This window comes from Cornus florida, unplaced genomic scaffold, assembly GCF_030987335.1.
Source record: "Cornus florida cultivar Cherokee Brave unplaced genomic scaffold, ASM3098733v1 CherokeeBrave_3.0.0_Hap2_Chr01, whole genome shotgun sequence".
Classification (NCBI taxonomy): Eukaryota; Viridiplantae; Streptophyta; class Magnoliopsida; order Cornales; family Cornaceae; genus Cornus; species Cornus florida.
This window is the reverse complement of record NW_026775571.1, coordinates 121,274,269-121,330,787: the sequence shown is the minus strand read 5'-3', so window position 1 is coordinate 121,330,787 and position 56,519 is coordinate 121,274,269. Positions and strand designations below refer to the sequence as shown.

At 36.5% G+C, this 56,519-nt stretch overlaps 3 protein-coding genes and 1 long non-coding RNA gene across 4 annotated transcripts; 1 reads left to right on the top strand and 3 right to left on the bottom strand.

Annotated features, from left to right (window-relative positions):
• Positions 1 to 8,261: 8,261 nt before the first annotated feature.
• LOC132268377 (phosphatase IMPL1, chloroplastic) lies at positions 8,262 to 36,235 on the top strand. Its single transcript, XM_059769234.1, has 10 exons — positions 8,262 to 8,743; positions 15,657 to 15,724; positions 16,062 to 16,195; positions 18,334 to 18,422; positions 22,676 to 22,733; positions 22,830 to 22,882; positions 33,170 to 33,268; positions 33,361 to 33,474; positions 34,723 to 34,824; positions 35,835 to 36,235. The coding sequence occupies exons 1-10, from the start codon at positions 8,414 to 8,416 to the stop codon at positions 35,931 to 35,933; spliced, it is 1,146 nt and encodes a 381-aa protein (XP_059625217.1). The 5' UTR covers positions 8,262 to 8,413; the 3' UTR covers positions 35,934 to 36,235.
• A 323-nt stretch (positions 36,236 to 36,558) lies between these two features.
• On the bottom strand, positions 36,559 to 37,895 carry LOC132268388 (protein PHLOEM PROTEIN 2-LIKE A1-like). The gene is made up of 3 exons (XM_059769245.1): positions 37,596 to 37,895; positions 37,274 to 37,392; positions 36,559 to 37,055 (listed from the first exon to the last, which is right to left on the bottom strand). Exons 1-3 carry the CDS (start codon positions 37,833 to 37,835, stop codon positions 36,686 to 36,688), a joined length of 729 nt encoding a protein of 242 aa, XP_059625228.1. The 5' UTR covers positions 37,836 to 37,895; the 3' UTR covers positions 36,559 to 36,685.
• A 1,189-nt stretch (positions 37,896 to 39,084) lies between these two features.
• On the bottom strand, positions 39,085 to 40,090 carry LOC132268398 (putative F-box protein PP2-B12). Its single transcript, XM_059769253.1, has 3 exons — positions 39,986 to 40,090; positions 39,721 to 39,848; positions 39,085 to 39,617 (listed from the first exon to the last, which is right to left on the bottom strand). Exons 1-3 carry the CDS (start codon positions 40,034 to 40,036, stop codon positions 39,212 to 39,214), a joined length of 585 nt encoding a protein of 194 aa, XP_059625236.1. The 5' UTR covers positions 40,037 to 40,090; the 3' UTR covers positions 39,085 to 39,211.
• A 2,492-nt stretch (positions 40,091 to 42,582) lies between these two features.
• LOC132272570 (uncharacterized) lies at positions 42,583 to 44,029 on the bottom strand. The gene is made up of 2 exons (XR_009470046.1): positions 43,613 to 44,029; positions 42,583 to 42,776 (listed from the first exon to the last, which is right to left on the bottom strand). It is a non-coding gene; the product is annotated as an uncharacterized LOC132272570 (long non-coding RNA).
• Positions 44,030 to 56,519: the final 12,490 nt, after the last annotated feature.

Below are 56,519 nucleotides of genomic sequence, written 5' to 3'. Positions count from 1 at the left end.
CTTGTCTAGTTATATTATATTTTATTAAAAAATTCATAATAAATACATAAATAGTTAATTTTTATTAGACTTTTATATAAACTCTTTTAAAAAAATATTTTATTTTCTTTAAATATATCGTTGTCTAATTAAATTTCCTTCATAAAAAAACTCACAATAAATAGATAAAGACAACTTATATGTGATAGAATTTTAAAGAAAATATAATAGATAATTTGTGGTAGAGTTTTATAAAAATTATTATATTTTGTGGAAATCTATTTATAATAAATAAATAAATAGGTAATTTGTGTTATAGTTTAATAGAAATTCTTTAAAAAACACTTTTTATATCAATTAATAAATATTTTTTTATATTAATAATTCTTGTCTAATTAGATTTCCTTTTATTAAAAAACTCATAATAAATAGATAAATAGGTAATTTGTATTAGAGTTTTATAGAAACTCTTTTCAAACCTCTTTTTATATTAATTAATAAATATTTTTTTATCTTAATAATGCTTCTCTAATTAGATTTTCTTTTATTAAAAAAACTCATAATAAATAGATAAATAGGTAATTTGTGATATAGTTTTATAGAAACTCTTTTAAAAACTCTTTTTAGATCAATTAATAAATAATTATTTATATTAATAATATTTGTCAAATTAGATCTCCTTTTATTAAAAAACACTTAATAAATATATAAATAGAAAATTTGAGTTAAAATTTTATAGAAACTTTTTAAATATTATATCTTTATCTACTGTGATAGAGTTTTATTGAAAATAAAATTTGTGATTTGTGATAGAGATTTCTAAAAATTAATTTATTTTCCTTAAATATATCCTTGTTTAATTAGATTTAATTTTATTATGAAACTCATAATAAAAGTTAATTTGTGGTAGAGTTTTAGAAAAATTATTTTATTTTATATATCAATTAATAAATATTTTTTATATTAATAATTCTAGGCTAATTAGATTTTCTTTTATTAAAATCTTCATAATAATAAATACATAAATAGATTAACGTAAATTTTATTAGATAGATTTTAGAGTTTGATTGACATTATTTTTTTTTTAATAAAAACTCTTTGCATATCAATTAATAAATATTTTTTTTATATATAAATAGATAGTTAATAATAATACTATAGATAAAAACTTTTTTTTATATCAATTAATAAATATTTTGTTATATAAATAAATAAATACCTAAACACCTTGGCACAACTTCTGTATTTTTTACTCGGAAAATTAGGTTTTCTTTTATTAAAAAATTCATAATAATAAATAGGTTAATTTGAATTTTATTAGGTAGATTTGAGAGTTTTATAGAAGTTTTTTTTCTATAAAAACTCTTTTCATATCAAAAAACAAATATTTTTTTATATAAATAAATAAATACTGAAACTCTTTCCACATTTAATAAATATTTTTTAAATAAATACTGAAACTTTAGATTTACTTTTATTAAAAAATTCATAATAATAAATAGATAAATAGGTTAATTTGAATTTTATTAGATAGATTTTAGAGTTTTATAGAGTTTTTTTTTCTTGTATTTATTTTTTTTATATAAAAATCTCTTTTCATATCAATTAATAAATATTTTTTAAATAAATAAATAGTTACTGAAACTTTAGATTTACTTTTATTAAAAAATTTATAATAATAAATAGATAAATAGGTTAATTTGAATTTTATTAGGTAGATTTTAGAGTTTTATAGACTATTTTTTTTTTCTTTTATTTATTTATTTTTTTTATAAAAACTCTTTTCATATCAATTAATAAATATTTTTTATATAAATAAATAAATACCGAAATACTGAAACTCTTTGCACATTTAATATTTTATTTTCTTTCTATATATCCTTGTCTAATTTAATTTAATTTTATTAAGAAACTCATAATAAAAGTTAATTTATGGTAGAGTTTTAGAAAAATTATTTTATTTTATATATCAATTTATAAGTATTTTTTATATAAATAATTCTTGTGTAATTTAATTTTCTTTTATTAAAAATTCATAATAATAAATAGATAAATAAGTTAATTTAAATTTTATTTGATAGATTTTGGAGTTTGATAGATTTTTTTTTTTTTTTTTTTTTGTTTTTTTTAAAAAAATACTTTTCATATCAATTAATAAATATATTTTTTTATAAATAGATACTTAAATACTTAAACTCTTTGCACTTTTAATAGTAGTATAGATAAAATCTTTTTTTATATTAATTAATAAATATTTTTTTTATATAATTAAATAAATACTGAAACTTTTGATAGAACTTCTGTATTTTACTCTGAAAATTAGATTTTCTTTTATTAAAAAATTTTAATTTGTAATACGTGTTAGAGTATTATAGAAAATATTTTTAAACTCTCTTTACATGTATTAATAAATATTTTTATATTTTAATAATTCCTATCTAATTACATTAGCTTTTATTTAAAAAAAAACTCATAATAAAAGGGAATTTGTGGTAGAATTTTAGAAAAATTATTTTATTTTTTATATGAATTAAAAATATTTTTTATATTAATAATTCTTGTCGACTTAGATTTTCTTTTATTAAAAAACTTATAATAAATAAATAGGTAATTTGTGTTAAAGTTTAATATAAACTCTTTTAAAAACTCTTTTTATACCAATTAATAAATATTTTTTATTTTAATAATTATTATCTAATTACATTTAGTTTCATTAAAAAACTAATAATAAATAGATAAGTAGGTAATTTGTGTTAGAGTTTTTTAAATACTCTTTTAAAACCTCTTTTTGTATCTGTTAATAAATAATTTTTTATATTAATAATACTTGTTTAATTAGGTTTCTTTTTATTAAAAAACTCATAATAAATAGATAAACATGTAATTTGTGTTAAAGTTTTATAGAAACTTTGTTGATAGTGTTTTATGAAAAATAAAATAGGTAATTTGTCATAGAGTTTATTGAAATTAATTTATTTTCTTTAAATATATATACTTGTCTAATTACATTTAATTTTACTAAGAAACTCATAATAGAGTTATATAAAAGTTATTTTCTTTTATATATCAGTTAATAAATATTTTTTATGTTAATAATTCTTATCTAATCAGATTTATTGTATTAAAAAATTGATAATATTAAATAGATAAATATGTTAATTTAAATTTTATTATGTAGATTTTAGTGTTTTATCATATTATTTAATAAATTTTTTTTACATAAATAAATAAATACTGAAACACTTTACATATCTAATAATAGTATAGATAAAAACTATTTTTATATCAATTAATAAATATTTTTTTTATATAAATAAATAAATATTGAAATAATCAAACTCTTTGACAAAGCTTCTGTATTTTACTTTGAAATTTAACTCTTTTTATATCAATTAATAAATATTTTTTTATATAAATAAATAAATACTGAAACTTTTTGACAGAACTTCTGTATTTTACTCTCGAATTCTGTATTTTACTCTGGAATTCTGAAAATATTGACGTAAATAAGAGTTTTATATAGAATGTGATTGGTTTTATTAGGTAAATTAGATTTTCTTTTATTAAAAAACTTGTAATAAATAAATAAATAGGTAATTTGTGTTAGAGTTTAATATAAACTCTTTTAAAAACTCTTTTTATATCAATTAATAAATATTTTTTATTTTAATAATTTTTGTCTAATTAGATTTACTTTTAGTAAAAAAAAACTCAAAATAAATAAATAAATAGGTAATTTGTGTTTTAAAAACCTCCTTTTGTATCAGTTAATAAATAATTTTTTATATTAATAATACTTGTCTAATTATGTTTCATTTTATTAAAAAATTCATGATAAATTGATAAATTGGTAATTTGTGTTATTGTACAAACTCTTTAAATATATTTTTGTTGATAGAGTTTTATTGATAATAGAATAGGTAATTTGTAATAGAGTTTTATTGAAATTATTTTATTTTCTTTAGATATATACTTGTCTAATTAGTTTTAATTTTATTAAGATACTCATAATGAAAGCTAATTTGTGGTAGAGTTTTATAAAAATTATTTTATTTGATAGATCAATTAATAAATATTTTTTATACTAATAAATCTTGTCTAATTAGATTTTCTTTTATTAAAAATGGATAACAATAAATAGATAAATAGGTTAATTTAAATTTTAGTATGTAGATTTTATTGTTTTATAGATTTTTTTTTTTTTGTTTTAGTAAAAACTCTTTTCATATCATTTAATAAATATTTTTTTATATAAATAAATAATGAAACTCTTTACACATCTAATAATAATATAGATAAAAATTCTTTTTATATCAATTAATAAATACTTTTTTATATAAATAAATAAATACTGAAAACTCTTGACAGAACTTTTGTATTTTACTCTGAAATTAACTCAATTAATAAATATTTTTAATATAAATAAATAAATATTGAAACTCTTTGGGAGAGCTTTTGTATTTTACTTTGGAATTCTGGATTTCCAGAATTTTCAATTTCTGTACCCCTTCCTTCTTTCTTCATGACTCTATTTATAAGCTTCTTGGATGAATAGGATGGTGACATGTGTCCTTTTCTGAAAATGACATAATCAAAATTGGGTCGTTTATTTTGTAATAATTATTTATAAAAAATAACTAAAAATAAGAATTTTATATAGAATGTGATTGATTTTATTAGGTAATTTTTAGAGTTTTGTAGAAACTATAATTATCCATAAAAAAATAACTAAAAATAAGAGTTTTTATATAGAATGTGATTGATTTTATTAGGTAATTCTAAAGTTTTATAGAAACTATTTTTACAAAAAATATTTTTATATCAATTAATAAATATTTTTTTTATATAAATAAATAAATACTGAAATACTGAAACACTTTGCACATTTAATAATAATATAGATATATATTTATATAAATTTGCATATGCCTTTTGTTTGTCTCGTTCTTATCAGTTTTTCTTTAAAAAAATATTACATTCATCCATCCGATTCCATACGATCGATCATTATTTTTTTGCCAAGAAAAACATTAAAATTTTCATCAAAAAAGTTTTATATAGGATTCTAATTGCTTAAGGTCTATGCTAAAAACTGAAAAAGAAACAAAGCAAAAATATATAAAAATATCAATAGTTGTGGAGATCCAAAGCAGCTTTTAATTCTTAGCTTTTTCCATTTTATGATTTCACCTTTTCTTTTCTGGTTTTTTTTTTTTTTTTAGAAATTTCTACGTTGAAAATATGATATAGAAATTTATTTTTATCAGTTTTCTCTCCAACACGAACTGGTTCAATAAACAAATTGAATGCTTTTGAATAATTTGTTTGATTCATGTGGTGCTACTGCAACAGTACATAATTAATATATATATATATATATATATATATATATATATATATATAATATTTGCCCTCATTGAAAGATATGGACAAACATTTGTAATTTACATTAATTTGGTCATTACTACATCAAAAAAGGAAGAAAAAAATAATCGAATATATATATATGAAGGCCATTAAGGAATTAATTAGAGGGCCCGGGCTGTGTTATGGAAGTGAATTAACATCTTAATTAATTTGTAGGGTCCATCTAATGTGATTATGTCTATATGTCTCATCGATCTTGTTTATACAAACTAGTGATGCTTTGATATACATGGACCATCTATATAAGACAGATCAAGATGCGTAAATCATATTGACAGGTGATCATGGAAAACAATATTATATAAAGGACAATATTTAGGTCTTCACGATGCGTAAATTATATTGACAAGTGATTAAGGAAAACAATATTATATAAAGAACAATATTTAGGTCTTCACTAGTGAAGATTTACAACATATTCATCGTTAATGTGAACTAATAATACGTTCTATTTTAATTGACAAATCATAAATGGTAATCAAATCACTACTGATGACCTACAATATACTCATCGTTGATTTGGACTAATAATAGATGGACAAATTATATTTTAATTACCAAATCATAAATGATAATCAAATCACTATCTCTGATTTGATAAGTGAATTTTTACGCACCACCTTTGATTTGGTAATTAAAAATCACATGTAAATTTATTATTGGTCCATATCAGCGGTAAGTATGTTATAAATCCTCACTAGTAAGCATTGTCCTTGTATAAAATTTTCTCACTCCTCGCCTTTCCTCTACAACCTGATTTCATATGGATCCTCCAAAACTATATATGGATGCTCCATAACATACATATTATGTATATAACATTTATATATACATTATAGATCATATTAATTTTTTTATGAAAAATGATAGGTCTTCCGACGTTAATTGTCGACTCTTCCTACGAATATAAAAATTCCCGTAAACATCTCTTTCTCTTCCACTCATTCCTAACCATGTTATATTTAGAGGAGTAGTCGGCAATTGAAGTCGAAAGATCTGTCACTTCTCATTTTTTATACATCACTTTTTGTTTTTTGTTTTTTTGTTTTTCATTAATATACTGTGTGTACAGCTTTTTGATCAAATGAAAGGTTCAGTATTAATAGGGACAAATTTAAACTTAAATGAAAATAATTCAATGAGATGGAAGTTTCTTGATCTGAAAACTAATGTGGAAATTGCGTTATAGTCTATTGATGTATAATTACTTAGTATAATTAATTAATTTTTTTTTTTTTTTTGACAGAATATTACTTTCTGTATATTGTGTAAAAGAAAAAAATTGAAAGATTCTATTTATATTAAATAAAAGATTATTGTTAAGCATAATTAAAGTGGTAGTGTCAAAAAGGGTAGATATTTTTCAATAATGCTATGCTAGCAAGATTCTTTTGTTGTGATCGGTGTGATTTTCATATTCTATGAACCTTGAACTTTTTGGTTTAGAGTTCAAGGGTTAACTTCAAAGTGAATTTATAGATATTTTTATCATTTGAATTTAGAGAGTAGGTGACAATCTTTTTTTGAAAAGGGAAAAACATTCCTATTTTTTTGTACGATCTAAAATGATTTAAGTATAGACATATTATTTTTTTTATTTCTTCTGAAAGGTAAGCATTCAGAAGATTTTATTCAATGAAAAATGGCAGAACCAAGGGCCGGTTCATGAATTGTTAATGGGGTGTGCTAATATTTTTTTAAGTGGACTAATATTAGTAATAAATTTTTTTTTTTGGATTGGACTAAAATTACCTATAGTTAAAAAAATAAAAAAAAATAAAATATTGGGGGTGGCTAAACATGCACATAGATCTGCCCTTGGCAGAACCAAATATTCAGTGTTAGACCAAGAAGCACAAACCCTCGTGTAATTGTGTCACAAGATGGTAAATGACAATACTATGATTTAAGCCACTGTGCACTCCAATGCTAATGGAATAAGCCCTTGAAAGCTCTGATTCACTAATTTTTGACATTATACAGACAAACACCACTTGGTGAACGTTAAGACCAACACACAGTCTCATAGAAACCGAACTCCACGATGAAAACAAAATTTTAAAGATTTCGTAAACTATTTACAATGATGTGCATCTCATTATAGCTCCAATGAAAATTTTGAGAGGAGGACCTAACTCGTCCAAAGAAAGTAATATAATGATTATATCTTGATTACCATCTTCATATTTGATGTTTTTTTTTTTTTTTAATCTAAAAATACTTTGTAGGAGTATATACTAGTATATATATAACCAAAATTAGAGAGAGAAGATGATAAAAACTTCAGTCCCACAATTCATATAAAAGAAAATGAAACATCATAAAATTAAAGACACGGTGAGTCACAAAATTAAATATAATAGATTAAATGGAATAGTGTGTATTTTTGGCATATGTTGTTGGATCGACTTATACATTAAAAATTTAAAAATAATTTTAATAAAAATAACTATTAAACCAATCATAATTTATAAAACAGATGTTGCTGAACATAAATGTGAATGTTGAGGTAAGTTTTTCACAAATTCAAAAATGATAAAAGGAAAAATGGGTCGGTAAAATTAACACCATCTCAAGATGATGTGAGATGAAGTTGATTAAATGGTTAGTCATTGCTGCTATTAAAGATCATAAATAACTACATCATAATAAAAATTGATGTTCTGTTTAAAGAAAGTAATAATTGAAGAATGTGAAGACAATTTTTTATTTATTTATATGATTTGGAGTAATTCGGAAACATAACGTGGATTTAATTGACGATTGGCGAATGGCAATCAAAAGAAGATAACATTATTGTATTATGCACAAACATCGCGTGCGCCTTGTTGCAGTTTTAATATATGAAACCCGTAGTGTGTGGCGTGGTCGTGGTCGTGGTCGCAAAAACATGTTTGGAGGGACAAAATATCTGACAAACCACACCCCTTGTTACAAATTACAACACAAGAACGCCTACAAAACACACAGTGCCACTGTAGTCCAGTCCCGTTGAAATTCGATTCCAATGGGCAGTAGATGTCTAGTCTCATCATCCACACTCACACCCTTGAGATTTTCTCCCATACCCAGATCAATTCCGCCATTGAATCAACCAAAACTGTATTTGGGTAGTACAGATTCTCAACCCCTGACCTTGAGAGGTCTCAATCTCAAACATGGCTGCTTCTGTAGAATCGCCACACCCACAACAACATTCTGCTGCACCACAAAAGCTGTTTTATCAGAAATTCCCAATCAGAAACACTACTCCAAAATTGGTGCTCAATCAACTGGCCCCATTCCCTCCAACCACCTCCTCCAAGTGGTTGAAATTGCTGCTAAGACTGGCGCTCAGGTATCGCCTCATTTCTCTCTCTCCCTCCCTTTCTCTCTATACCTATTTTTTTGTCTACATAATCACTGCCTTTATTTCATGTCAGTGTGAATTGTGAATGTGAATGGGTCATTTATATAATCTAATTCTATTTTTACACTCTCACATTCTATGCAAATTTGTGTCACTTTCACTTATTTGATCATTAATAGATGTGAACCTGTTTGCATGTATTTCTCAATATAAAGAAGCAACAACCCAGTTCTTTGCCATTTATATTTACCTCCAATGATAATTCATGCCTTTTTATTTATTTTTTTAATTCTTTCATCCATAGTATGTGGGTGGTTTCTACCGTTTGACTTTTTTTTGTTTACATTTATATTTATTGAGTTTGTAATTAATTGGAGCAAATTGTTTTGCCCCCGAAAATTTTGATTGAAGAGAAACTGAATTTCTTATCAATTTGTTTGTGAGATCATAAAGTTAAGGAAGGGAAAACAAAAGATAAGCAAAAAACATGAGAAACAAAAGATGTCGAAAGACAACCAGTTTTGTTTTCACCTGTCCTCAGGAGTGAACAGATGAGGAAAAAAATGCATATCTCTTGTTTACTTAGGATGAAGAGGAGGTAGGGAAAAGGAAAAAAGAGAAGAAAAAAAACCTCTAGGCAATTTTTTTTACTACTATAAACTTTCTTTTTTAAAGAAAAATTCCTGAAGCTTGTAATACTGGGGTCATTAAGGACATAAATTAATTCTTTTACCTATCAACTCATTTGAATACCATAAGATCTATAAATAAATATGTGAAAGCTATATAATGAGACATGGTTCCTTGGATTAAATTCTATTAAAGTCTACATGAGTCCAAGATGCTCGAGAACCATCTAATAGGAGAAGATCACAACCTAAAATTAGTAGCTTATAATAAATATATTCTTTTTTTTTTTTTTTTTGATAAGTTTCTAATAAATATATTCCAAAAACAGATCGCCCAAAGTAGTAAGTTTTTCATCTTTTAAGAGGGGAGCTGCAATTATCTTCAAGTACTTACAAAAGTCATTTCCATCGAAACTCAAGCCATCATAGCATAAAGATTTCAATTCGTGCCAAGCATGAATATGTTCCAAAAGTGTTCATAAAACAAAATGAACAAAACAAATGACATTTCAAAAGAGTTGTACAAACCAAAAAAGAGAATAAAAATACCCTGAAATTAACTTACAAAATGTGAAAATGGCCTCTAGAATTTGACCCCCTGAAGTCATTTATTTAGTAGGGTCAGGGTGCTCATGTGACCTTACAGGTAACATTTTTTTTTTTTTTTATTCTGTAGGCTCAAGGAGTGCAAGGCTAGAAATAACTAAAGGAAGATGAAATCGGGAAGAGCTTTAGGACCTGATGGCATACCTGTTGAGGTTTGGAAGTGTCTAGGAGAAGATGGTTTATCTTGGTTAACAAAATTGTTTAATAATATAATAGCAACTAAGAGGATGCCTGATGGCGCCAGAGTATTCTAGTCCCTAACTCCCTATAAATAAAAATAAAGGGTACGTACAAAGTTGTAATAATTACCGTGGTATTAAATTAATGAATCACACTTTGAAACTTTGGGAGAGAGACAATGCCTAAGACGAGAGACTGAGGATCAATTTGGATTCATGATGGGAAGGTCAACAATGGAGGCTATTCACGTATTGAGGAGACTAATGGAAAAATATAGGGAGAAAAAGAGAGATCTCTATATGGTTTTTATTGATTTGGAGAAAACCTATGAAATGGTACCTAGAGATCTAATATGGAGGGATTTTAGAAAAAGCAGGAGTCATAAAGGGGGTGCCATATAGGACATGTGTTACGGGATTTGGACCTTGACAAGCCCCTTGACAGCCATGGGATGCTGTCAGCGTGCACTGGGGGTGCCCAGTGGCATTTTCGTAAATATGGCGAAAAAGTGAAGCTTGGAGTTTTGGCTCGGGATCTTTATGGGAGGTACCTTGAGTCCATAGAAGATGGTTGGCGCAGACAACACTCGATTTGGATGTCGTGCACTCTGAGACATTTATATGTGGGTGCAGATTAGTGGGCTTGGTACGGGCTAAGTTCATAAGGTTGGCTCAGATGTTGCTTAAAGCATAGACCACACAAGTCATGGAAGTTTGGCATAGTCAAGTCAGGGACATGGGTACAAGGCAGTGGGCGTAGACAAGGCTCAGCGTGCAAGGTTGGCTCAGGGGACTCAGACATGGCTTATGGTTACAGAAGATGGCTAAGTGGGCTCAGGTGGTTGGGGGAAGTTACACTTCCCACTAAATGGGCTCAGGTGTTTGGGGGAACTTACTAACACTTCCCATTAAGTGGGCTCAGTTGGTTGGGGGAAGTTACTAGCACTTCTCACTCATGTGGGGAGTGGGGGTGTGCTGAATAACTTTCCATCCATGTGGCACAAATTTGAGAGGACAACACACAGGCGGTTGGAGGTGGTTTCTTCCACTATGCTGAGTGCAACTTCCTGTGGACACGTGGCATGAGCAGAGCATGCCAACAAGCTAGTAGTTGGGCTTGTCAACTACATATGTAGTGTTGGCACACTTAGTGGGTGCCAACATGACCCTAGGTGGATGGGGGTGTCATCCACCACTTTAGTGGGCAGTTGTGGGCGGTTTTGAGAGTTTGCCTATATATTGCTAATGTGGGTTCTGTAGAGAGAGCAGATTGAGAGTGAGATACAGAGTTGTGTTCTGAGAGACTCTTGTATGCTTCTGCAGGTTGAGGCCTTTCCTTGTACTGTTTTGTGAATAATAGTAAAAGGTTGGAAGCCTTGTGCTTCTGTAAAATCGTGGGTGTTATTGTCTTTACATTCTTGCAACTATACTTGTGTGTGAGAGTGTTTTACTTGCTGTGTGTTTTAGGCAGCAAGTGTGAGTTAGCTGAGTTAAGTTAGAAATTCAGATAAAAGTTGTTCATATTTCTGGCTTAGTGCCATCACAGGGCACTAGATTCGTGTTCAGAATTTACCCCTGTGGCAATTGGTATCAGAGCCCAGAGTTGGGTTCATCATGGCCGGTGGTAATGCTGCAGAAGCTCTCAAAGATCGTGTGACTTGTTTGGAGGCCTTGGTGGGTGCTCCACAATCTGACGATGCTGCTGCCTTGACGGAGCAGATGAAATTGTTTGCAGTTGAGTTGCAGACAATACGATCAATGCTCGAAGAGTTTGTGGGGGAGACAAACTCAAAGATGCAGATTATGACGGATGATGTGATGTCCATGACAGACCTCTTCAAAGATCATGTGAAGGATTTGGAGGGCGAGGTGGCTCTGTTGAAGAGGGCTATGCACAATCGGACTGTTGTGGGAGAGAAGCCATCATCTTCCAAAATTAAAATTCCAGAACCAAAGTCATTCGGGGGCAAGAGGAGTGCCAAAGATCTGGAGAATTTCTTGTGGGATATGGAGCAATATTTTCGAGCAGCCCACATTCCAGATAATGACAAGGTAATTATTACCAGTATGTATTTGTCTGGTGATGCTAAATTGTGGTGGCGAACTCGGGTGGAGGATGAGTTACGCCCAAAAATTACTGTATTTGTAGAGCTGAGGAAAGAACTGAATGAGCAGTTTCTTCCAGCAAATTCTGGCTGGGTGGCCCGGGAGTCATTGAGGAGACTCAAGCGTACGGGTACAGTGCGTGAATATGTAAAAGAGTTCACATCTTTGATGCTGGATATCAAAGATATGTTCGAGGGGGACAAATTGTTTAATTTCATGGCAGGCTTGTAATCATGGGCACAAATCGAGTTAAGGAGGAGAGGAGTGATTGACCTCTCTTCTGCTATAGTTGCAGCAGATAGCCTGGTGGACTTGTAGATTGAAAAGTCTGACTCTACTATCGCCAGCAAATTGAAGAAGAAGGGCAAGTTCGGTGACAAGCCCAAGAGGTATGGTGTTGCTGAGGAAGAGAAAGACAAAGGGAAGCCAGAGGCGACGTTCATCCAGCAGAGGCCAAAGCTGGACAGTGGTTGCTTCATTTGCAAGGGTCCACACAGGGCGAGAGACTGTCCTAAGAAGGAGAAGGTGAATGCTATGGTTGTTGAAGAAGCCAATGGAAGAGATTCAGACTCGGATGAGGGTAATGTTCGGGTCAATCCTCTTGTCATGCAGTCATGATAGGTGCAGGTGGACGCGTGGCTTTGGGGGAAGGCTATGCAGAGATGCTCACGGAGTTATTGCCAAGGTTAGTAATGGTGAATTTCCTCTTTATTTGTTTTTCTGATTTGGGTTACTGGTTATGAGGACAGAATCCAAAGGTGTTCAGAATTCATGTCATGAATTGATGCGAAGGTTGGGGTTTATGGCATTATTCAAGTGCAGCAGTGGAGTTGTTGCAGTGTTAATTTTCATTATTTAGGTTGGTCGGGGCCAACATGCTAAGTTGCAGGCAGAGACTTGTGACACTTTGTGATTGCTTCAACGAGGACGTTGAAATTCTTAAGTGGGGGAGGTTTGTTACGGGATTTGGACCTTGACAAGCCCCTTGACAGCCATGGGATGCTGTCAGCGTGCACTGGGGGTGCCCAGTGGCATTTTCGTAAATATGGCGAAAAAGTGAAGCTTGGAGTTTTGGCTCGGAATCTTTATGGGAGGTACCTTGAGTCCATAGAAGATGGTTGGCGCAGACAGCACTCGATTTGGATGTCGTGCACTCTGAGACATTTATATGTGGGTGCAGATTAGTGGGCTTGGCACGGGCTAAGTTCATAAGGTTGGCTCAAATGTTGCTTAAAGCATGGACCACACAAGTCATGGAAGTGTGGCATAGTCAAGTCAGGGACATGGGTACAAGGCAGTGGGCGTAGACAAGGCTCAGCGTGCAAGGTTGGCTCAGGGGACTCAGACATGGCTTATGGTTACAGAAGATGGCTAAGTGGGCTCAGGTGGTTGGGGGAAGTTACACTTCCCACTAAGTGGGCTTAGTTGGTTGGGGGAAGTTACTAACACTTCCCACTAAGTGGGCTCAGTTGGTTGGAGGAAGTTACACTTCCCACTACGTGGGCTCAGTTGGTTGGGGGAAGTTACTAGCACTTCTCACTCATGCGGGGAGTGGGGGTGTACTGAATAACTTCCCATCCATGTGGCACAAATTTGAGAGGACAACGCACAGGCGGTTGGAGGTGGTTTCTTCCACTATGCTGAGTGCAACTTCCTGTGGACACGTGGCATGAGCAGAGCATGCCAACAAGCTAGTAGTTGGGCTTGTCAACTACATATGTAGTGTTGGCACACTTAGTGGGTGCCAACATGACCCTAGGTGGATGGGGGTGTCATCCACCACTTTAGTGGGCAGTTGTGGGCGGTTTTGAGAGTTTGCCTATATATTGCTAATGTGGGTTCTGTAGAGAGAGCAGATTGAGAGTGAGACACAGAGTTGTGTTCTGAGAGACTCTTGTATGCTTCTTCAAGTTGAGGCCTTTCCTTGTATTGTTTTGTGAATAATAGTAAAAGGTTGGAAGCCTTGTGCTTCTGTAAAATCGTGGGTGTTATTGTCTTTACATTCTTGCAACTATACTTGTGTGTGAGAGTGTTTTACTTGCTGTGTGTTTTAGGCAGCAAGTGTGAGTTGGCTGAGTTAAGTTAGAAATTCACAGAAAAGTTGTTCATATTTCTGGCTTAGTGCCATCACAGGGCACTAGATTTGTGTTTAGAATTTACTCCTGTGACAACATGTATGATGGTTTTGTGACTTCAATTAGAACACATGTAGGAAAAATAAGTGAATTCCCAACTACTATAGGTGTTATGACAAACATAGCGAACTCAAGAACAAATCACGAAACACGACAGAGAAATAAACACACCAGGCACAAATAACAAAAAGATTTAGTGTGGTTCGACACAAGGTGTGTCTATGTTCACGATGGAGATTTGGCGAAAGATTTCACTATGCGAAAAATATGAGATTACAAATTTCAACCCCCAAACCTTAGCTCGCTCTCACTCTCTTTTTTGCGATTTTCAGTGTCTCTCAATATTCCACTCCATACCCTAAACGCCTTTATATATCAGGCTTCAAGAGAATGCTAAACAAGGTCCACGACCCACAAACAAAACGGGTCGAAAGCGGGTAGCGTTAACCAAATTTGGGCCACAACATCACAATAGGCTTGCATCAAATGTTAGCAGGATGGGTTAAATAGAGGAGTGCATCTAGTATATTGTGTGATAAGCGTTTCCACTTACAATTGAGAGGAAAGTTCTATCAAACATCCATTAGACCTCTATCGAACATCTATTAGACCAACCATACTTTATGGCACAGAATGTTGGGCGAATAGGAAACAACATATGCATAAAGTGCGTGTGGCAAAAATGCCAATTTTGAAATGATAGGATTAGAAAGGATATAATAGTAAATGATCACACTCAGGAGATGGTTGGAGTAGCACAAATTTGAGATAAAATAAGAGAAAATCGGTTAAGATGGTTTGGACATGTGCAAAGAAGACCTTTAAGTGTGCCGGTTAGGAAAAGTGGCATAGTCCACATTGAGGTAATACTAAGGGTAGAGGGAGATCAAAGTTAACATGGGTAGAGTTAGTAAGGAAGGAATTGACTGAGACTATGGTTTTAAATAGAGTGGAATGGAGGCATAGGATTTATGTAGCTGACCCCAAGTAGTTGGGGAAAAGGCTTGATTGTTGTTGTTGTTCATGTGCATAAATAGTACATCCATATATGTACACATGTTTCAATGAGTTTCCCCTTTCTGGTCATTCTTGTAACTTCGCTTCAAACTTTATGGTGTTACATCATATAGTTTGTCTTTCATCTTCCCCCTTCTGCCATTGTCCATCAAAGAGACTGAGATAGAAGTTGTTTTGATTTTTAAATTGTCTTTCTTTGATTCATTACATTTGCTGTTGTTCTTATCAGGTTGTGATGGATGCTGTGAATAAACCTCGAAATGTTACCTATAAAGGACTCACTGATTTGGTGACCGAGTAAGGCCAACTGTTTTTTTTTTTCTTTTCTTTTTGGAAAGTTAAGACCAACTGTTTTGAAGTTGTATGTTTTTATGCTACTACAATGGTTGTAATATTTTCGTCCAAGCCATCTTTTATACATGTGGTCTTCCATTTTTGGTTTAAATGTATTTGAAACTAATGACGAACTGCTTTACAGTTACACTTGTGCCTACAACTTCCTTATAGATTAACTTTCGTCTTCTGAATCACATATCTTTTATTCTTTTATTCTTTTTTTTTCCCCTTTCTTCCCCTTGCATTGTTCTCTCCTTATTTTCTTCTTGTTTGACAATATCGATTTGAATTATTGCAGCACTGATAAAATGAGTGAGACTGCTATTCTAGAAGTTGTGAGAAACAATTTTGAAGATCACCTCATTCTTGGGGAGGAGGGAGGGCTCATTGGGGATTCATCTTCTGATTACCTTTGGTGCATAGATCCCTTAGGTTTGAATCTCTGTCCCTTAGTATATTCACCTAATTCTCTAGAACTTGAGAACTTTATTTTTGAGTATGTCTTGTAAGTGGTTACCATTTCAGTGTTAATACATGCATATAATCTTACAGCTTTGAACATTGAAGTACTGTTTGCCAGAAATGCATCAAGTTATTGGCAACTATATGTTAGATTTTTTTTGTGTTGTAAAGCATAAAACAGAAGTGAAGAGATAAATAAAACAAGTAGAACACACAGATATTACGTGGTTTAGCCACTAGGGCCTACATCCACGGCACAAAGAGCCCAAAATGCTACATCACTTTTATAATACTCTCTCAATTTATACGCAATACAATGGTGGAGGCTCCTTTATATAGGAGCAGAAATTATGAGAATAGAAAGAGATAGAAAGTAGGAAAGGAGGATTTTTTTTCCACTGATTCCTCTAGTAACACTAAATTTTCAATAGTAGGAAACAACATCAATTATTGAAATATTTTCCTCCAATGATTCCTCCATTAAATCTTCAATACTCCCCCTCAAGTTGGAGCATGAATGCCCAACTTGCCATTGAGATGACGAGTTTCAACAAGTGTGAATGATGAAGAGAGAAGACGAACAACAATGCTACCGAACACACCGACAGCCCAAACAAGTCAACAGAAAACGGCCGAAGACACGACAAAGGCAAGGACAATGCTACCAAACACACCGGCAGCCTAAACAAGTCCATAAAAACTGTCGGAGATATGGTAAAGACGAAGACAATGCTACCGAACACACCAACAGCCCAAACAAGTTAACAAAAAACTGTCAGAGCCACGGCAAAGGCGAGGACAATGCTACCGAACACACTGGTAGACCAAACAAGTCGATAAAAACTGTCAGAGACAAGGCAAAGGCGAATAACATTACTGCCGAACAAGCCGACGGCCCAAACAAGTCATAAATAGCACCGAGAAACCCTTAGCAACATTTCAGCTTCTAAGGGAATACCCCAAAATAGGGGTCTGAACCTAGAAAGAGAAATTAGGCTCTAATACCATGTTGTAAGACATAAAACAGAAGTGAAGAGATAAATAAAACAAATAGAACACACAAATATTACATGGTTCAGCCACTAGGGCCTACATCCAAGGCACAAAGAGCCCAAAGGGCTACATCACTTTTATAATACTCTCTCAATTCATACACAATACAATGGTGGAGGCTCCTTTATATAGGAGAAGAAATTATGAGAATGGAATGAGAGAGAAAATAGGAAAGAAGGAGGATTTTTTTTCCATCGATTCCTCTAGTAACATAAATCTTCAATAATAAGAAACAACATCAATTACTGAAAAATTTTCCTCCATTAAATCTTCAATATTGTGTAATGGAATTAAGTTGCTTGCGTAACCATGTAGTTTTTTCCTTCCTTTATGTGTGTGTGTGTGTGTGTGGATATAAATAGATTCTTCCATCATGATTTGTTAGCGAAAACTATTAGAAAGTTTATTTGCCTTGCTTGATACACTATCTTGGCTTGTAAAAGTTTAACATCCATGACGTCATACTTGAGAAGTAGTTTATGCTTTGGGTGTAACTTTGGTTTTCCAGATTTACTAGATTTTCAGGGTACTATAGGTCCGTTTTCTCCGCTCTTTTTTCCTTTTCTTTTCTCCTTTTATGGGCAAACGAATGCAGCTAAGTACCAAGGTGAGTGTTTGAGTCCCCAAAGGGGCAAAGTGGATGTGTGGTTTCTTGCCAATGAAAAAAAAAAAAAATGCAGCGAAGTTTTAATTATGCATCTCCAGTGTAACTAAATAAGAAGTCTCTAAATATAATCTAAATAAAGTATTCTGGGGATGGAATTTCGATTAAATGGAAAGTAGGTTGCTTCTAAAGAGCACTTTTTAGGGGGTGTGGTTTATCTATCAGGAAGCTTTCTCCTATTAAGTTTTTCAATTATTCAAATTGGACTTTGAAACATATTGCTTTTCTCTTTGTTGCATTACATTTGTAGCCAAAGCTTGAGCCTTGAGGTGCGCTCAACAATGTCTCTTTGCTGAACATTTCATCATGTTAATACATATTCATGTTTAGCTCTCAGCATTTACTTCTCATGATAGCAACTAACTGTTCTAAACGTCTGATATTTACACAGATGGGACAACAAATTTTGCTCACTGCTACCCTAGCTTTGCAGTCTCTGTTGGAGTTTTGTTTAGAGGAAAGCCAGCTGCTGCTGCTGTGGTATTAATCACCACCTATACAGCTTCTGATACACATCTGCATAATTTTATTATGGCACATCAGATGGAAAGTCTATAATATATTAATAATACGTTTGTAAAATCTTATCAGAGGTAAATGATAATTCACCTGATGATGCTATAGGAAATAGACTCTGTATGTTAGTTTAGTTTATGAAAATGGTAAATGTCTTGAGCCTCCCTAGGTTTTCTATTGTCACTGGCCTTTCCTAAAGTAATGTATCGTCATCATACACCATTCACAATTTTTATTTCCTTGTAAAACTTATTACTTCAACAATTAACTGTTGACCATTTTGCTAATGCGGCCTGTGCTGCTCTTTACTTGATAACATGTCAATTTCCTGTTTCCACACCATCATAGACTGGGTTGCACCCCCTTAATGCTCTTTAGTAATTTGTTTCACTTGCAATACAACTTAATATAGACTTGTCCTGCCTAGTAGGGTTGGCTAGCATGCTTACCTTATCAACAAGAGAAAAAATAAAAATATAAAGAAGAAAAAGAAAAAGAAAAAGAAAAGCTTCTTTATGTATTGGGATAAATAAAGTTCTGAGAGAAGATCACAACTTGTCCAAAAAACTTGGTACTCACGAAATTGGGCTTTTCTACTCAGCATCTAATTTACTAGTTAGAGATAAATAGAGAGAAAAACGATTAAGATGGTTTGGACAATGCAAAGAAGACTACTAAATGCACTAGTAAGAAAAAAATGGTATTGTCCACTAATTAGAGATAAAATAGATTAACATGCGCAAAGAAAACCACTAAATGCACCAATTAGGGAAAGTGACAGTCCACATTGAGGGTAATGCTAGGGGAAGCGGAAGATCAAAATTAACATGGGTAGAGTTAGTAAAGAGCAACCTGTCCAAAAGACTTGGTGCTCACGAAATTGGGCTTTTCTACTCAGCATCTGATTTACTAGTTAGAGATAAATAGAGAGAAAAATGATTAAGATGGTTTGGACAGTGCAAAGAAGATTACTAAATGCACTAGTAATAAAAAAATGACATTGTCCACTAATTAGAGATAAAATAGATTAACATGTGCAAAGAAAACCACTAAATGCACCAGTTAGGAAAAGTGACAGTCCACATTAAGGGTAATGCTAGGGGAAGCGGAAGATCAAAATTAACGCGGGTTGAGTTAGTAAAGAAGGATGTAACAACAGGCGGTTGGACTGTGGCTATGGCATGGAATGAAATGGAAAAAAAGGATTCTTGTCAAGTATTTGGGAAAATGCTTTGTTGAGTTGAGAAACTTTCTAAACAAGTTAAAATGACTTAGGCTTGAATCTTAATGAATCATGGCAGCAGAGCCACTCTACAATTTACAATACCCATCGCATGTTAAAATCGATTCAAAAGGTTCCACCCATTGTGTGGAAAGAACTGTACTTCAACACAACCTGCACGACTGTCCATTTAGTTGGCAAACTGGAACTTTAATTTTTTTTTTTTTTTTTTGTGCAAATAAATATTACTTGGTTTTGGTGATAGTTGGACATAGGGTTGATCAATCTTGAGGAAGGATCATAATTGGTGGAGGTAAAACAACCAAATCAATTATAACAAGAGCGGACTGGTAGAACTACTGAAGGTAGGATAAGTTTAAAGGAATAAATAGAAAGAACTACCAAGAGGGAGGACAATTTATGTATAAGATCAATCTTGCAGACTTCATTGCGAGTGAACAAATGCTCAAAAGAATTGGAATAAGACATCAGACAAGAAGAAGATGGGGAAAGCTAGGGAGAAGTAAAAAGAGTAGAGATTGGAAGCGTACTATGATCTCTTATACTGGCCCCACAAGCCCTCTTAATTGAGGTTGGATAGGATTCTTGTGAAGAAGCTATTACTTTTAGGTTGCAGAGGTCTATGGTATCCTGGGTCTAAGTGTAGGAAGGTTTGACTACTTGTTCCATGTCTCATGCGTGAGACCTCTAAGCGAAGTAATCAAGAAGCTAGTAAATTAAACATATCATATATACAGTCAGATCATGCTCAACTAGACCAAAAATAAGAAATAGCGAATAGGAGGAATTTGAGGGTAGGCCTTGGTCAACAATAAGGTTGCTCCATTGTGACCTTGGAGGTCACGGGTTCAAAACATGAAATAGCCTCATTGCATGCGGAGGTAACGCTGCATAAATCTGACCCTCCCCAAACCCCGTAATTGCGGGAGCTTCATGCACTGGGCTAGCCCTTTTAGTAAATAGGAAGAACATGAAGTGCTTCTAAATGAAGAACTATCGTAAACAAATGTGGACTGGAAACTTCTAAACAGAATTAGAAACCACTTTGAGCTCCTAAAAAGTCTTCAACTTCCATTTTTAATTAATATCAACTGCAACCAGACAACAAAAAATGCCCATTGAAAATTTAAATTTTTGTAAAAGTAAATTAAATATGAATGCAAACACTCTTACGGACGTTGTGGAGTAGATAACCTGAAAGCACTTAAATAGCAATTCTTTTTCTTTATTATATCAATGAGAAGAATCAACTCCTGACTTCACCACAATGATCTAAATGTCATGCAAACATTTAATCACGGTGCTATAATGGCTTTTATCTGAATTTTAATTTCATTCCTGATCCGATTGCAATCCTTCACTATCAATTGTATTTATTTCCATATCTACACTTCCCATATCTGCAATGGCTGAAACATCTTTTTGGTATCTGCAATGGCTGAAATATGCTCTTCAAAAAAATTCTGTAATTATTGTAACTCTTATTGATTTCTTAAAAGTTTGTCATGGCAATGCATGTTAATTGAAGTTTTTGAGTGAAATATTGATAGTTCAAAGATAAAGCCAGTTTATGTTGAATTTAGTGAGTCTGAACACATGCTTGATGCTGGAGTTGACAGCTAGGTCATTAAACCTCTCACTAGTTTGAAAGTTACTTTTCCCGTGAATCATATTGAAGTTCTTAGACCAATTACTGATGCTAGCTAGGAGGAAGTATTGCATCATTTTCCTATATGATCCAAATCACAGAATAGGGGATGAACAACTGATTGAGAGGTGAACAGATATGGTTGAAAAAAATTGGCATAAACATGAGTTTTTAATTTCAAAAATTAAGATTTTAAGATGTTTGAACAAATAATCTTTTTTCACAAGGGTCAATCACCAACTAGATGATATGGAATCTTGGAATGCCAACTTTAGATAAGGTCAAGAAACATCTGTTATAGTAGCTGATAACTGATAGGGAACCGTTTCATGTCTTGGTAAACAATGATATTCTTAAGAGAGCGTCCTTAATCGCAAGAAAGGAAACTTTCAAAAGTGAACGATGTCATAGGCAAAATATGTTGCATGAATCGCCCATTTGACGTGGATTTATCGGTATTTATGTGGCAGTCATGAGAAATATTGTGAAAATAGGATACAAACAGTGTCCAGATGCAACACTAAGCATATATTCTTATACATAATGTATAAATAAGCAATATAATTGTGTATTTGAATTAAAATTTTGAGTTTACACCCCCATCTCTTGTCATATCTAATTTCAAAACACATATACCAGCTGGGTATTTTAATCTTGATGGATAGGATTTTCATTACCATAGGTGGATTAAACTTTTTGAATCTAATTTCTGCAATTATACACTTTCTTTGTAATTTACAACTATATGTGTGTGTGTGTGTGCACGCGCGCACTTGCTTGTGTATCTACTGTATAATGTGTTTTACTTTTACACTTGTCAAATTTTGTATTTTTCTTGGGATCTGCTCCCCTTTTGAGCTTTTTTAATAAAATTTTATTTATCCAAAAAAAAAAATTGGTATCTCTTTGTTTGATGTGTACTACTGCTTGGAAGCAAGTTATAAGATGTGGAAAACCTTATACAAGGTCACAAAAAATAATGAAATAAATAAAGAACACTTTGGGAATGTGATTAATTATCATATAAAGAAGGGCTTCAAGACATTCTTCGCTAGCTGTAAACCTCTCCATTTGCCTGCATTGAAATAAAATTAATTGCTAGGTTAACCTCTATACTTCAATCCAAGTTGTGCCATACTTGAAGAATCTTAGGAAGATCCTCTGGTTATTTACATGGAATTTTTAGTGTATAAGAGCATACGTTACTACAAAATAATATTCACAAGCCATATCATTTGCTGATGCTTATTTCCCAGAAAGTAAAGTTATGAATAATTTCTGTATTACTCAACGACAGGAAAGATGACAGTGTGTTTTCTGTTTTAGGTAGAGTTTGTCGGGGGCCCTCTATGTTGGAATACGCGCACATTTTCTGCAGCTGCTGGTGAGAAGTTCTACTTGAGCATCGATGTAAAATGTTCTTTGATGATTAAAGTCAAATATATAGTTATGGTTGAATGTTTAATCCTCGTGATTATAGGTGGGGGTGCATTTTGTAATGGGCAAAAAGTTCACGTGAGTCAAACTAATAAGGTTTGTGCTATATCAATGCTAAACTGATTAATTCCAAATAGGTGGAAAATTCAGGTTTTCACTACACATTCTTGTGTACTTTTCCCCCCTCCTTTTTATGTTTGTGATGCACATAGCAAGATTAAATGAGCATGAACATTGTCTCACTATCTGTATGGCTTTTGGACTTGAGGAACTTGGCAAGGCATGAGCTTTACAATTGCTTCTTGGAAATGCTTGTTTTCAATTAATATGCCATCTTTCTATGAATTGATGGTGTTGCTTCTCCTACACTTCCAGAGACTGCTCATGGCCTTTGAAAAAAAAAAAAGAACAAAAAAAGAAGAAGAAGAAAAGGAGTGAAAATATGTGAACTGGTTTCTAACTGCTAATTCACAATCATTGTGTTAACATATATGATATCCACGATTTATGGAATGATTTACCATAATAGCAGAGATTTCACTATACATATGTTAGCATATATGATAGCCACGATTTATGGAATGACCTACCATAATAGCAGAGATTGATAGCCACGATCTCTGCTACTTGGTGGCAGAGATTTGATTATGATATAGAATATGCTTTAGAATATGTTGTGATTTGATTTAGATTTGATTTAGTTTCATTTCTTGTAATATGAGCATGTGCTCTTTTTATCTTTAAATACTAGAGTTGTGAATGAGTGATTCATCTTATTCAAGCCTTTACACAATTCTCTCATTTTTCTTCTTTTCATATTTCTACTTGGTATTAGAGCCAACACCTTTCAGCAACCTTGCTACTTGTGCGACAGCCACCTTAGGCTATTTGTGACATCGTGTGACATTACCTACACATGTTTTGCTGTATTGCTGTTTTATGATCGAAAACAGACATTTTTATGTTTTACAATTTCTTTTTACTCTTCTAGGGTTTGGGTAAATTGGGATAGTTGTTCTCCAACACCTAGAAGGGCTTGGGTCAAAAAAAAAAAAAAAAATCTTCAAAGAGGTTCCGGATATTGAGGAGGCTATTTGGCTATATGTAAGTGGACAACACTCCTTAAAAAAAGTATGTATTTAGATTTTTCGGGAATGGTTTGAGGAGACATTGTTATTGTTTATGATCTGAGTAGACCTTTAATTTATTAACAGAATTTGTGGTGTTTTTGGAGTTTTTTATTATCGTGTGACAGTATATGGTAGATTCAGAGTCTTCGACTGTTAATTCTCTTGGCTCAAGTTCTGTTGGTGGTGGTGCCATTTTTCTCACCAACTCATCAGAAAATCCAGGACTTTAAATCACCACAGTGAAGTTGGATGGCTCCAACTATTTGATTTGGGCACAATCTGCCAAGATGTTCATTGTTGGCAAAGGCAAGATTAACTATATTACTGGTTCTGAGAAAGAGCCAGCTGAGTCAGAGAAGGCATATCCACAGTGGTTTGCAGATAACGCTATAGTTATGTCTTGGCTAGTCAATTCAATGCAACCAAACATAGTTGTTGGCTATATGATTATGAAGACTGCTAAGCAGATTTGGGATTCAGTTCAACTTACTTATTCTTAGAGGCAGAATAATGCACGGATTTTCTAGCTAGGGCGAGATAACACCAGGATTTCTCAGGGTGACTTGACAGTTTCAGGTTACATCACCAAGCTTCGTGCTATTTGGGAGGAGATGTCATATTACGATTCATTCCCACTCTTGGAAGATTCCAAATGGTGGAGTTTTTTATGCAAGGATTGTGGAGAAGAATCGAATGTTTCAGTTTCTTGTCGGGTTGAACGACGAGTTTAAGTATGCTCGTGGTCATTTATTGGGCTTATCTTCATTCCCTACTCTTGAGGATGCATACTATTATGTGTTGTCAGATGAGAGCCGTCGGACTAATCCATTAGGTGTTGCTTTTGTTGATCGTTCTGCTATGGCAGTTCGTGTTTCCAACCTTTCAAGAACTGCACCATCCCAGTTAGTTTAGAGCTCTACCACCGATCCTCCTCTGGGACGACAATGTGGACGATGTGACCATTGCGGAAACATTGGTCACATCAAGTCTCGTTGTTATGCTCTACATGGACGCCAACCGCAATAGAAACAACAGCCTCGATCGTCTGCACATTCTGTTACACAACCAGTATTGTTGTCAACTCCTGACAACTCTGCCTTTACATCTTATGCCACAGTTACCTTGATTCAAGCTGATTTGGACAAGTTCAAACAATTCTTTAACCAAATGGGGCCATCATCTCAGCCAACCTCCACTTATGCCCACTCAGGTACTATTGCGTCTGCACATAGCGTATCTACATATTCGACACCATGGATCATTGATTCTGGTGCTTCAGACAATATGATTGGTATGTCCTCATTCTTCCAATCTTATAGTATTTGCTTTGGCCATCGCAATCTTCTATTGCTGGGAAGTGTCACATATTAGTTACTCCGTCATTAACTTTATCAGATACACTTCATGTTCCACAGTTGACTACAAATCTTATTTCTGTTAGTAGCGTTACCAAACAATTAAATTGTAGTGTAACGTTCTTTCCCTCTCATTGTATTTTTCAAAATCTGGTGTCAAAAAGGACGATTGGCAGTGGGCGTGAAGTGGACGGTCTATACTTGTTGGATGCTCCTTTGTCACCTCAAGCACATTCAGCTTCATTTTCTAATTTTGTTTCATCTAATAAAGCACAGCTTATGCGTTGGCACATGCGTTTAGGACATATTTCTTTCGGTTATTTAAAAATTTTATTTCCTTCCTTATTTTGTAATGTGGCAGTGTTAGATTTATCTTGTAAGATATGTCATATGGCTAAACATGTTCGTTCCAATTATCCTGCTAGTAGTAATAAATCTGCTTTAACACCTTGTTCATTCAGATGTGTGGTGTCCTTGCCCAGTTACTTCTAATCTTGGATTTCGATATTTCGTATTGTTCATTGATGATCATAGTCGTGTTACATGGGTTTATCTTATGAAAACCAAAAATGAGGTATACACCATTTTTAAAAATTTTATGACAACGGTTCAGACTCATTATAGTAGTACCATTAAAAAATTCAGATCTGACCAGGGTATGGAGTATACTTATGGGTAGGTACAGCGGTTATGTACATAATTTGGGATTGCGCATCAGATGGCTAATGTTAAAATTCTTCAACATAATGGCCGTTCTGAGAGAAAGAATTGCCACATCCTTGACTTAAATATAGAATCTGCATTGGCATGAATGTTCCCCAGTCATTTTGGGGAGATGCAATTCTTTTTTTTTTTTATAAATAAAAATTTATTAAAAAACGCTCAAAAGGGGAGCGGATCCCAAGAAAAATACAAAAGACCACAAAGGCCTCAAGCCTTCAAGGAGGCCAAAAAGTCAACAATCTCCTCCAACCATCTATGATCTCTCCTTGAAACCCAAGAAAAAGGAGTGGAAAAAATCGAGAATTTAAGCACCAAAATAGACATCGCCTTTCTTTCAAGCCAAATACACCACCACACACAAAGTGGCGTAGCCCTCCACGCATCCTAACTGTGAGCCCCCACAGGGCAACCTCTCCATGCCTCAATTAACCCTCTAGCGAATCCTAGCATAACCCAAGAAAACCCAAATAAGCCAAGCATCAAATCCTAACACTCTCTTGCCAAAGAGCAATGAATGAGAAGGTGATCCATTGATTCCTCATCACGAAGACACATAAAACAACGACTGACCACCATCTGGCTTCTCCCTCTCAAATTATCCTGGGTTAAGATCTTACCTAGAACCGAAGTCCACACAAAGAAAGCTACCTTGAGGGGAGCCTTAGAACGCCAAACAGACTTCCAAGGAAAACGAACTCTATGATCAAACGAGTAACACCTGAAGAAAGACCTAACCTCAAAACACCCCTGGGAGTTTGCAACCCAAGACCAACAATCTGAATCCTCATCCACAATCCTCTGGCGATACAATAGCTCCAAGAAATGAATGGCCTCCTCGATCTCCCAATCCTGAAAGAAACGCCTGAATTGAACATCCCAAACCAGTCTCCCATTATCAAGATGATAACAGTTGACCACTATGGCCTGCCTATCCGAAGCAATCCTGTAAAGTTGAGGAAAGGCAAGAGCGAGAGGAACATCTCCACACCACACATCCTCCTAAAAACAAATCCTCCTCCCATCTTTAAGTCGAAACTGAATGTGTTTGGAAAATTCATCCAAACCCTTCCGAATAAATTTCCAGACCCCCACCCCCCGAGGATCCCTCACTTCCAGAGAACTCCACTCTCCTCTCATCTCCCCAAAACGACAAACCACAACCCTCCTCCAAAGCCAATGTCTCTCCACACCAAATCTCCACAACTATTTCCCAAGGAGAGCCTTATTTAAAGGCACCAATCTACGGAGACCCAACCCACCATTCCGAATTGGCCTGCAAACCTGTTCCCATCGCACCAAATGAAATTTAAACTCTTCACCTCTACCCCTCCACAGAAAATTACGCTGCAACCTCTCAATCCTCTCCGCAACTGAAGACGGAATCTGAAAAAGAGAGAGAAAATAAGTGGGAAGGCAAGAGAGGGTGCTCTTAATCAAAGTGACCCTGCCGCCTTTGGAAAGATATTGCTTCTTCCAACCCGCCAACCTTCTCTCAAATCTATCCACCACTGGTTCCCAAATCCCCACACACCTCGAAGGAGCGCCCAGAGGCAAACCTAAGTAAGAAATGGGAAATGAACCAGTCCGACAACCAAGAATGTCAGCAAGAGCCTCAATCTCAGGGACCTCCCCAACTGGCACCAAAACACTCTTGCCCACATTCACCTTAAGGCCGGAGACAACTTGGAACCAAAACAAAACTCATCTCAGATATCTAATCTGGGACACGTTCGCATCACATAGAACTAAAGTGTCATCAGTAAACATCAAATGAGATATCTCCAACTGAGAAGCAGCATCCCTGCCCACTCGAAAGCCCCTCAAAAGACCCAACTCGATAGCCCTTCTCATCAATCTACTAAGGGCCTCCATCACAAACAAGAACAAGAAGGGGGAGAAAGGATCCCTCTGTCTCAAGCCCCTTGAGCTAGAGAAAAAACCGGTAGGAGCACCATTAACAAGGATCGAAAAGCGAGCACTGGAAATACAAAAGTGCATCCATCTCCTCCACCTATCACCGAACCCCATCCTCTCCATTAGGTAAAGAAGGAAGCTCCAACTCACATGGTCATACGCCTTCTCAATGTTCAACTTACAAAGAACACCCTGGACCCCACTACGCAATCTAGAGTCCACACACTCACTTGCAATAAGGACTGAATCCAAAATCTGACGGCCTCCGACAAAAGCGTTTTGAGAGTCCGGAATGATGCCATCCAAAACTTTCCTCAATCTTGAAGCAAGCACCTTGTAGATACAACCCACAAAACTAATAGAGCAAAAATCCCTAACATTCAACGCGCCCCCCCCCCCCCCCCCCCCCCCCCCCCCCTTTTCTTTCAGAATGAGAGCAATGAACGTGGCATTCAAGCTTTTCTTAAAAGATCCCCGAGAATGGAAAGCATGAAAAGTGCCCATCACCTCCCCTTTAACCACCTCCCAGCACTCTAGAAGAAATCTCATGGTAAAACCATCTGGACCTGGGGCTTTATCCCCATTGCAACTCTTCAAAGCAATCAAAACTTCCTCTTCAGAAAAAGGCAACTCCAAGCCCAAGCACTCCTCTCAGTAAACTCCGCCTTGCACTCCGCCCTCCTACCCTTCAAAGCTTCCACCAAATCCCCTTGACCCTCCATCCGGTCTATAGCCGCAATCTCAGCAAGAACCCGATTTTTTCTCCATTCCAGATTCCCAAAGACCTCTTTATTCCAAGTCTTAAGATTCTCCTTTAAGAGACGCAATCTGCCTGCAAGCACATGACTAAGGGTGCCAATCATACCATACCCCTCCCACCAAAGATGGACCCTCTCCAGAAAACCCTCAGCCTGCAGCCACATATTCTCAAATCTGAAAGGAGAACGTCTACTACACAACCCGCCACAATCCAACATCAATGGAGCATGGTCAGAGATAGGACGAGCCAAAGTAGCCTGAACAACATCAGAGAACCTCTCCTCCCACTTCCCCGACACAAGGAATCTGTCAATCCGAGAAAGGGTAGAGGGAGAGCGACCACTAGACCAAGTAAACGGTCCTCCAACCAAAGGCAAATTGACTAGCCCAAACTCATCAATAAACTCCGAGAAAGCCTCCATATTAGATGTCCACCTACCTCCTGTTGACCTTTCGAACGGAAAGCGAACAACATTGAAGTCCCCTCCAATACACCAAGGCAAACACCATCGACTTCTAATTTCCCCCAACTCCTCCCAAAGCAAGTGGTGTTCACCGTCCTCTGAAGGACCAAAAACACCCAAAAAAACCCAATGAACACCATCCTCAACCAAAGCAAGAATGCATGAAACAGAGAAACGCCCAACCTGAGCATCCACTTTAGACACCCATCTATTATCCCACATGATCAAGATGCCCCCCGAGGAACCAATAGCATCCAAAGCAATCCATTCCACAAATCTCCCACCCCAAAGACTCCTCACAATCCTATCAGACATCGAAGCAAGTTTGGTCTCTTGGAGACACACCACATGACCCCCACCTTTACGAATAACCGACTTCACCACTTTCCTTCTAACCGGGTCATTGAGACCTCGGACATTCCATGAAAGAATTTGTAGCTTCATAGGGAAACACTTGGAAAAGCAAACCCTCCCCTCCTTCCGCCACCTCTCCCTCCGGATTTGACCCCCTATTTCTCCTTTCGTACGTGATAAAATCATTGGGACTTTGCATCACTGTCTCCCCTCTCTCCTCTTGCAACCCTACCTTACCACCCACCTTTTCCTTAAAATAAGAATTGGGAACATCATTAAACAAACACATCGCCTCATCCACCCTACCCTCAAAAGAAACACCCAACAAAGGGCCCACTTCCAAGCCCTTCTCCCTCACCCACTCCTCCTCAAGGTCATTCAAGTCACTAACCTAATTCCCCCCGGGCGGAACAACAGCCAAAGGTACATCCAAATTCATTGCTTGTTCCAAGCCTTCCCATGGAATCATGCCCGAGTCCCCATCAAAGGAAGAACCTACAACTCCCTCTCAATCATCAAGAACAAAAGAGGAATGCGAGCAAAACTGCGAAACAGGCTCCTCCTCTATCAAAATGCCTCCTGAATCACAAAGAAAGCCTTTCAAAGCCAAATGGTCCCGTAACTCCTTCAACAGAACAGAGTCCGTTTCATCATCAAGCTTCACCTTTACATCCCGACCTACACAAACCTTAACTCCCTCACACATACCTTAACTTCACCGAGAGAAACCAAGCCTATTCCTAATGAAGTCTTCGACCCCCCCAAAAAAGGAGAAGAAGTAGAAGAAGAGCACGGCTTAGGAGGAGAAGTATCAGAAGGAATTGAAAACATACCCGGATTGAAACCCGACTGCGAAGATGCCACCATTTTTGTTTATCCTTTCGTGACCACTTTTTAAGAAGAGCGGGAAGGATAATCTTTTTCTTAGGCAAACGATGCCTCAGCACCGGATCCTTCACTCTCTGATCAACCTTGACTCTCGCTTTCATCGAACCAGCAGCACAAGAATCTCTGTCATCTCTCGAGATGCAATTCTTACAGCTGTTTACATCATTAATAGAACTCTTTATAGGGTTCTTAACTTTGCAACCCCACTGTGAATCTAACAACCCAATTCATCTCTTTTTTTTAGCTTTCATCGAACCAGCAGCACAAGAATCTCTGTCATCTCTCGAGATGCAATTCTTATAGCTGTTTACATCATTAATAGAACTCTTTATAGGGTTCTTAACTTTGCAGCCCCACTCTCAATCTAACAACCCAATTCATCTATTTTTTTTATTCCTCCGCGAGTCTTTGGGCGTATGTGCTTTGTTCAGCAGTTGGGGCAGACTCGTACAAAGCTTGACCCCAAGGCTTTGAAGTGTGTGTTTTTGGGCTATTCTCTCTCTTAAAAAGTTTATAGGTGTTACCATCCTCCTAGTCATCGGCGGCTTATATCCATGGATGTTTCTTTCTTTGAGCATACACCATACTATAGTGGTTCAGTTGGTTCTCAAAGTGAATGGTTCCCATTGAATATAATGGATGATCACCTTCTTCCTTCTTCAACTCCTTTACCGTTACCTGTTTCGTCTTCTATGATTGCTCCTCATGATACCCCTCCAGCAAGGGGAATTGTTCCTTTTTCATAGGTTTATAGTCCGAGACAACAGGTACAAGCTTCTACTCCCACGATCGACTGGCCTGTTCCTTCGGCACCAGCTCTGCCTTCTTAAGCTGTTGTTTCGCTTGATGATCACCCCATTGCTCTTTGGAAGGGTAACATTCTTGTACATACCCTATTTCTAACTTTGTTTCTGATTATACTCTCTCACCCTCCCCTCGGAGTTTTTTTTGTTTTTTGTTGCATCGGTTCCTCTTCCTTTTAGTGTTGTAGATGCACTAACATAACCTCAATGGCGTGATACTATGACAGAACTACAAGCACTTGAGAAAAATCATACTTGGGACATGGTTCCGCTTCCTATTGGACGAAAGATTATAGGTTGTCGTTGGGTGTTTACAGTTAAGCATAATCCAAATGGGTCAGTTGCTCGTTACAAGGCCCGATTGGTTGCCAAGTGTTATACTCAGACTTATGGCATAGATTATCAGGAGACTTTGGTCCCTGTTGCCAAGATGAATACCATCCGTGTATTATTTTCTGTTGCTGCGATTCGATCTTGGACTCTATTTTAGTTAGATGTCAAGAATGCTTTTCTCAATGGTGATTTACAGGAGGAGGTGTACATGGTTCCCCCTTCGGGCTTTCGTTCTCCTGCTCATTCTGGTATGGTGTGTCATCTTCCTCGTTCTCTGTATGGCCTCAAGCAGTCTTCTCGAGCTTGGTTTGATCGCTTTGGCACTGCCATGCTCAAGTTTGGTTTCCATCAAAGTGTAGCTGATCATACCTTGTTTTTACGTCATTCAAGCAGTAAGACAATTGCTCTCATTGTGTATGTCGATGATATTGTTCTTACCGGCGATGATACTACCGGAATTGCTGAGATTAAGATCTATCCTGGCCGTCAGTTTGAGATTAAGGATCTTGGTCCCCTACGGTACTTCTTGGGCATTAAGGTGGCTCGCTCCAAGGCTGGCATTTTCATCTCTCAACGCAAGTATGTTCTTGACTTGCTTTCTGCTTCTGGTTAGCTTGGCGCTCGTCCTGCTGATACTCCGATTAAGCAGAATCATCGGTTGGCTGATTCTGGGAGTTGTTGTCAGATGTTGGTCAGTATCAACGACTTGTGGGGAAGCTCATCTATTTATCCATGACTCGTCCTGATATTGCTTATGTCGTGAGTCAATTCATGCACTCTCCTCGTACCCCTCACCTTGATACAACTATTCGGATCCTTCGCTACTTAAAAAGGGTGTCCGGGCTGTGGTATTTTGTTTGCCAATCATGGTCACTTACGTGTTGAGGCTTGGACAGATGCTGATTATGAAGGATTAGTTTCAGATAGGAGGTCAACTTCGGGTTATTATACCATTATTCGGGTATGTGAGTTGCTATGACTGAACACCTTGATGACAGACTTGTGCCTTCCAGTGTCGCTTCCATTCTCACTCTACTGCAACAACAAGTCTGCCATTAGTATAGCATCAAATCCCCTTCAGCATGACAAGATAAGCATATAGAGGTGGATCGTCACTTCATTCGAGAGAAGATCATCTCTGGTCAAATTTGCACTCCATTTGTCACAAGTTCTCAACAGCTTGCAAACATTCTTACAAAGGGCGTCAACAAGATTGTCTTTGAGAATGCATTATCCATACACCAACTTGAGGGGGGGTATTAACATATATGATATCCATGATGTATGAAATGACTTACCATAATAGCAGAGATTTGACTATGAATATGTTAGCATATATAATAGCCACGATTTATGGAATGACTTGCCATAATAGTAGAGATTGATAGCTACGATCTCTGCTACTTGGTAGTAGAGATTTGATTATACTATAGAATATGCCATAGAATATGCTTTAGAATATGTTGTGATTCGATTTAGTTTCCTTTCTTGTAATATGAGCATGTGGTCTTTTTACCTATAAACATTAGAGCTGTGAATGAGTGATTCATCTCATTCAAGCCTTTACACAATTCTCTCATTTTTCTTTTTTTTATATTTCTACTCATTGAAAGGCTAATTTTTTCCATTACAGCTCACGTTCTTTCAATTGCTATTGTAGTTGGAGCAATCCCTTCTTGTGACTGGGTTTGGTTATGAACATGATGATGCATGGGCTACCAACATAGATTTGTTCAAAGAATTTACAGATATCAGCCGGGTATGCTGATGCTTTTGTCTCAAGTTCAAAATTAAGTCAGTGAAATTGTGGAAAATCTTATCCCCCCACCTCCTTTTGGATTTTATTTATAGGGTGTGAGAAGGCTTGGTGCTGCAGCAGTGGACATGTGCCATGTAGCTCTAGGGATTGTGGAAGCGTATTGGGAATATCGTCTAAAACCATGGGATATGGCCGCTGGTGTTTTGGTAATTGGTTATTGGTTATTGTTATATAAATATTTCTTATATTTCTTCTAGATAGGCATGGGAAGATATATATATATATATATATATATACATATATATATATATATAGATATATATATGCAGTGAAATAGACAGTTATTGTTGTCGTAATAAAAATGAAATACTTTACAGCCTTCTCATTTTTTCTTTTTTGTTATGAACCTGAGCACGGTCAACACAAACTTAGCCTTCTTAGCTAGATAGGTTCGTATATCATCTCCAAACGTTTGGGTATCTCTTAAATGCATTCCTAGAATTGAGGCAGAGATTAAATAATTCATTAAAATTTTCAGGATTGTTTCTGAACCATTCATAAGTTGGTTATCTAGTCTCCCTTATGAGGTGCCAAGAAGTCCAGTCCATTAGTACATCTCACATCCACAAGACATTACTTTTCTACATCATGAAAACAAAGAAATATAATTGTTCGGTAGGTCTATAAATAATTAAATTATTAGCTCATCAAATATAAATAATTGCCATTGGGTATATGAAAGCTATTTTACCTATGTAGTACTCATAAAACTTGTGAATCAGATGCAAAATCACAAACTCTGAACATGTTGCTGCTTGGTGATAAGCTAAACCATGCAGCAAGACAGTTCTAGCCCGTGTTTCATACAAAATTACTGGAATATGTGTTGCACAAGTGTCGCAAGACAATTTTAAGAGACTTGAATGATGCAGAAAAGGCGTGGTTTGTGCATTGCAAGAGAAAAAAGTGAAAGAAATAAACTACTTTTCAATTTATGGGAAGTTCCACTTCCATTTTTTGCATTGGAACCCCCAGCTGCTCCCTGCCCCCCAAAACCAACCTGCGGAGGTTTCTGTGAGGGCAATGTCTAATTCCAAGGCTATTAAGTGTACATTTGAAAGCAGAGGATGAAATTGGAATAATCATTGATACATTATCTCAATCTCAAAAAATCCTTACTAACTTTTCACTGTTTGCACTTGGAACACTGTTAAATTGCAATGTTGCTTCTGAACATTGCGACACCTTCTTCAATATTAACATTTTAATCTCTTAACCAGCTCAATCCTTTATTCGTCTCCCTCTGTTCCGTACATTCTGCTCAATTAGTCAATCTTGAGAATTGATTACTTCAATTCTCACTTCCGACCAAGTTAGTCACTTTTGGTGTTCAAAATGCGTGTCTCAGTTATTATTATTATTTTTTTGTCTATTTTCATTTGTATTTCAAGTAGATAGTTGAAGAGGCTGGTGGGATTGCTTCTTGCATGGATGGTGGAAAATTCTGTGTATTCGATAGATCTGTCTTGGTGTCTAACGGTGTGCTACATGCAAAGGTTAGTCTTCTTCCTTTTTTTTCATGGAACTTGATTTGAACAGAACATTTAATTATGTTATCCAGCTGTCATGGAACTAGGAAAAATGTGCAATCACAAAAATGCAAAAATACCTGTTGGAATAATTGTGGAGTGTCATTTCCTTTTTTCAATAAATGGATGTGGAAGTATAAAAGTGGAGTGCAAATGTCATCTACCAATCTTGAATCACACATATTAATGCTTAAATTAAAAATGCGACAACCCATCACAAGATTCAAATTTAAAAAAGGACTAGAGAAGTTAGAGAAAGCACAAAACAAAGTCCACTAACACTTGAGTATAATGTCTATTTGACTTGACCACTATGTATAATAGTACAACTTTTTAATGAAACTATGCTCTTTGAATCAAACTCCTGTAATTCCTGCAGCGCACACAACATTTTACAAGTACAATAATCCTTCATGTGATTCAGGTTGCAACATGACGTTCATAAGATTCTTATGTACCAACTACTTTGAATATGATCACATTATGTGATTTCATACTTTGATCTATATTTAAGCTTAAGTTTCTTAGAGGGAAACAAAGAGAAAGCGTCTTACAGGGGTTTTGATGCCAAGCAACCCTAATGTTCTCAGGAAACAAATTGACTAAATGCAAATTCGATTAATATCAGAAATTTCTGTACAAAGTTCTCATATCTTTCTGTTTAGCAGGAATACAACCATTGACCCTAGTCACCCTACTAACATTAAATCTTAGCCTTTAGACAAGTTCAATCTCAAGTGTACATTGTAACATGAATAAGAAGTAAGAGGAAAAGACAATCCCCTAATAACTATGGCCATCCTTTAGCTATATAATGTGAGTTCGAAAGCCGAATTGGGTTTCTCATTAAATTTAAGTTATTTTCTCTCTCCCAGATGTAGAGGTGGAATAGAACACTTGATTGTCTACTCCAACACTTGTAGAGGTGAAATTTGTTCTAATTTAAACCAATTAATATTGTTGATTCTGAAATGCAGCTTTTGGAGAAGATTGGTCCTGCAACAGAGCAATTGAAGAACAAAGGGATTGATTTTTCGTTGTGGTATAAGCCTGAACATTACCACACAGAACTTTAACATGCCCAGAGTTTTTTTCCTTTGTTAAATTTGCGACAAAGATCTCCAAAGCAATCAGGTGCTGTTTTTATTTATTTTTGTTGCACCCTGAATTTTTTTTGAAAAGTTCCTGATAAACTGTGGTTTCATTAATTGATATCACTGATAAGAGCTTCTATTAGTCATTCGCATATCACTATATATAACCAGATATGCATCATTGGCCTACCACAGTTGTACATACATGCACGATGTAAACTGAGAGGTTATTATGATTTGTATATGTAGTCCATTTTTGTCCTTTTTTCTCCTGAAAAAAAGAACTGCAACATGAATGCGCTATTTCTATGCTGTCTTTTCATTGAGCTGTTAAAATAAGAGAGAAGGAAAAGCTGCATCATGGTAAACCAGTTTAACCTTTGAGATGATCGTAATGTGATAATTGAAATAAATGAAATTCTAATTTTCATAATAATTCCACAGGTTTTATTTTTTTCTAGACAGATGGCTTATGGATCCTCTCTTTCTTGCTTGCTCTCTCACACATCAAGACAATTCCTTTTTTTCTCCTTAATTATCTTTTATCGTTTTCTCATAGATTGAGCTTCATCCAAATCTTTTGTGTATTAAGCGGAAACATAAAGCATTTTATTTGGACACTCATACTGTATTAGGAAGTACTCTAGTACTTGTGGTTATTCATAACATGTTTATGAAACACTTACATAAAAAGGTAAGCAGAAAACTGCATGTGGTTAAAATTCTTGGATATTTCAACTTTTTGGCCGAATGGTAACACCTTTAATTACTAGCCCTCTCTTCCACTTCCCGCTTTGATATTCGTACAGAGAGAATTCAATTTCTGCATCCTTATTTGATGACGTATCAAACTGCCCTACTGGGATCTCTATCCATTGTCCCCTTGGCTTTTCCTTCAAGCTTTGTCTCTGTTCTTTTTTGTTTCCATCTGGGAGAACAAGTGTAAAGTTCACTGGAGCTTCCCACCCATAAGCAGGTTCTTTCAACATTATAACAAATATAACCTCATAGGTAACCCCTGGTGAGAGCTTTCGTGTTTCAAATTTTCCATTAACTTCCAGCCAGCAAACCTTTAGCAGTTCGGCAATGTCAACAAACACATCACTGCAAAAGGAGATGTAATCATTAAGAATCAAACTATATTAGATGAAACACTTGCGAATTCATTACATCTTAATTTTCATTCCAATGGACCAAAATTTGAAATTATATCTTCTTTTTGATATAATAAGCATAGAGAGACTAGTGGAATTGATTTAACTCTGCCTGTCAATCTTGTTAGGGTCATTGCCTGGCCAGGATTAGATATTTGGTCTACTTACTTGGTTTCTTTTAGGTAGGGCCAGTGCCAATAACGTTTGTCGTCAGACCAATTGATTGAGAGATTCCGTGCAAATAACATGAAGCAGTTGCTTTTAGACTTCTCGTCAACCCAATACTTCTGCATTTATAAGAAAATTTTGTGACCATTAACGGTAGCAATACTAATGACAATGGAAGGAAATGATAATGACAATTTTGAAACTTGTCCTGGCAATAGTGTCAAGACATTCAAGGCGATATCCAAAAAAAATAAAGAAATACTTTTTTCTTGAAATGTTTAATGTTGTGATTTCAGCCTCTTGGCATTGACATGAGACTTGCCTTCCTCTTCTGGTTCAAGAATACTCCACCATGAAGCTGACGATAGAGCTTCTCTGTAGAAGACTTGTCAACTGGTGAATCTGCATCCTTCACAATATCTTCGTAGGCATGAGGGAGGGGGAGGTTCAATTCTGGGGTGGTCTCAGTTGCCTTGTAATGAATGTCTTGGCTCTGTGATATTGTGTTCCTGGGTTCTTGACTAGACTGTGGAGCCTCATCTTGTGACCATCCTGCCCCCATCACCTCACTGTCTGAGACCTAGCTTGCATGGAAATCGTGCTTTTTTATAGCATGGCTGGGTTTAATTTGTGATAAATTCGTTGGCATGCATCATAGCTAAGTCTGCAAGTAGGTGCCGAAAGTGTCAGAATCTGGTTCCCCTCAATGGTATAGTATGGTAACAGAATCTGGTTCCCCTTAAGGTTAGGCATGCAATTGTTAAAACAACGTCCATCCACCCTAGCTACATAAGGTTGCACAAATAATTCCCACTCTTTTTACAAAATTAATTATTCCATGCATAAAGCTAGGTAGTGATAAGGCAGTAGTCATTCTATCTATCTTTATTCCTTACTTTTGACAAAGCGATGCTTGGAGAAGATGATGATGATCGATCGATTGATGTTCATCTTGCATTTTGCTTCCCTTATGGAAGAAGGAAGATAAAGATGCTTATCAATAGCTGGTGACATCATCCATAATGCATGGGCTGCTGGACTGGATTATTCTTTTTGAGTAAGGGTAAAACGCAAGAGACACCCTATGGACTATTAGGGTAAAAAAAAAACAAATAAAGCCCCTAAACTATGATTTTCTTGCAATTTATCCCATCCTACTACTATAAAAGGACGTAGTTTTGATCTTTAGCCTCTTAAATTGCTGACGTGGCTAGTGAAATCCGATCAAGCAATGGGAATGCAAGACGTGACATAAGATAACTTTTTATTTATTATTATTTATTTATTTTTGCGTAAAAAAACAAAAAAAAAACAAACTATTACACCCAACTCATCCTTCCTCATACACGACTGAATATTTCCGTCAACAATTTTTTTATTATTATTTTTTTGCCTAAAATCTCAACAATATATTCAACTATTTCTCCCGCAAATGCTTTCACTGGATATCTTCAATTCTCTGGACAAGCACAAATATATATAATTGAATTCCCTGTTTCTATGCAGATATCACAATTAAATATATGATTTACAAATTTTGATTGGCATGCCGGATCCGGATGGATAAATGTAAAACTAATAGCACTGCTATTCAAGCATTGAACCAATTTGCCAATTTCTTAAATATTATGATCTCATGTTATCTATGTGACCTATATACATCTTGGTCATTGTCATTAATTTTTGTATGCTTAATTTATTTATTTTATTACTGTATATCATAGAATAATACGTACATAAAAAGAAGCAAACAATTCATCAGTACTTGAAATTCAACTAAAATAGAAGTTGATACATGCACGCACCTAATATTATCATATCCGGCCAATTCAAAAATCAATCAAATATAGAAGCAATATTCTTACAACATCAAGTACAGGTTTAGTAGGTACGTTGTTCAACGTACAAAACATGCACAAATACTATCAAATTGTGTTTTTATTTTGACTTAATTTTAATACCACCAAGAACCATGCCACCCTTCCACCAGTCACTCTCAACTTCAAACATCCCAAACTCAACACCACTACTCCTACTTCCAATAATACCACTAGTGTTGTTTGAGTCGATTGTAAAATCTCCTCCAGGAACTTCATGCCACATGTCCTGTTTGAGCCTGTAGGGCTCAAGTAAAAGGGTGTGGTGGGTCTCTTGTCCTCCGTCCACTCTCACCTTGAACTTGATGGGAGCAGAGTGCCACCCAAATGCATCAGCCCTGAACTTAATTATATACAATATTGTGTATGTTTTTGCAGGTGAGAGTAGCGAGACAGCTGCCATTTTCCCTGTCACCACAAGCCAGTTCACTTGTAAAAGCACTGAACCTTCTTCAAACCCGATCAACCTGCAGCATGAATTCCGTCTTCTTATATTTATATACATTACACAAATTAACTACAGTAATATCCAACAAATAATTGATACATATTTAACTTGATTAATCTTACTGTTTATCCTCTTGGGTAAGTTTGATGTGGTCCCAATAACGGGGATCGTTGCCCCAGATGATGTCTAATGCTCTGGTAGGGATTCTGAGTGTAGTAGAATCTGCAGGGTCACTTATGAAAGAGTGATCCTTTTTAAATTAAAATAAGATAAGTAATCATTAAATTAGGGGATGTAATGGACATGAATAATTAAATTATGCATGAAATTAATGGGTGTGAACAAGTCCCAGGCTAAAAAAGGTTTGAGAGAGAGAGATTTACTTACACCCTTCAAGTGGGGAGAAGTGGAGTTACCATTTGCATGCTCATACTCCATTTGTTGGGAATATTATTATTATTAAAGTTGAAGATGAAGAAGAATGATGGGATGTACGTGAATTTATAAGTGTAGGATGGGATGGGACTAATTTGGACCCCCCTACCTATTGCCCTACCAACTTAAGTAAAGTAAAGCAAAGCCAAGTGGGGCACTACTTCACTTTTCATCTTTATCTTTCACCAAACCAATAACACAAATATATATATATATATATATATAAATGAAGGTAGCCCTTTTAATGAGGATAAATATGGCGTGAAGAGTAAACAACCAGAAGCCGTAGGTACTCTTTTGGAATAAGCTGGTTTTCAAGTTATCTCTAAACCCCACCCCCTTTACTCCTTTTTATCAACTCTCCTCGTGTACCACGAGGGAGGAATGGATACACCCCCACAAACTTGGTCCCCATCTCATTGGGGGCGATACCAACTTGTTAGGAAATAAACAAAAAATTTCAACCCTACCATCAAATGAATATGTGGCGAGCAAATCACCAATGACACATTTTGAATTTTAAATCGACTTTTTTTCTTTTTTTTTTTTGGTCATTGAATTTTAAATTGACAAACATAATGAATATTAGACGGAAGTTGAAGCATAAAAATGATCATTTTGTATAAAATAATATATTAAATGTGTGTATTGTGTGTTTTTTTTTTTTTTTTTTTCCCGAAAACTTGTTGTAAGCTAGACTAATACCCAGTGCAAATAAAGTAAATAAAATTTAAAAAATGATACCAAAATTTTGTGCGTGAAAACCCTAATTAAAAGAAAGTCAACCAATCCGGATGAAAATCACAGAGTCGGCTTTCATTGTCCCAAACAAAATAATCCACTATCTTTGTGGCAAAGTGTGGCAACCTTATGGGCGGGTGTGCAGTGGATAGGTGTAAGAGGCATTGGTAAGGCTACCACACTGGGTGAATTACAGGTGCACAATCCCACATTGTCTGGGTGTGAAAAAGAAGAAATGTTATATATATATATATATGTGTTACTCCAATTGGTATGAGGTCTTTTGGAGTAAAATTCAATAACAAAATCGTGCAAGTTCAGACCCAAAACGAATAATATCATACTATGTGGTGGAATGGGTACTTTGTGATTCAAGCTCACATTCACTCTAACAACTCTACTGGTTGTTAAACATTCCAATAGTCAAAACATTTTTATTTTTAAAACTCTAAGAGCATCTAGCAGTCTTTTAAAATAGTATTTTGTGTAAAATATACACTGCCACGTATAATGTATAAATTTTTTTTTTATCTTCAGCAGTCTGCTAAGATACACAAATGTGTAAAATTATTATGTATTTTACACAACCTTTTTACACAGCCACCTCAGTATATTTTATTTTTCCTCTCTCTTTCTCATCCTATTAACGAATCAACCCTATATTAAGACGGTTTGTAAAATTAATATGGGGTCCAGGTATGTTAATTGTTATTGTGGGATGTATTTTTACACAAAAGATATAAAACAATCGTTGGAGCTAAAAATAAATAATCTAATTTTTTTGTGTAAATCTATTATGACACATCAGATTTACAAAAATATATATATATATACACAGCGGTTGGAGATACTCTAATTATTCCAGAGAGTTTATATAAAGTAGGACTACTCTACAAGTTTGGATAAAAATAGAAAATTAAAAAATTACCAAAATCTGATTTTCACACACAAGTACAAACAATTCTACTTCAAAGTGTGACCAGTTTTACTTTTCTTGAGACATATTTTCTCGCAGGAAGTGCAACCGATTCAACTTCCAAGTGCAACCGATTGTAAATATACTTTCACCAACAATGAATCATTTTTCTCAATTCTTACCTCACCAAACTTGAAATATAAAGTGTCCTCACCAAATAATGTTGTTCCTCGAATCGAAATATGCTTGCACACTAAAACACTTGTAATTCAACTTTCGATACCGAGACTCAAAGCAAAACAAAAGTACCTGTTGGAATAATTGTGGAGTGTCATTTCCTTTTTTCAATAAATGGATGTGGAAGTATTAAAGTGGAGTGCAAATGTCATCTACCAATCTTGAATCACACATATTAATGCTTAAATTAAAAATGCGACAACCCATCACAAGATTCAAATTTAAAAAAGGACTAGAGAAGTTAGAGAAAGCACAAAACAAAGTCCACTAACACTTAAGTATAATGTCTATTTGACTTGACCACTATGTATAATAGTACTACTTTTTAATGAAACTATGCTCTTTGAATCAAACTCCTGTAATTCCTGCAGCGCACACAACATTTTACAAGTACAATAATCCTTCATGTGATTCAGGTTGCAATATGACGTTCATAAGATTCTTATTGTAATGACTCAAAACTAATACTTTTTAAACAAAAAAATATTCGGCATGACCTCCCCTAAAAATAGGCCTATCACAACCTGTTTAATTGCATTTTTAACCTGTCATGGCTCAAATTCCGAATTCACGGCAATAAAAGATAATGATACAACCAACTAATCTAGACAATGCTTCAAACTATGATTATCCATCAATTCATCAACAAGTTGCATACTATCAAATCCCCATCCAAAACATCATCAATACTTTAGTTATATTACATGACAAAGTTCCACAAAATAATTATACATCTTTGCACTTCTAGTGTTTTACAAAATAATGGGGAATATACAAAGATACAAAAGTGGACTTCTAACGCCGTTCAAGCTTGAGGTGGGTTGTCATCCACCAGTTCCTTTCCAAGACCTGAAAAAATATATATATAGATATAGGGGTGAGCATATAGCTCAGCAGGTGACACTTAAGACACAATTCTTGTGTCCTAGTGAATCCAAATAAAGCATAGGCCAATGGGAGATTGGGGACATGCATTGAAGGGGAAAAATAATTACAAGTACAAGTCAAATTCAATCACACACAAATGCAAATGGAGTGAGATGCAATGCATGCTAAAGTCACTCCCCGTTTTCATTCTCAAAACCATCACGTTCAAAGTTAATGTAACCCCCTTTGGTAACCCCGCTGTGACGAGAGGAGGATTGGCTACCGTCCCTAGGCCCTTGGTGACCCCGTGGCGCTGTAGAGGGGCCCAAATAGCTCAACCACGCTAGGGTACTCTCCCTAGTCCTCCCTAGGCTACATTAACTTCCGGCCCGTTGGTAACCCCGCAGCGACCGGGTTTGTCAAAACCAATTTTTTTTTTTTTTTTTTTTTCTTCCAAAACATTCATTCCCAAATCCCCATTTTCATTTCAAGACAACCACTTCCCTTTTTCATGCAACCCAATGAGATGTAGGCTCATGTCATGATCTCAATATAATGACAAATGGGAACTTAGCACAATAATAAATAAGCATGTTCTCATGGCATCATTATAGCATGTTAGTAACCTCAAAAAAAAATGTAAACAACCATCACATAGATATACTTTTCATTCAACCATGTTATACACATTTACATAACTAGCATGTTGTCAATTAAATCATTTTAATCAAAATCAACAACAATTAAACATGCTATAACACACATAGAGGAGCATGATTCATTATAGAGCAAGATTCCATGGCTTAAGATGTCCCTACCTCACAATCCAAGCCTAAATCCCTAGAATAGGTCCTCCAAATTCGAGCTCCAAGGAAGACTCAAATCTGGAAATTGATAGTATGGATGCGTAGAGCTCGCTACAAGCTTCATTTCGCCTCAAACGGTTCCTAAATCCGATGAAAGATGATTGAGTAATCAAACCTCAAAGTTTTTGTCTCCAAAATGAAAGAAAAAGAGAAGGAACCGAGAGGGAGAGAGAGCATACGGGAAAGAGAAAGAAAATGAGAAAGAAAAGAAGATTTCTTGGCCAAATAAGTTAGTGGTGGGCCCCACTTGAAATTATTTTCCTTTTCTCTTTATTTTTTTTTTGTCTCTAATTACACCACAAATACACAATTGCACCATACAAATGCTACATCACCACATAAATTAAAATGTAGGAAATGTAACTGGACCCAACCACAAACCCAGATGTAAAGTGAAAAGACGAAAATGCCCTTGCATTAACGAATTTTCAGAAAATTCTAAAATGCTGAAAATTAGAATTATCACAATCTTCCCAACTTATAAGGATTTCGTCCCCGAAATCAAGACATACCTGAGGAAGAAAACAACGCTGGGTACTTAGACCGAACCTCCTGTTCGAGCTCCCAAGTAGCCTCCTCGACTCCGTGGTGTCTCCAAAGGACTTTCACCATTGGTATCGTCTTGTTCCTCAACACCTTCTGCTAAGTGTCAAGGATCTGAACTGGTCCTTCCTCGTAGGAAACATCCTCATCAATATCCACATCAACCCAACTCAAAATGTGAGATGGATCCGGCTCGTACTTTCGTAACATCGATACATGAAAGACATTGTGAACTCTGTCCATCTGTGGTGGTAAAGCAAGTCTGTAGGCAACCTCTCCTACCGATCCAAAATCTCGAATGGTCCAATAAATCGTGGCGATAACTTGCCACTCTTCCCAAATCTCATCAACCCCTTCCGTGGAGAAACCCGTAGAAAAACGTGGTCTCCCACCTCAAAGGATAACAGTCGTCTCCGCTTATCCGCATAGCTCTTCTGTCGGCTCTGAGCTGTAAGTAACCTCTGTCTTATCAACTTAATCTTCTCAGTAGTCTCGAGTACAATGTCGGGTCCTAAGGCGGCTGTCTCGCCTACCTCAGTCCAACAAACAGGAGACCTACAAGGTCTACCATACAACGCCTCAAATGGAGCAATCTGGATGCTCGCCTGATAACTGTTGTTGTAGGCAAACTCAATAAGTGGAAGGTGATCCTCCCAACTACCTCCCAAATCAAGTACACATGCCTGAAGCATATCCTCCAAAATCTGGATAGCATGCTCTGACTGACCTTCTGTCTGTGGATGGAATGCCGTACTAAGATGCAACGCTGAACCAAACGCTGCTTGAAGTCCTTCCCAAAACTTCGAAGTGAACTTAGCATCCCTATCTGACACAATGGTTACAAGGACTCCATGTAACCTTACAATCTCTTTCACATAAAATACACCAAGCTTCTTTGCATCGTCTGTTGCCTTAATAGGCGAAAAGTGAGCCGTCTTGGTCAATCTGTCAATGATGACCCATGCGGACTCATTGCCCCTTCGTGACCTTGGAAAACCTATCACAAAATCCATAGCGATATGCTCCCATTTCCATTGCGCTACAGGTAATGGTTGCAACAAACCTGCTGGCCTCTGATGCTCGGCCTTCACCTGCTGACAGGTAAGGCATCTAGCCACAAACTGTACAACATCATTCTTCATCCCGCTCCACCAATACTGACATCTCAAATTGTGATGCATTTTAGTACCACCTGGATAAACTGCAAAACGGGAAGTGTGAAACTCCCGTAGGACATCCTCACGACATACTGTGGGAACCACCAACAAATCCCTGAACCGTAGACCCCCATTTGCATGCAAGGCCTAATCTTTCACTGTCTCACCACTAGAGATCAAAGCGTGGATGGCATCTAAGTCTGGGTCCTGTCTCTGTGACTCAACTACTCGTACAACAAGAGTAGGCTGAGCCACAAGACTAAATAAGAATGCCGACTCACTGTAACCATCATCATCAAAACACTGTAATCCCATCTCTGCTAGATCTTCAAGCATCTTCCACTTCCGAATAGCTAAACTGGCCAAAGTTCCATGAGATTTTCGGCTTAAGGCATCAGCTACAACATTTGCCTTGCCCGGATGATACTGCAAATCAAAGTTGTAATCTTCCAAGTACTCAACTCATCGTCTCTGTCTGTTGTTCAAGTCCTTTTGGGAAAAAAGGTACTTGAGACTTTTGTGATCTGAAAATACCTCGAATCTCTCACTATACAAGTAATGTCTCCAACACTTCAAGGCAAATACAACTGCCGCTAACTCCAGGTCATGAGTAGGGTAGTTGTACTCGTGAGTCTTCAACTGTCGAGACCCATAAGCCACTACTCTACCATCCTGCATCAACACACATCCCAACCCGTTACGTGAAGCATCACAATAGATCACATAACCCAAGCCACGCTCAGGTATCACCAACACTGGCGCTGTAGTCAATCTCGTCTTCAACTCCTGAAAAGATGAATCACAGGCCTCATTCCAGACAAACTTGACCCCTTTCCGGGTCAAACGGGTCATAGGAGCTGCCAAACGGGAGAAATCCTTCACAAATCTCCGATAGTAACCCGCTAAACCAAGAAAACTGCGGATCTCAAACACATTCTTGGGTCGCTCCCAAGTCAAAACTGCTTCAACCTTTGATGGATCAACTGATACTCCACCTTCTGAAACAACATGCCCCAAAAACTTCACCTCCTGTAGCCAAAACTCACATTTCTCGTATTTGGCATACAATCGGTGCTCCCGCAAAATCTGTAAAACAATACTCAAATGGACCTCGTGATCTTCCCGAGTCCGTGAGTACACAAGAATGTCATCCACGAAAACTACCACAAACTGGTCCAAGTAATCGTGAAAGACGCGGTTCATCAAGTCCATGAATGCCGCTGGCGCATTAGTCAAGCCAAAAGGCATAACAAGGAACTCATAGTGTCCATACCGTGTACAGAATGCTGTCTTCGGGATATCCTCATCCCTAACCTGCAACTGATAATAGCCAGACCTCGAGTCAATCTTCGAGAAACAACTGGCTCCCCTCAACTGATCAAATAAATCATCAAGCTGCCTCTTCAATTCTTCCAATTCAACTGGGGCCATTCGATATGGTGCTATAGAAATCGGCGCGGTACCTGGCATCAAATCAATAGAGAACTCCACTCCTCGGTGTGGAGGCAACTCTGTCAAATCCTCCGGAAACACGTCCAGAAAATCACAAACAACCGCAGGATAATCCTCTTTCCCAACATCATCTTCTTCGGCTATAAGGCTAGCCAAGAAGTAATCACCATGACTTCGTCCACGAACTCCATAAAACGATGAAATGTGGGAATCACTCCGATCTCCCACGAAAAAGAAACAGTCTCCCTCGGAAGTGCAAACTGTAACCCTTCCTCTGTAACAGTCGATCGTGGCATGAAATGAAACCAACTAATCCATCCCGAGAATGACATCAAAGCTAGTCATCTCCAGGAGGATAAGGTCAAACACGAAAGTCCGCCCGACTATCACAATGGGACACTCCCGCACAATTCGACTCAAAGACACTGAAACCCCAACTGGCGTATCAACACTCAACGCCTGATCCAAGAAACTAACTTCCAACCCCGATGCAAGTGCAAATGATGATGAAATGAAAGAATGAGATGCGCCAGAGTCAAACAAAATACGAGCCTAACAACCAAACACTGGAAATATACCTCGAAGAACTGACGGTCCAGAAGATGCATCGGTCTGTGCCAGTGCAAAAACACGTCCCTGTGGTACCTGTGCCTGAAGATTGCCAACCTGAACACCTGACTGCTGCACTGACATAGTAGGAGTATCCTTCCTAACTGACCGTGAACCTTGTGAAGACACGGCAGGCTGTGGTGGTGGCGGTCTGAAACCTGACTGAACTGTAGCCGACTGAGACGGCCTCTGTCGTGACCCCCTGCCACTACCTGTGCCTGCTCCCTGGCCTGGACAATCACGAATCAAGTGACCCTGCTGGCCACATCCATAACAAGCCTTCGGAGCTGACGAAACTGAAGACGATCTCATCGGACAACTGGACTTGTAATGCCCAGGCTGCTGACACTGATAACAAACAACTGCACTCCTGTCAGATCCAGCTGGCATAGGAGTGGTAGGAGCAGATCTTGTAGACTGTTGTCGCTGAAACTGAGATGAACCACCCTTGTTCTTCTTCCAAGAAGATCCTTCTGAAGATAGCCCTGCACCCCTCTTTTGCTTCCATTGTTCTCTTCTTGCATCTTTCTCTTTATTATCAGCCTCTAACATCAAAGCCCTTTCCACTGCTTCAGAATAAACCTTAATGAACTGTGCCATGATCAACGGCCTCATCCGATCATTAAGACCGGAAACAAACTTCCGAGTTTTATTAGCTTCATCTCTCACCACTTCTGGAGCAAAACGGGAGAGTGAGGTGAACTTGTTCTCATACTCCGCCACTGACATGTTCCCTTGAATAAGATTATGAAACTGGTCTTGTAACTCCCATCTTTTGGAAAGCGGAAAATACTTCTCATAAAACAGCTCCTTGAACCTGTCCCAACTATCTCTTCAATCTTGTACTGGTTGGTGATCGACTTCCACCAAACCTTGGCATCCATAGCAAACTTGTAAGTTGCTAGGATGATCTTCAAGTGATCCTCTGTCACATCCATTGAGGTTAGTTGGGTTTCAACTTGATCCAAGCAGTCATCTGCTACCATTGGATCCGCACTGCCCTCAAACACTACCGGCATCAACTGAGAAAACCCTTTTATGATCTTGAGACGCTTCTGAGCTGGCGTCTCCTCAACTTGAACTATAGGTTGTGGTGCCGACTGCGACTGAGCAGCAATCGTTGCCCTCACGACATTTTGCAACAAACGATTAAACTCCAGTGCCACAGAACCTCACCCACTTCTATGGGTACGGGTGTTTCAACATTCTTTCTTCTTAGGGGAACAGCTCTTAGGGGAATCAAGTCCCTAAGAAGCATGTTCTCATCATTTAGCTCCTCCGGATTGGAGTTAGAGCTCTCACCAACATCACCCCTTGTTGGCCTAGGGCCAACTTCTCTAGGTTCCTCACGCCGTGACATCGTGCTATAAAACGAGAAAACGATTCAGAAACATGACACTAAGACTGTGGACGACTTAACAAGAATTGATACCGTACAACACTTAGCATGCAAGACTATGCAAGAAACATTTTAACATAAACAAGTAAGCAGTAAGCACATAGGCAGTTAAGCATGCTCATTTAAGTAAAATATCACGTAGCAAGTAGTCAAGTAAGCAACACAAACAACATTCCATGTGACCCTAAGTAGGCCTCTACCCGTCGTCCTAAAGGTTTTCGAACCTTTGCTCTGATACCAAATTTGTAACGACTCAAAACTAATACTTTTTAAACAAAAAAATATTCGGCATGACCTCCCCTAAAAATAGGCCTATCACAACCTGTTTAATTGCATTTTTAACCTGTCATGGCTCAAATTCCGAATTCACGGCAACAAAAGATAATGATACAACCAACTAATCTAGACAATGCTTCAAACTGCGATTATCCATCCATTCATCAACAAGTTGCATACTATCAAATCCCCATCCAAAACATCATCAATACTTTAGTTATATTACATGACAAAGTTCCACAAAATAATTATACATCTTTGCACTTCTAGTGTTTTACAAAATAATGGGGAATATACAAAGATACAAAAGTGGACTTCTAACGCCGTTCAAGCTTGAGGTGGGTTGTCATCCACCAGTTCCTTACCAAGACCTGAAAAAATATATATATAGATATAGGGGTGAGCATATAGCTCAGCAGGTGACACTTAAGACACAATTCTTGTGTCCTAGTGAATCCAAATAAAGCATAGGCCAATGGGAGATTGGGGACATGCATTGAAGGGGAAAAATAATTACTACTACAAGTCAAATTCAATCACACACAAATGCAAATGGAGTGAGATGCAATGCATGCTAAAGTCACTCCCCGTTTTCATTCTCACAACCATCACGGTCAAAGTTAATGTAACCCCCTTTGGTAACCCCGCCGCGACGAGAGGAGGATTGGCTACCGTCCCTAGGCCCTTGGTGACCCCGTGGCGCCGTCGAGGGGCCCGAATAGCTCAACCACGCTAGGGTACTCTCCCTAGTCCTCCCTAGGCTACATTAACCTCCGGCCCGTTGGTAACCCCGCAGCGACCGGGTTTGTCAAAACCATTTTTTTTTTTCCAAAACATTCATTCCCAAATCCCCATTTTCATTTCAAGATAACCACTTCCCTTTTTCATGCAACCCAATGAGATGTAGGCTCATGTCATGATCTCAATATAATGACAAATGGGAACTTAGCACAATAATAAATAAGCATGTTCTCATGGCATTATTATAGCATGTTAGTAACCTCAAAAAAAAATGTAAACAACCATCACATAGACATACTTTTCATTCAACTATGTTATACACATTTACATAACTAGCATGTTGTCAATTAAATCATTTTAATCAAAATCAACAACAATTAAACATGCTATAACACACATAGAGGAACATGATTCATTATAGAGCAAGATTCCATGGCTTAAGATGTCCCTACCTCACAATCCAAGCCGAAATCCCTAGAATAGGTCCTCCAAATTCGAGCTCCAAGGAAGACTCAAATATGGAAATTGATAGTATGGATAAACCTATCTTGCTCTATTATAATTATACACAACCTATTGATAAACCTATCTTGCTCTATGATATTGATTATTGTCATGAGAATAATCAATATGCTTCTTGGATTATTTTATGGAAAATGATATATATATATATAGAGACCGATTTGATGTTGTTGCGGATGATTGCCTTTCTTCCTGTCTTGAACCATCTCTTTTTATACTTGGACAAAGAAAGTATTTTTATGACCAAACCATTTGTTTGGGATACATAAACACAAAAATGATGATGATGATAGGACGTTATTTAGTTTTTGTGTTGTTATAGCCGAATCATAGGTCCGGATCGAACACACAAGACAGACTTAACTTTTTATATTTCACAAACTGTGTGATCTGAGACTTTGAACTCACTTGTACTAATAACACTGGTATTCAAGCGTAGAACCATTGAACAAAGCGACGACGATCGTATTTTGAGCTACATAGCTCTTCTTTAATTTTATTGTTGCATTCAATTTTCCTTCTCTTTTGTTATACCATGTGACCTACATCTAGCTCATTCTCATTGTTATGCTTCCTTCCTTTATTTATTTATTTTATTTTTGGGTTAAAGGGTAAGCTTGTATTAAAAAGGAAAAGAATATACATGGTGCCCCAAGAGGGGAAACAAGCCAGCCAAAACAAATAATACAATACAAAGCAGCACACTACTGCCTACAGCCTAATGCACAACCAACCCAAGTACAAGCAAATTCTCAGTGAAATGCAACAAAATAGCCACACCCTAACAATTGACAAGCAAGTGGGAATGAAAACAATCGAACACTGTCTCAGGTATCTTCTGCACAGCTATAAGATCAACCAAGAATGCACAGCAGATGTTGAACAGGCTTGCACAAATAGACTATGAAGGTCTTGCTCAGTTGTGATTTGTCTAAGGTTGGAACCCCTTTTTAGCTTGATTGTTGCAAGTTGTGCTCTGGTGCAAGTCTTGATTTGAGAAATGATGTGATGGTGTGAAGTAGAGACATTTCTGAAAGCTCTACTATTTCTCTCCTCCCACAAGAAATAGATTGCTGCAGAAAGCAAAAGTTTGTGTGTCAAGAAATCAGAAGAAGTCCAATGTGTTGAACACTATTTGATTAAATCCATCCAACAATTAGGGGTTGATTGAAACCCTGCCACCTCCTGAATAAAACTCCAAATAAGTGAGGTGTAACTACACCTAAAGAATAGGCGATCCAAAGATTCATTCCCTGAGAGGCACAAGTAGCATCTATTAACATAGTGCTTATGAAGCTCTGATAACCCGAATTTTTTCTTTAAATTTTAAATTTATATTTATTTCATATTTTTAAGTTGACAAAAATAATTATTTTGTTAGAGACTGAGATTTTGGGTTTCAATCATTTGATTTGATTATTATTATTATTATTATTATGTATATAGTATGTTTGTGAAAAGAAGACAGTGGCTTCAAAAATTAAAAGAAAAGAAAGTAATGGAGTTGGAAATGTGATTTTTGGTGGGGCCACCAAAGAGATATTTAAAGAATTGAATTAATATTTTTGTAACCTATTATATTTATGTACATATATATATATATATATATATATATATGTAATGTTGGTGGGGAACAATTGCAGCCGATAGTGTGAAGAATGGGATAAATGAATGGTAATGAGTTCTTGTGGGGTCCGCCACTTAGATGTTAAGTATGTAGTGAATTTGGTTCATTCACGTGGGCTGATTTGATGAAAGAAGAAAGAAATTGATAAGGTAAGGTTTGTGGCGGGTCCCACTGGAATGGTTTAATGGGTTTGATGTTTTGATTGTATAAATATATATATTGTGTGGTGCTGTGTGATGGAGCAGGTGGGGACGAAATGGAGTAATGGGTTGGTTTTTTGATTTGATTACTCATTATATATTTATATATATAATATATTTGACGGGAAAAGTAAGAAAAGGAGTAGGTGGAGGCAGAGTTAAAAATTAAAAATTAAAAATTAAAAATAAAAAAAAAATATGGTGGGGCCCACGAAATTGATTTTTGTGGTCTTAAGTTTTTTTAACTTTGTTCTTCACATGGGGGTTGGCTTGAAACGAGTGTTTTGGCAGACTAACTTTTTGACTCGGACTTTGTTTGGCTATTTGCACGTGGGTCTGTTGCGGTGTGAGAGGGTGGATTTGCCTTTATAAATGATGCCTTGTCTTGTGAATTTAGCGAGCAAACAAAATAGAAGAATAGAGAGAGAGAAACAGACTGAATTGAGAGAGATGACAGTGAGTGAGTCGAGAGTTGCAGAGGGCGCAACGGAAGCTTAGAGACTTGGTGATCCAATGGAGAATTAATCTCTTTTCAGTATAGGGTTCTCTATACCTTGAATAGCATGGGGGGGGGGGGTTTGCTTTAATCTTTTTATTAAATGTTTTTAATTAAATGCATATGTATTAAATGTATATGTTTACGTTGTGAAGCAGTTTTATTAAACTTCCATGAAATTCTTGTTATGGTTTTTCCAACTGGGACTTTTTATCTCACCACCCTCTACTTTCAGGTACTGAAGACGAACGGGGATTACTAGAGACGGGCTTAGGATGAAGAGTTGGCGTTGCGAGTTTTATTTTTTTTATTTGGAGAATTTTTTATATATTTGAGGAAATTGACTTTGTATATTTTTTTTGTGATCCTAGATATATTTTGATGTATTTTGAGTTGAATAAATGGAGGATTTTATTAGAAAATTCGGGGTCGTAACAGAAGCATTGGTTTTGAATCCAATGCATGTGTAAAGTCTACCTCTAACTACCAACCAAGCTATGCAGCCATGCTTTGGAATGTGATTCTTGAACCAAATTAGTTTGTGCCACACAAAGGTTGGTGATGGTGGAGCAAAACAAGCAATGGTATGTGAGTAGGAGTAAATACCAGTTGGACTAGGGAGCCAAACAATGCTATCTTGATCATTGGAGGGGGAAGGTAAGGAGTATAGCTGAGAAAGAAAATTCAAAGATTGAAAGAACTGTGAGTGACTAAGTGATAAGGGAACATCCAATGATTAATGGAAATTAGGCTATCAACTGTGGCCATGTGGTCCAGTTGAAGAATTTCCATGTCATTGAGCCCTAACTGTTTTACAATTGGTCCATTGGGAAGCCAGTAGTCAATTCACAACCTTGTGTCATTTCCACACCCAACCCTATATTTGATAATACCCCTAGTTATTTCTGTAGCGACCCTAGCTGATGCCAAAATTTAAAAAAAAAAAAATTCGGCATCACCTTCCCTAAAAATGGTCCTTCAACAACCTGTCCCAATACACAAAACACATAATATACTCCAGCATTCCACTCATCCGTTCATTATACCTCAACATAGTTCCTCTCATGGTGGAACATCCACACACCAATTAATCTAAATCATCATAATTACAGTCCCAAAATACATGGTTAAGATTTAAAGTCCCTGTCTTACAACGTTACATGATACAATTGCATAGAAATATATACCATAATTCCATTAGTTTCATTTACATCAAACAAAAGATAAGTTCGTTCTTAAGTTACAAGGCCATGAATACTAGCTTAGTTACATTTCCACAACTATGAATATATATAGAATGGTCAAAATACAAAATAGAAAACAACCTTCTAACAACTTTCAAGCTTGAGCTGGATTGCCGTCCACCGGTTCATTTCCAAGACCTGAAAAAAAATAATATAAATAGTAGGGTGAGCATAAAGCTCAGCAGGTGACACTTAAGACACACGTCTTGTGTCCTTGTGAATCCAAACAAAACATAGGTCAATGGGAAATAGGGATCATACAACGTAGGGGAAGGATACAACATGGTTACCAATCTCAACACAAATGACAAGATGCAATGGAGATGCAAATGCATGCCGATGTCGCTCCCCATTTTCAAATTCAAGTTCATCACTTTCAAACTGTTAATACAGCCCGCCCTTTGGTAGCCCCGCCGCGACACGAGAGGAGGATTGGCTAGTGTCGCTGACCCTTGGTAACCCCGCGGCGTCATTATGGGGCCAAGCTAGCTCAACCACACTAGGGCGATTCCCTAGTCCCCTCTATGCTATATTAACCTCCGACCCATTGGTAACCCCGCAGCGACCAAGTTTCATATAAAACCATTTCATCAAAAACACTTCCTTGAAATTCCCCATATTTATTTCAAGAACAATTTCTCCCATTTCATGCAAACCCAATGATATGTGCATGTATATATGTTCCATACATTCAATGTCATGGCATTTAAGATTCTACATCACAAAATTAAACATTCAACATGTTCAACATCTCCTAAGTAATTATTAATACATTAAGATATAACAAAATACATTTAAGCATGCTTTACACATAAAACAACTCACATTCATACACATGAATTTCTCTAGACAACATTTAAAATAATCATTGATACAATTAACTTTTAATTAAGCATGCTTGGCACAACAAAGGAGTATAACTCACAATGGAACAAGAAGGTAGTGGATTAAGGTGTCCCTACCTCAAATTTGCACAAAACCCTTAAAATGGGTCTTGAATTTCGAACTTCAAGAAAGGCACCAAATCAGGAATTGTTCATATGAATGCGTAGAGCTCGTCGTGGGCTTCGTTTTGCCTCAAACGGCACCTTAATCCGATAAGAGATGAGAGAGAAATTAAGCCTTGAAGCTTTGAAGAACAAAAAAAAAAAAAAAAAAAAAAAAAAAAAAAAAAAAAAAAAAAAGAGCTGCTGAATGAGAGAGTGTGTGATACGCAGAGAGGAAGAGATAAGTCATTATATTAGCTTATAATTCATGTGGGCCCCATAGGTGAATAAAATTTTAATTAACTTTAACATATATATATATATAAAGTCAAAAACATTACATTATCCCTAACTTTAAAAAAGATTTCGCCCCAAAAATCAAGCCATACCTAAAAGAGAAAAAAATTCTGGATACTTAGAGCGAACCTCCTGTTCGAGCTCCCAAGTAGTCTCCTCGACTCCGTGGTATCTCCAAAGGACTTTCACCTTCAACACCTTCTGTTATGTGTCAAGAATCTGAACTGATCCTTCCTCGTAGGAAACATCCTCATCAATGTCTACATCAACCCAACTCAAAATGTGAGATGGATCTGGCTCGTACTTCCGTAACATCGATACATGAAAAATATTGTGGACCCTGTCCAACTGTGGTGGCAAAGCAAGTCTGTAGGCAACCTCTCCTACACGGTCCAAAATCTCAAATGGTTCAATAAATCGTGGCGACAACTTGCCACTTTTCCCAAATCTCATCAATCCTTTCCTTGGAGAAACCCGTAGAAAAACATGGTCTCCTACCTCAAAGGATAACGGCCGTCTCCGCTTATCCGCATAACTCTTCTGTCGGCTCTGAGCTATAAGTAACCTTTGTCTTATCAACTTAATCTTCTCAGTAGTCTCGAGTACAATGTCGGGTCCTAAGGCGGCTGTCTCGCCTACCTCAGTCCAACAAACATGAGACCTACAAGGTCTACCATACAATGCCTCAAATGAAGCCATCTGAATGCTCGCCTGATAACTGTTGTTGTAGGCAAATTCAATAAGTGGAAGGTGATCCTCCCAACTACCACCCAAATCAAGCACACATACCCGAAGCATATCCTCCAAAATCTAGATAGTACACTTCGACTGACCATCAGTCTATGGATGGAATGTCGTACTCAGATGCAACGCTGAACCAAACGCTGCTTGAAGTCCTTCCCAGAACTTCGAAGTGAATTTGGCATCCCTATCTGACACAATGGTTACAGGAACTCCATGTAACCTTACAATCTCCTTCACATAAAGAATACCAAGCTTTTCTACATCATCTGTTGCCTTAATAAGCAAAAAGTGAGCCGTCTTGGTCAATCTGTCAATGATTACCCATACGGCCTCATTGCTCCTCCGTGACCTTAGAAGACCTGTCACAAAATCCATAGCAATATGTTCCTATTTCCACTGCGCTACAGGCAATGGTTGCAATAAACCGGCTGGTCTCTAATGCTCGGTCTTCACCTGCTGACAGGTAAGGCATCTAGCCACAAACTGTGCAACATCTTTCTTCATCCTGTTCCACCAACACTGATATCTCAAATTGTGATACATCTTGGTACCACCTGGTTAAACCG

Bases quoted from the DNA above. Each gene is read 5' to 3' on its own strand.
- LOC132268388 (XM_059769245.1), bottom strand. From the start codon at position 37,835: ATGGGGGCAGGATGGTCACAAGATGAGGCTCCACAGTCTAGTCAAGAA. The intron at 37,393-37,595 runs GCAAGTCTCATG...TTATAAATGCAG, and splicing joins TCTTGAACCAGAAGAGGAAG to AAGTATTGGGTTGACGAGAA. The intron at 37,056-37,273 runs GTAAGTAGACCA...CTCCTTTTGCAG, and splicing joins CCCTACCTAAAAGAAACCAA to TGATGTGTTTGTTGACATTG.
- LOC132268398 (XM_059769253.1), bottom strand. From the start codon at position 40,036: ATGGAGTATGAGCATGCAAATGGTAACTCCACTTCTCCCCACTTGAAG. The intron at 39,849-39,985 runs GTAAGTAAATCT...TAATTTAAAAAG, and splicing joins CTTCTCCCCACTTGAAGGGT to GATCACTCTTTCATAAGTGA. The intron at 39,618-39,720 runs GTAAGATTAATC...TTCATGCTGCAG, and splicing joins CTTACCCAAGAGGATAAACA to GTTGATCGGGTTTGAAGAAG.
- LOC132268377 (XM_059769234.1), top strand. From the start codon at position 8,414: ATGGGCAGTAGATGTCTAGTCTCATCATCCACACTCACACCCTTGAGA. The intron at 8,744-15,656 runs GTATCGCCTCAT...TGTTCTTATCAG, and splicing joins CTGCTAAGACTGGCGCTCAG to GTTGTGATGGATGCTGTGAA. The intron at 34,825-35,834 runs GTTAGTCTTCTT...TCTGAAATGCAG, and splicing joins ACGGTGTGCTACATGCAAAG to CTTTTGGAGAAGATTGGTCC.